General features: G+C 41.9%; 1 protein-coding gene across 14 annotated transcripts; it reads right to left on the bottom strand.

The window, feature by feature from the left end:
* Window positions 1-262: 262 nt before the first annotated feature.
* CFLAR (CASP8 and FADD like apoptosis regulator) lies at window positions 263-43,739 on the bottom strand. 14 transcript variants are annotated; one of them, XM_032404717.1, is made up of 11 exons: window positions 43,133-43,739; window positions 42,762-42,824; window positions 25,935-26,343; window positions 23,750-23,855; window positions 21,666-21,801; window positions 20,720-20,805; window positions 16,648-16,705; window positions 12,856-12,905; window positions 12,050-12,131; window positions 3,252-3,762; window positions 263-1,749 (listed from the first exon to the last, which is right to left on the bottom strand). In XM_032404717.1, the coding sequence occupies exons 3-11, from the start codon at window positions 26,213-26,215 to the stop codon at window positions 1,611-1,613; spliced, it is 1,449 nt and encodes a 482-aa protein (XP_032260608.1). In that variant the 5' UTR covers window positions 26,216-26,343; window positions 42,762-42,824; window positions 43,133-43,739; the 3' UTR covers window positions 263-1,610. The 14 variants fall into 14 exon arrangements, with proteins under 14 accessions (XP_032260608.1, XP_032260576.1, XP_032260601.1 ...); XM_032404685.1 differs by having other exon boundaries at window positions 25,935-26,440; XM_032404710.1 differs by lacking the exon at window positions 43,133-43,739 and having other exon boundaries at window positions 42,762-42,953.
* Window positions 43,740-56,372: the final 12,633 nt, after the last annotated feature.

A 56,372-nucleotide genomic window follows, 5' to 3' on the forward strand; every position in this document is an offset into this window, starting at 1 on the left:
GCTAATAACAGCTCAATGTAAGCTCTTATTATTTATAAACATAATTTTATTTATTTTTTTTTTTTAAAGATTTTATTTATTTATTTGACAGAGAGAGAGAGACAGCGAGAGAGGAAACACAAGCAGGGGGAGTGGGAGAGGGAGAAGCAGGCTTCCCGCGGAGCAGGGAGCCCGATGCGGGGCTCGATCCCAGGACCCTGGGACCATGACCTGAGCCGAAGGCAGACGCTTAACGACTGAGCCACCCAGGCGCCCCTATAAACATAATTTTAATGGTTACATAAAATACCAGTGAACATAACATCATTACCATACTCTTATTCCTGAACACTGGGCAAATTTTCAGTTTGGGGCTATTATATAAGACTTGAAATATTTTACTGCATTTACACATAGAGATACACACCATTTAACACCAAGTCAAAAAATATAAAAATAAATAATTTTTTTTCAACTTTAAATGATATTTTAAATAATGTCCTGCTTTTAGGTCATCCCATCAAACCTGAGAAAGAAAGGTATACATGATTAGTTGTAAAATACCACTTGAGTCTCAGACAGACAAGCAATCTTGAATTATAAAGGCACGGTTGTGCACTGATCTCACACTTACGTCCTTAATCCATTCTGAGTTTGTGTTTGTGTACAGTTAAGAAAGTGGTCCAGTTTCACTCTTTTGTATGTAGCTATCTCATTTTCTCAACACCATTCGTTGAAGAAACCGTCTTTTCCCCATTGCATATCCTTGCCACCTTTGTTATAATTAATTTTTTGTCATAATTAATTTTCTCACCAAATTCATAGGTTGAAACCCTAACTCTCAGTGTGATGATATTAGGTAACAGAGCATTTTGAGGCAATTAGGTCATGAAGGAGGAACCATCACAAGACAGCTTGCTTCCTCTCTCTGTCCTCTGCCATGTGAGGGCCCAGCAAGAACATGGCCACCAGCAGACCCAGAGGCGGGTCCTCATCAGACACCAGACCTGCCAGCGCCTTGATCTTGGACTTCCCAGTCTCTAAAACCGCGAGAAGTAGGTGTTTCTCTAAGCCCTCCCGTCTCCGGTACTTTGTCATAGGAACCTGAACGGAGGAGGACAGCCACCCAGTCTTCACATTCAGACACTTTTTCTTGGGTACAGAAAAAAAATTGCACGTTAACTGTGGTGGCTGGCGGTACATAAGAGTTTAAGTGTATGTTATGTTTCCTTGTTGTGGTTTTTTGTTGTTTTTTTTTTAACTTTTCTATTGGAGCATGGATACCTACAGGCTAATAGACTGTGTATCTACAACCCTAGCTCCGTGGCTCTGGTTTACTTGATCGCACGAAGGAAGGCAACATAATCCTGAGGCACCCAACTCAACCAGTCCTTTTTCGGGTTTCACAGCCATTTCCTTCCTAACACAGGCTTGACATGCTTTCAGCAACAGAAGCCAAAGCCTTCCATCCAGAGGCTTTGGTTCAAACACACCCTCCTGACCACATTCCTCACAGAGGCTCATTTCGGCACCTATGGGACCTCACCTTCCCCACATGACACATAGACTCGCTTGAAAACTACCTCTGGCTAGTGGTGGAGACGGCAGGGCTACGAAAGGCTTTTGGCTGTTCATTTGCAAGAGAGGATAAGCTTCTTTCTCAGAGTATGCTGCAGCCAGACATAGTACCTCTCCTTAGCAGACACTCTGCTGTTCCAATCATACACACTGCCGTTGAGTTCAATGTGGAGTTCGAGGAGTGGGCGTCTTCTGGAGGGAATGAGAAAGGCAAAAATTAATGCCATGCAAATATCAAAGAGGAGACAGATCGCCGTTAGGGTGAAATGAGCCAACAAATGTGACAGTGCGTTGAAATCATTCCTTTTTAAATGCTCTACAGGCTGCTTAGTGAGTGATCCAAACCCGCTGGCACCACTCTGGCCCAATGACCACAGTCCCCTCACCCAAGGGGCAGCCGAGTCTTACCCTGGAGACACTCCAGGTACTCCCGGATGATAACGCGTCTGGATCATCTATGCAAATGCAGGATGGATGCCAAGAACACTGCTGGCCCATGGAAGGCTGAGTCATTTCTACTCCAGCCCACTCCTTGCTGCTGAGCCACAACTGAAGGGGTTGGGGGTACGGGTGTCACAGGCCATGCGATATATTCCTGGGGTCTCCAGAGCTACAACATGCATTTCACACACGGCTCTGAAACTTCATTCTAAATTGTAATGAGGGGACAACTGAAAAACGACTGCTAATCTTACATGGGAATAATCTTCTTAAATGAAAACCAGATCACCGAGGTTTCCCTTAGAAAAGTATTCTTGCCAATAAGCATCAGAAATGTCTGTATAACAAAGACTTCCAGACGTGGGGAGTCAGGTACCATTTGCCACCTATCAAACTGTCGGGACAGGGAAATAAAACAGCATGCGGTGTGAGGCAGAATTTGGGGACACAGGCACTCTCCTACAGAGCAGGTACAACTGTCCTAGAGAACAATATGATAAGATGCATCCAAGCCTTTAAAAATGCATGTCGTTTAACAAGCAATTCTTCTTCTGAAAATGTTCCTCTAGAAAACAGTATGGATAAGCACGAATACTGAGCTACAAAGATACTGAACGCTTTCCTTTTATGAAAGCAAAACACCTTTCAACAACTGAAAATGGGTCAAGTTAAGTATGCCATAGCCATATTCTAGACTGCTCCACAGACATTAAAATGATGCTGTAGACTACTGACATGTAAAATGTATGTGATAGACCGTCACACCAACTAAAGGCAGATTATAAAGTAATCGTAGATGATGACTCCATTTTGGTTTAAAAAACATTTAGATATGATTGTGCAGGTATCCAAAAAAGATCTGGAAGGCAATACACCAAGACATGGCCAACAGAGATCGATTCTGATAAGTAGGACTATAACTGCTTGGTATATTCGGCTTTCGGCATTTATATTTCATGGTTTTTGTTTTTGTTTTCGATAAGGAGGATGTACTGCTTTTGTAATAAAAAAAACAATTAAAAATTTATTTTGAAGAACAAGATCAAACTACAAGCTGACTAGCAAGTGACCTCCTGAAGCACAAAGCATTCCTAAAATGTGCCTCCTCCTAAGGCAACTCCAACACGGAATGAAAAGTCCTTTCTCCCTGAAGAGAAGAGCATCAAAGGTGACACAGTGGCCATCTCCATCTTGGTAGCAAGAAAAGAGACAAGCGGTCCAGGGATGGGCCACAGTCTACCCAGGGGGCTCACCTCTCTTTCCCCAGTTTCTGGGACAGGCACTGCAGGTACAATGACGGAGAGCTGTAGGGCTGTTCCAACAGGGACACGTCCGCCTTGCACAGGCTCCAGAGGAAGTCCGCTTCTCGGTGAATGGTGCCTGGCCCAGGCTGCGGGGCTTTGGATTCCACATTGTTGACGGCTGGTCCGTCCACCTCCAGCAAGCTGCCGTTGTCCAGCGGGTCCTCTGATGCCACATAGTTCTGAATAAAAAAGAGCTTTGGCTTCCCTAAGAGAGAAGGGCATGCGTCTCCCATGAACATCCTCCTGATATGATCCAAAGGGAAACCCGAGTGTGTCTGATCCACGCCAAACACACTGTGGGAGCCACCTCGGCTCACCAGGACACACACAAAGCTGTCGTAGTCTTGGTGTTGGGGCATGCAGGCAACTTGGCGAAGAATCTGGATGATACTGTCCATGCTCAGATACAAGAAATACTGGACTTCATACCCCAGGGAAGTAAAGGTGTCCCGAAGAAACTCTGGATAAAATAAACAAACACACAGAGAAAACAACACTAGGGTGAGAAAAGCTTAAGAGGAACCGGGTAGCAACCCTAAGCACAGTCCGATCTCCACTACTTATCCATTTCGCTTTTGTGCCATACTTTGAGGTTTTGAAGGACCTAAGCATGGGGCAGGAAGAAATCAACCTGAAACACATGACATTCGTGTCCCAGGTTCTCAGTTCCGATCTGTCCCTGCCAGAGGCTACCTCCACATCTGGCCACAGGCACAGACTGAGCCCACTTCTAGTCCAGTGTAACCAAAGGGGGAACAAAACTTTTTCTCTTCAACCAAAACAAAGTTGGGGATTTTTCAAAAGGCTCTTTCTTAAACTAACACACAAGTATGTAGGAAATGGTTGCATCTGCAGAGCATAGATCCAAATCTAGATCCAAATGGCTGCAGAGAGGACGGCCCGGGTCATGCGTTCCCTCAACTCCCCAGGCTGTGGGCTGATACAGAGGCCCCTACGTCTAAGTTGTGACCATTTCCAGACTCCCCAGTTCCTCTCATGACCTGCTTCCCCTGTTACCTCTGAGCAGTGGAATCCAAGATTCCCTGTCGTGCCCCCAAGAATTCCTCTCCTAGTTTCCAGGAATCCTGGATTGACTTTGCCTCCAGAAACAGTGGAAGGCAGTGGAAAAGGCAGACTTTATGCCAGACAAGCCTGCCTTCTAACACTGACCTTACCACACCTGTGGGCTGCATGACCTTAAGGAAGTGGGTCTCCCTAGCTTTAAATGGAAGTGATGATACCCACCCTGTGAGCGTGTTGTGAGGATTAAATGAGATAATACAAATAAAGCTCCTGGGGCTCCATTCCCTTGTTTAAAAAATCTTGTTTCCATCTTTTAGAAATTTCTATAGCCTACCTAGTCCATTTCTTTCCCATCTGCTCAGTTTGCCTCCATCAGAGAGGTAAATACAGTCTCCTGCTTTGTTATAAATCTTTCTAATAGCAGAGACAGATACATCTTTCTCTTCCTCATTAAAAATTCCACATCCCTTTGAGTAACCCATTAAGTTTCTGTTCCTTGTCTGAGGGATGCCTCCATTTCCTAGTTCATTTGCAGAGCAGAAAAACTACTATCCCCTAAGCTAAACAGGCATCTCCAAATTCAGATTGTTACCCAAACCCTTAGCCAACTTCTCTGGATTTCTCTCCATGTCTCATGACTAGGTACCCACCTCTCTTCATCCCCTGGGATATGGTCTTCCAGAAGTCTACCACTGCCTCCACCCCAAATCAAACAACACACTAGTAAGCCGAACAGACAGAACTTCTACCAAGGAACAAAAGGGTCCCATCTCATACGAGCGCAGGCATCACAGAAAGGAGAGAGAAATGACTCCGCTGAAATCACCACGTAACTGTTTGCACAAACTGTCAACTCTCTGCATTAAATGGAAACAAGAGTTTCAGCCTTTCTGCCCTGCAAACGTTACCAACCACTAATAAACTATAAAAGTCAAAGTTAGCTATCACAATTTCTCTTCTGGCTTCTCAACAGGAACTACAAAGGGAAAGACAGAAAAAGAAACACAGCCTTGGGTAAACAAAAAGCTGGAAAAACTGGCCACTGGACAAATAAGAGCTCTCCTCAGTGCTCTGAGTTTAATTCACCCAGCCCATGGGCAGTCCCTGGATATGTTCATATTGGGTCTAGTAGAACTTCCCATTCGGGAGAGCTGGGATTAATCGTGGCCCCACATCTACCAGATCTGGCAGTTTTAAATACGTCCGCAAATTCTTTGACACTCCTTCCTTAAAAAGAGTGTAATTCCCTTCCCCTTGAATGTGGACCATGCTTGGTAACTCATTTCTAATGAATAGGGCAAAAGGGATACTATGTGACTTCCAAAGCTAGATCATAAAAAGGATACAGCCTCTACCTGGCTCTTTCTCTCTTTTGAACAGCTCACTCTGCGGGGAGCCAGTCACCATGTCATGAGAACACTCAAGCAGTCTTGTGGAGAAGCTCACATGAAGAAGAACTAAGGCCTTGCACCAACTTCACAGCCACATGAGCGAGCCACCTGAGAGGATCCTTCAATCCCAATCAAGCCTTTGGATGACCCTAGCTGAAATCTGACCACAATCTGCCAAGAGACTCTGGGCCAGAACAGCCCAGCTAAGCTACCCCTAAATCCCTGCTCCACAGAAACTGTGAGAGATATAAATAAATTAATATTGTTATTTTAAGCCATTAAATTTTGGAGTGATTTGTACACATTATTAGATAAATAATTCACCAGGTAAATCAGGAAAAGGGAATGATAATGACCATTACTTAAGGATGTAGTTGGGCTACGTCCTTTTCGTCTGGCCCACAGGTAAGGGTGAAAAAAAAAGAATTATATATCACATAATAATGGAGGGATATAAAGAAGGTGCTAATCTCCTGAAAACCCTATGATAAATAAATATTATGAGGGAAATGAAGGACATGATACACAGGTTGCTGGAGAAGCTAATAATAGCTCACTCATCCCCACAGGATCTCAGTGTGGTAGAAAAAGCCCACCAGCACTGCCCCCTGGCCTTCACCTCAGCAGGTGTAGGCAAGCCTTCCATACCCAGTACTGTGCCCAGGTTGGAACACAGGACTGGACAAAGAGCATCCAGACAAGGACCCCAGTTCCATCACTACTGTTTGATTCGCAAGTCTTCGAGGACTCTCATGTCATGGCGTATTCTTTCCTCCAGGGGGCAGAAGCAAACAGGGAAACACCAGACTCAAAGCTATTGTTTACTTCCCTCAGACTGACTCACTTCCCTCAAAACCCTCGCCTCACTCATAAGATTTCCTCCCTTATCAAAGTCCTCGAAGCAAAGCCATAGTCTGTCTTTCCGAGATGGTATGCCGGGGTCAGGGACAGAACAAGGGCTGTCCCGTGCCTTCCATCTCTTTCCTTGTTCTGGGTTCCCTGTGGGTTCTGGCCAGAGTGGGGCATGTCACACAACAGTGAGCAGGCAGCTGCATGGCACCAGCCAAAGAGGAACCCGTCTTGGAATCACGAGATCCGAGTTTCAATCCTGGCTCCTCTACCTATCTGCTGGGTCGGAGCCTTGCCTGGTCCTGGAAAAACTAACTTACGCCAACAGAGGGGCTAGGAAGGGGATGGGAATCTGATGTCTGGGGCAGGAAGTGCTTCCCTAATAGGACAGGAGAAAGAAGAATAAAGGGGAGGTGAAGCCAAAAACGTGACATGTCCCCCAAAGCCAGTAAGAACAGCAAATCTGGACGGACCTCAGACCAAGATGGAGCCTCTGGCCGCCCAGTCACCTCAGGAGACACAGCCGGAAGTCATCATAGTCGAGATTTCCCATAATGTCACCTCTTTCTTCTTTTTTTTTTTTTTTTTAAAGATTTTGTTTTATTTTATTTTGAGAGAGAGAATGAGATAGAGAGAGAGAGCATGAGAAGGGGGAGGGTCAGAGGGAGAAGCAGACTCCCCGCTGAGCAGGGAGCCCGATGTGGGACTCGATCCCGGGACTCCAGGATCATGACCTGAGCCGAAGGCAGTGGCTTAACCAACTGAGCCACCCAGGCGCCCCTGTCACCTCTTTCTTCTATCAGATAGGGAGGGCTGATGCTAGCTGGCATTTGCAACTTTCTTTCTTGGGCCAGCAAGAACATGGGTATAGCCCGGTCTGATTTATAAGATCCAGGGAGTAATGACGGTGTGAGTTTGAACAAATTAACTGTCTTAGCTTATTCATCTGTAATTAATGTGATTAATACTAATGCCTATACCATGTTCTTCAAAAGGTGCTTGTGAGGATCAGGGGAGATGTCTGTAAAGACACTTTGCAACTATGAGTGCTTACTCAAATGTCAGATATTAGTTTTAAAGAAAATAAAGGCAGGGACGCCTGGGTGGCTCAGTCGGTTAAGCGTCTGCCTTCAGCTCAGGTTGTGATCTCGGGGTCCTGGGATCGAGCCCCGCAGCATCGGGCCCCCTGCTCTGTGGGGGAGTCTGCTTCTCCTTCTGCCCCTCCCCCTGCTTGTGTTCCCTCTCTCGCTGTGTCTCTCTCTGTCAAATAAATAAATAAAATCTTAAAAAGAAAGAAAGGAAAAGAAAGGCAGCCATTTCACCACAGATCACGGAGCCTGCAGCGCATCTCTCTCATGGAAGTTTCTCCTTAGAAGGGACCTCCACAGGGAAGTCTCTCTAGCCTACATTAAGATGCGCTGGGAGCAGTCAGATTCTGTGTCCCATTTATCACAGGAGCTGCCTTGTCATTTCCCTCAAATAGGGGAAGAAAAACTTGGATGCTGAGTTTGGAAAATAAAACTTCAACGACTGCAGAAGTCACACTTCTCCTTCCACCCGCCCTGGAAACCCCACTCCTGACCCAGCGCTATCTCTGTAAACCCCAACTTCCCAAAATGATGAGTTTTCATGTGGCCTTGCAGTTAGGACAAGGGCTAGGGTCAGCACCACCTACAGGTTTGGGGGTAATTGAGATGAAATCCAAAAAAAACTATACACAGTAAAAAGTCATGAAGCCATTCATTTAGAATTTGTTTTCATCTAAAATGAGCTCACGTTGGGGTGCCTGGTTGGCTCAGTCAGTAGAGCATGTGATCATGAGGTGAAGGCCCACCTGGGGTGTAGAGTTTACTTAAAAATAAAATCTTAAAATAAAACAAGTTTGCATTAATCTTGCCACAATCTATAAAAAGAAGTCCATTAAATCAATGTATAGAATAAGAAAGAGGGAGTGTTTCATCAGTCTATTTACCACTACTTAATGAGCACCTTGTATGAGCCCAGTTCTAATTATAATAAAGCATACAAACGGGGTCACCTGTGTGGCTCAGTTGGTTAGGTCATGATCCCGGGGTCCTGGGCCCTGAGTCGGGCTCCCTGCTTAGCAGGAAACCTGCTTCTCCCTCTCCCTCTACTGCTTCCCCCTGCTTGTGTGCTCTCTCTCTCTCTCTCTGACAAATAAAAAAATAAAATATTAAAAAAAAAAAAAGATATACAAATGGAACACAGTTGGCAGGATATTCTTAATGAGAAGGGGAGTTCTGAAGTCAAACATAAATGGGAAATGTAATGTTAAGACTTAAGCTTCTTTACAGGAGGACTAGTCGCTCAGTCTTTAAGACCAATATGCAAATCTCCAAAGGAGGAACAAACTATTCATCATTTCTCAAATTCACTTGACTCCAAAACTCATGTTTTAAAAAGTTCCTCTCCCTATGTTGCAGAAACACTGTATTTCATGTTGGGAAATACAGATGAGGTACCTGCCCTTCAAGGAGCCTATCATCTTGTTGGGGAGCTTATAAATATGCACAAAACAATGACTGACATGTCACACAGTACAGTGGGATTTTAGGTACAATAAGCGGTCAAAGGAGGGACCGTCAGTGCAGTCTGAGACACCTGGAGATGAGACTGTAGTAAAGGTATAATTCAGGCAGGGGCCTGACAAAACAGAAGAAAGGGGAGGCACCCCCAAGTAGGGGGATGATCATAAACAAGGACAGAAGAACGAGTGAGTTAGGAAGCGGGTGGTAGAGTCAGCTTCGTATAAGTCTGACTCTTCATTTGTTTCCATAGACCAACCAAGGGGGTTTAATGGACAACCTACATTCACTCAAACTTATAAACTACTTTTTAGATACCTTCTTTTTATATTTTTTTAAAGATTTTATTTATTTATTTGACAGAGAGAGACACAGCCAGAGAGGGAACACAAGCAGGGGGAGTGGGAGAGGGAGAACCAGGCTTCCCACTGAGCAGGGAGCCCGATGCGGGACTTGATCTCAGGACCCCGGGATCATGACCTGAGCCGAAGGCAGACGCTTAACGATTGAGCCACCCAGGCGCCCCTAGATATCTTCTTTTTAAATACAAGTGGTTACTAGTAATTCCTTCTGGACTAGCTTTTCTTAAAAGAAAACAATATCAATAATAAACCTGTCTATTGCATGTCAAAGATGCTTGTAGGGTCCCTCAGGCAGCCTCAAAGTACTCTTCCACATATCCGCAACTCCTTATCCACAATTCAGAAACCCCAAAAGCTCTGAAAACCTTAAGTTCTTTTCCCTGATTCATTTTGTGGCAAAACCTTTCCTAAACCGATGAGAGGCTATTGATAGTCTTTATTCCACTTAGTGTGAATATCCATTCATTTTGCTGTAGAAATAGTAATGTATGGGCTGTAAGCCCTTTACAAGTGTGAATTCATTCACTTCTCCCAGCCTCCCCAAGAGGTAGGTCCTGTTATCTAACCATTTTATAGAAGAGAAATTGAGGGGCGCCTGGGTGGCTCAGTCGTTAAGCGTCTGCCTTCGGCTCAGGTCATGATCCCAGGGTCCTGGGATCGAGCCCCGCATCAGGCTCTCTGCTCGGCGGGAAGCCTGCTTCTCCCTCTCCCACTCCCCCTGCTTGTGTTCCCTCTTTCGCTGTGTTTCTCTCTGTCAAATAAATAAAATCTTTAAAAAAAAAAAAAAGAAGAGGAGAAATTGAGGGGGACCTGGGTGGTGCAGTCAGTTAAGTGTCCCGCTCTTGGTTTCCGTTCAAGTCATGATCTCATGTGTCATGATCTCATGGGTCATGGGATCAAGTCCACAGGTCAGCCTCTGCGCTCAGGAGGGAGTCTGCTTGAAGATTTGCTCCCTCTGCCCCTCCTCCAACTTGTGCACACGCGTGCGCGCGCACTTTTTCTCTCTCTCTCTCTCAAATCTTTAAAAAATAAAAAAAAGAAGAAGAAGAGAAACTGAGGCTTACAGAGGCTAGGAAAATTGTCCAAGGTCACATGCCAGGACATGGCAGAGCCATGATTCAAACCCACACGGTCATATTCCAGGACCCAACTCTGACCATGCTCCTATAATACAGGAAAACACAAATACACATTCAATCCTGGCACACAAGAGGCCCATAACTCAGCAAGGGAAGTAAACACAGACACTGGGTTTTAGTCACAAATTCACAGCAGGTCATGGCTTTATGATTCTCTTCATACAACAGATACACATCCTGCAATTGGGAACTGCACAAATGAAACAAAACTGATTATAATAGAAAGTGGAAGACAAATACTCTCTTTTAAAGCAGGAAGTTACTCATTGAGGAAATATTTTCTCATTCTTATATTGGTACTAATGGCTAAGAGAGAAAAGACACTTAACTATAGCTGAGGAGACAGCATGTCTCACATCTAACCAAAAATAGGACATGAGAAAAATGAGATCATAACTGAAGTCCTGGGAAATTCAACCTAATATTTGCTAATTTGACCTTCTCTTAGATTCTCGTCCCATACAACTCACCATGGTAACATTTTAAGTGAGCCTAAAAGACAGATCTGACTCATTCCAAGAATTCTGAAAAGCAAGAAAACTGTGGAAATGTGATGATCAACCCTTCGGAGGAAGAGATAAATAATTAAACATGCTCTTTCACCATGAGATTCTTATTCTCTCTGACGCACCACCAGTGATTGATTCAGTTTGAATAGGACATCCAACAACAATTGAGCAAGAGAATCAGTCCAGATCCAAACAGTAGCACACAACCCAAGGACAGGGTGGCAGAACTAAGTAACACACTGCCTCCAAGTGAACACACATTTACAATATTTTTTAATTTTTCCCCAGAAAAGCTTTCATAGTCTAGCTATATGAAGTGATGGGACATCTGAGAACACCGAAGCCAGAAAGCATTCCATTTTAAACCCCACTCTGGATCCCAGGACCCCTCCCTGCCACAGCATCCAGCATGAAAAAGCAAGACTGAAGCTCCCCAACTTTCGGCCAACCACACCATTGTACCAGAAACAATGCTTTGTACTCCCCAAATCCCCTTCCCTTTCTTCCTGGCATGCAGCCAGGCTGAGTTCCTTGTCTACTGCAGTTAGGTGGGGCCCCAGGAGTGAGTTCGACCAATGGAATGTGGATGGAAATGATGCACCTCACTTTCGGTACTGGTCCCTAAAATTTCTTGTGAGATCCTCCACGCACTTCCTTCATCCACCAGCCAGATACAGAGGATCCTGTGGAAAACCCCAAGGTTTCAGATGATGAAGTCACTGACCGATGACATGGAACGAAGCTCACTCCAGCCCAGTGCACACTAGGCTGTGACATGAGTGAGAAAGCACCCCTCGCTATGTGAAGCCATAGGCTTCCGCAGCGGTTTGTTGTAACAGGTAGTGTTGATCACTGATGGACACAGCTTGTCTGGGCTCACCGTGACCTCACCGTGGGGCATCAGTTAATCCGCAGCATCCATACCTACCTGTGTCATTGCCAATGCAATCGATTATCAGGCAGATTCCTAGGGGCTTGCTCTGCATCCTGTATCTCTCTTCTGGTATGTGCTGGAAAGGAAAGCAGGGATTGTTAAAAACCCTGGACATTGCTCTGTTTCCATAAGGTCCCACACATACACCATCTTTTCTTTTGGATTTCCTCAAACTTCCTGTTGCCAGGTGAGTCATGCAATAGACACAGCCTGAAGTCACCATAGCTGACATTTCCCATTAATTTCACATTTTTTCTCTATTTAGGTAATGTGCTGAAGACAAGCTGTCTTGGGTTTTAATTTTAATGAAAATCACAGTCTCATTACACATGACTTAGCTCTGCAGGATGAAGACAATTTAAAGCCGAGAGAAAGGATGGGTCATATGTTTCTACAGTAACCTGAGGTTATACAAGTGGTATCTTTCCAAACCAGTACAAAAGGAGGCCTTCTGTTGCCTCCTTATGGAGAAGGGGTTTCAGCCTTTAAAAAAGAAGCCAGAGCAAGTCGAGGTTCAGAGTCACTGCTTACGAATACATTCAGCAATCACTCAGCTGAGAGGAGAACTGCCGCTCTGGAATTTTCCCACATTCCAAAGTTCACAAATGCAATCCACATCAACATTTTTCTCTTGGCTCTATCCAAGTTCCTCGTTAGGAGGGTTCCCAGGAGAATGGCACTCTCAGCATCCTATTCTTGTCCCAGAGAATTATTAACGGACAGATATCTTAAAGCAGCCAGTGTTCTCCACAGATACTGTGCATACAGTACAATACCAAATCAGATCATTTATTCTGTACCCGCGGTAGAAATGCTCCTGATTCCTGGATGGATGCCTTCACTGATTCTCCTGGGGGATGAGAGAGAAATCATTTACAAAGCTGAAGGAGAACTGAGCCCACTCCCATGCTGTCTGGGTTTCTTTATTTCTCAGCTGTTTTCTTCCCTTATTTTCTTCCCCTTACTATCTCTTCTTTGCTCTACTCAGCCCCATGGTTCCAACCACACACTGAAGAACCTAATTGATAAGAAAACACAAGTCCCCATGCTGTGCAGGGGGTAGGTAGAAAAACTGCTTAAAGAGCAAGGGAAAAAGGGCTCTCCCTTGCCCTTCTCCAGGCGAGGACCGGGTGACTTGATGAATTTTTAAACAGATACGGAGAATCCAATAACCTCACCACCCAACAATATCGATAGCTTTCTTCCCTATGCTGAAACTGTGGGCAGCACCTAGAGGGGCAGCCTTAGAGACTGTAGAGAAGGGAAAATTTACTTATAGTTGTCACTGGTGCAACAGATGGCCATGTTTTCTTAGTCCAGTGATATTCAGAGGTCATAAAATAAAATGGCAATGGCAAGATAGAGGACAGTGAGCCTAGCAAATGTAGATGAGCCTAAAGCCAATAACATTAGTTAAAAACGACTTTATTAGCTCAGAGAGGTGGAGAAAGCACCAGCTTTGAAGCCATAAATGGCTGGCTCAAACCCCAGCACCATCACCGAGGAGCTCTGTGATCTTAGGCAAGGTTCCTCCTAAAGTCTCAGGGTGTTTCGTTGTGTTTTGTTTTTAAATCCCAAAGATGAACATACCAACATCTACCTTATAAGATTGTTACAAAAATGAGAATGTCTAAAGACAAGCAAAGACAATGCCAGTATTTGTAAGGTTTGGGGGAAATGAGTACTTTCAAGTGTGTAAGCTGAAATAGTCTTTTTAGGGGCACCTGGCTGGCTCGGTCAGTAGAGCATGTGACTCTTGATCTTGGGGTTGTAAATTCAAGCCCCACATCGGGTGTGGAGATTACTTCAAAAAAATAAAATATTAAAAAAAAAAAAGAAACAGTCTTTCTAAAGGACAACTGGCAATACCTTCTTTTTTTTTTTTTTAAGATTTTTATTTATTTATTGAGAGAGAGAGAGAGAGCATGAGAGAGAGGAGGGTCAGAGGGAGAAGCAGACTCCCCGCCGAGCAAGGAGCCCGATGCGGGACTCGATCCCGGGACTCCAGGATCATGACCTGAGCCGAAGGCAGTCGCTTAACCAACTGAGCCACCCAGGCGCCCCCTGGCAATACTTTCTAAACCAACATTCTGCTTCTAGAAATTTATCCTAAGGAAATAATAGAGCAAGTATGCAAAAATATCTACCGAATAATTGTTTATAATGGCCTCAAACTAGAAAAATACTTAAAAATCCACCAACATGAAACTGGCTAAATAAATCATGGTACACATAATGGATACTATACATGTTAAAAAAGATAAGAAAGATCTTTATGTATTTGACATGAAAAGATATGCAGGGTATATTAAGTGAAAATGGGTTATTGAATAACATGGATAATATTAATCCCACATACTTAAAAATACGTATTTGTGTGCATATGCTTACACATATATATGCTTAAAAATAAGAGTCTAAAGGTATATAAATCAAATGTTAACAGTGGTCATCTGATACTTGGGATTAAAAGGAAATTTCTCTTTTTCATTTTGTATTTAAGCAATCATGGATTAACAGAATAAAAAAAACACACAAAATAATCTATGTATTATGCCTATCTCGGGTTAAGGCACTTAGTAAGAGCTTAATAAATTATAGTGATCAACATCATCATCATCCAGTCAAAATCTATTTGGAAGTCCAAATTAATACAAATGCTTTTTTCTTTTTTTTTAAAGATCTTATTTATTTGACAGAGAGAGATATAGCGAGAGAGGGAACACAAGCAGGGGGAGTGGGAGAGGGAGAAGCAGGCTTCCCCGCAGAGCAGGGAGCCCGATGCAGGTCTCGATCCCAGGACCCCGGGCTCATGACCTGAGCCAAAGGCAGACACTTAACGACTGAGCCACCCAGGTGCCCCAATGCTTTTTTCTTTACTAGCCAATAAACCAGGTCTAGGCAAAAGCAGGTCCCTAGCTCTCTGAAGGATCACCACCGGTGCTGGGAGCCTTACCCATCTCACCTGTGTCATTACATTTTTTTTAATTTAAATTCAATTAGCCAACAGATAGTATATCATTAGTTTCAGATGTAGAGTTTAGTAATTCATCAGTTGCATATAACACCCAGTATCATTACAATTAAGGAGAAACCTGCCATCGGGGTGCGCTATGGAAAGAACACCAACTGTTTTTCATTCCTATCCAAATCTACCAGGTCTCCTGTTTTCCTTTTAAACAGCTTTCAGAATGCTAATTCTCACCACCTCACCAGTGTTTTGAGAAACATGCTGTCACTTCAGGAATAAATTCACTTCTCGGGAGCTTTTGCTGGAGAGCAGAAGACTAGGTAGGGAATGACAGGCATGAGCAGTACCATCTGGCAAATCTGGGCGAAATGCTTCTCAGTTTCTAGGAGCAGGCAGACAGCATGGAGGCTGACTCAGAAGATTTTGGCAAGGGACCTGCCACACAAAGAAGGCTCCCAATGGGCCACTGCTCTACTGGGAACATTCACAATTGCCACTGCATGCGGGACAAATTGCAAGCCCCTCAGGGAAGACTGAGACCTCCCTCGCTGCCTACCAGTCCCTGCCTCCAGAAGTGCTGAAGCACAATCCGCTACAATACAGTATGAGACCAAGTCTCAGCCTTCACTTCAAGGAGGACGAGAGACAAGCAAAAGAAACACACTTTTTGGGGCGCTTGGCTGGCTCAGTCAGCTCAGGTCATGATCCCAGGGCCCTGGGATCCAACCCTGCATCGGGCTCCCTGCTCAGCGGGAAGCCTGCCTCTCCCTCCCCCACTCCCCCTGCTTGTGTTCCCTCTCTCGCTGTGTCTCTCTCTGTCAAATAAATAAACAAACAAATATATAAATAAATAAATAAAATCTTTTTTAAAAAAAAGAAATACACTTTTTAAAAATGATCTTATGGGATCAAGTGCTGATGTTTTAAGAGATAAGAGAGAGATCGTATGGGGTTGAAATGACTAGTTTTTTATTCTATTTTTTTCTTTCTTTTTAGGAGTAAGGGGATATCATCTGTAGAGATGTCCTCTGTAGATTTATTAAATGAGCTATAAAACAGGGACGCCTGGGTGGCTCAGTCGGTTAAGCGTCTGCCTTCGGCTCAGGTCATGATCCCAGGGTCCTGGGATTGAGTCCCGCAACGGGCTCCTTGCTCCATGGGGAGCCTGCTTCTCCCTCTGCCTGCCGCTCCGCCTGCTTGTGCTCTCTCTGACAAATAAATAAATAAAATCATTTAAAAAAAATGAGGATAAAACAATATCCTAGTAACCTTTCTTCTTCCTGCTGCCAGATATTTGGTTTAACATGATTCATTATCATGGCTAGATTAATGTTTAACATAGCCTGGTTATAGTGCCTTCAGGAATAAATAGCACATCTCTTAAAAATATAGCCAAGATGATGAAGCTGATGGAGTAGGAGGTATTTACATTCAAATAAGCTAATTCATTAAATAATTAGAAACGCCAGTGGCTACATTTTAAGAATTTAACTGCTATTTATTTTGAGAGCTTAATCAGAACATGTAGATAAAGGAAATGGCCAACTCCAAAAATGCAACAATATGTACTTGAGTTATCAAGCATTTATAAAGAATGAATATAAAGAAAAATTGGCCTTACTTTGAAGGTCAAGTTGTCCCACATTGAGTCTTTGTTCTTTACTTCTCCCATTCTGGAGCTTCAAATATAAAGAATAAGGTCATATCCCCTGTTAGTTTTTTTTGGAGGCACTTTATATCACACCTCTTTAAATATCTCAATAGAATCTTTACCAGGAAAAAAATAAAAGTATCACGTTCACAGTTAAATTATCTAAAGACGAATAGCAAGAGCAGTTAACGCCATAAATCCCATATTCTATAGCCAAAGAACAAGGCAAAAACTCTTCTTTTTAAAAAGCGAAAATACAATGAACACGCAATATGCTAAATTAGCTTGTTAGGATGTTTGAAAACACTCAGTAAAATCCGATGTTATGGTATTGTAGAGTTGCTATAAGAGCTCCAAGGCAGAACAAGCTGTTGGAACATCAGGTTGACATTCCACCTGATCCTTCAACACAGAGGCAATGCACGGTATGATTAGGAATGAGAGTTCTAAAGTGTTGGCGAGGATGTGGAGAAAAAGGAACTCTTAGGCACTGTTGGTGGGAATGTAAATTTGTTCGGCCACTGTGGAAAACAGTATGGAGGAGGCTCGTCAAAAAGTTAAAAATAGAAATACTGTTTAATCTAGTTAATTCCACTACTGGGTACTTATCCAAAGAATATAAAACACTAATTCAAAAAGATACACGTACCCCATGTTTATTGTAGAATTATTTACAAAAGCCAAGATATGGAAGCAACCTAAGTGCCTGTCAATAAAGAACAGATATGGGGCATCTGGGTGGCTCAGTCGTTAAGAGTCTGCCTTCAGCTCAGGTCATGATCCCAGGGTCCTAGGATCGAGCCCCGCATCGGGCTCCCTGCTCGGCAGGAAGCCTGCTTCTCCCTCTCCCACTCCCCCTGCTTGTGTTCCCCCTCTCGCTGTGTCTCTCTCTGTCAAATAAATAAACAAAATCTTTAAAAAAAAAAAATAAAGAACAGATATGGATAACATACGTATATATACCATATATATGTAACATATTATAAATATTGGAATGGTATATATATGGGATGTTATAGATCTGTAATGGAATATTATGCAGCCACAAAAAAGGAGGAGACTGTGCCATTTGCGACAACATGGATGGACCTAGAAAGTATTATGCTAAGTGAAATAAGTCAGACTGAGAAAGACAAATACCACTCATATGGGGAATCTTAAAAAAAAAAAAGAATAAACAAACAAGCAGAATCAGACCTATAAATACAGAGAACAAACTGATGGTTGCCAGAGGGGAGGGGGGTGGGAGGATGGGCGAAAGGGTTGAAGGCTTCCAGTTATGGAGTGAATAAGTCACAGGAATAAAAGGCACAGCATAAGGAATATAGTCAATGATATTAACTTGTACGGTGACAGACGGATGTAGCTACACTTGTGGTAAACACAACATGATGTATAAACTTGTCAAACCACTATGTTGTACACCTGAAACTAAGGTAACGTTTCTGTAGCAACTATACTCAAAAAAAAAAAAAAAAAAAGACAGTGGGGAGTTCTAGCCCAGACAAACCTGGCTATGAATCCTGATTCTGCCACTAAGTGTGTAAACTTGAGCAAGTTATTTAACCTCCATGTCTGTTTCTTTATCTTCAAAATGAGGATAATAATAGTAGCTATCTTAATAATTTTTTGTGAAGAGTAAATGTACACAAAGCACTTAGCACAGTGCTAGCATATTATTGTTTTTCTATAACGTCTAGTTACTGTGTTTCTATAATGCCTAGCTGCACATAAGCCACATGTGGGCTTGGTTCTTAAATATCAGCTACCAAAAAAAAAAAGAGAGAGAGAAAAAGAAAAATCAGCTACCAATTCTGAGGGCTAGAATGAAATTAATCAGAGAATGAAAGATTGAACCGACCCTTTCTCTTCTCAGATGACAGGTCCTTTGTAAGGTACATCTACCACATACTGCCAACCATCTGATAGGTTCAGCTTTCAAATGACAGTTCTCCTCTGAAGCTATCCTAGCCAAAAGAGAGAAGTACACTATTCATTAAGCTGTGTCTGTAGCTAAGTCTCTGTGTCTAAATTAAAGAAAAACATGTAAGTTGCTTTTATCACTAATAAGTGACTTAGCCAGAGGCTGACAATACTATACAGAATTTGGAACCCCACATGGATGTGCATGCACATTTACACAGCTATTAAATAAATATAACATCAAATCAACGCTAGATTTTAAAAAGCATTGTATTGCAGAGTGACACAAATTTTTATTCTATAATATGTTGTGTCATGTGTCATTTAATGTCACTATAATTTTTAAAGCACTTTGCACTCTTGCATGAGTTAACATCCAGGTATTTACCTCCTAATTTTCTGGGAAATTCGCTGAATCCGTATGCCACAGTGTCTGCTTACTAAACAAATTAATGATCAGGGTCATAGATCAATACAGCAAATTAAAGGAGAAATTTAAATACAGAGCACATGGGTTCCCAATAGCCTCATAGACAGTGAATATAATTACTTTCATCAACAAAATAGAAAGACAATAGTAAAATAGTAAAAATATGGCAAGCTTTTAACCAAGAGTGACAGTATAATTTATATTAGATATACAGTAGTAGAAAAAGCTCAGAAAATCTGGATCTGAATCCTAAATCAATTTTGTTTCATGACCTAGTATCACAGAGATTCAGAAGGAAAAAAGGAAGTATATTTGATTCTTTAAAAAAATGACAGATAAGCCATGGCATGACTGGTATATAGCTTATTAAATATACCACGGTATAGAAGAAGGAGTGTGGACTGGGCCCAGTTCTGGTGTTCCGTAGAGGTGGGCAATCACCTGATGTACTTTAGGCCTAAATTTCCTTATTTGTTCAATGAGGCGGTTGGACAATATAATCCCTAATACTCATTTTAGCTCTGAAATTCTATTGCTCAGGGTTATCTCTCACAGCTCACATTCTTCATAAAACTATTTCTATTACTAGGGTAGTTAATGTTTTCCTCACACATGTTTATGAAAGCTTTTATAATTTAACCATGAAATTGCACTGTGACCTAAGGCCTGACTACAAATTCCACATATCTTTATGTGGATGAGGATATTATACTAGGATTAACTTCTCGAGATAAAAAACTAACCAAGAACAATTATGGTAATACTTTGCACCATTTAATAACACAACAACCAGAAGGGACCATGTGATATTTATGGTCACAAATCACTCACTCAGTAATATAACTCAATAACAAAAACACTAATGCTGAAATCGTTAAATTCAATAACAAGAAAATGCACAGAGAGGTAAATATAAGGATATTTATTTTGAATCATTGTAGTAACAAAAGACTGGAAATGATCTAAATACACAAACAGAAGAAAGGGCTACACACACTGCGATACATTCAGAAAGTAGAACCATATGCACCCATTAAAAACAATGACTAAATAGAGGTGGTCCCAAATGATTCATATGGAACAATTTCCAAGAATTCTCAGCTCAGGACAATGGGCACAGTGGTCTACCATTTGTACAAAAAGAAAAAATCAAAAGTGAAATATGATATGTGCATAGACTATCTCTGGATGTTTACAGAAGAAAATGGTTAACAACAGCTGCCTGTGGGGAAAGGAACTGAGGTAACAGAAAACGTACTTTAAAAATTCTTTTAGTACATCTTGAAATTTTTGTTCATGAGTATGTCCTACTTATTTATATTTAAAAAGCTAAATTTTCTAAAGAACAAATGAACAATGAAAAAAAGTTCAGTTGTATGTGTAGATACACAAACACGCGTAGAAAAAAGACTAGAAGGAAATTTGCCAAGATATTAACAGTGGTTATCTTTAGATAGTAGGATAGAAGTGATTTATTTTACGTCTTTTACATTTCTCTGTATTTTCCAAATTCTCTCAATGAACACAGGTTAGCTTTGTAATCATAAGAAGGTATACATATTTTTTCAAATGCACATTTCTATCACATTTTCTCAGACATTAAATGAAGTACATGCTGTGAGAATATGTACATTTTTATCAAAGTTCTGAAACCGTTTCTGGAATTCCGTACATTTGCTCCAGACTCACCCTTAAGTTACATGAAGGATCCTTAAGACTCAAATTTGGGAATGCTGCCTGGAGTGCATTTGTATAACTTGTCCCAGCTCCTTGAGCTGTAAGCAGAAGAAAGGTATTGACTTAAGATTTACAAGTTATTGTCAAATGAATAGTCAACAATGGCTCAGTTCAGAGTCAATCATCCACCTTCCAAAATACCCTAAACTTTACCTAACTACCTTACTAAATTCAAAATATCAGCTCAGATGATTCTCCCACTGTCATTAAGAAAGGACTAAAAATGCTACACCAACCCTTGATCTTTTATCGGTCATCTGGGGGGAGGAGGGGTCTGTAGATCCCTGGGTCTCAGACATGCCCTTTAGGCTGTGACTCTATGGAGGTGGTGGACTGCTAACAGAGCCCATGCTGAGGCTGAGTCTAAAAGACAATGGGGGAAGGGTGGCATGAGACAGAAGGCCACTGTGAGTCTGGTCCCCTTTATGGAGGGAGCAAAGGTACCCTTTTCCATGAGGAGGTTTTGTGAAACTCAGGACACACAGGGCAGCTAGGGGATCCCAGTGACAGGATGCCACCCAGAGTTGGATGGGGGTCAGGCCCAAGACTGGAGCAAGACAGTAGGGCTCGGCATGCACTCGAAAGCCCTGCATGTCCACAATGCGGCCAGCCTGTGCAGAAAATGTGGGTGCAGATGATTTCCTGAAGGCTGGAATGTTAAGAACTTCTTGGCAGCATTTTGCAGAGGGCTGAGGCTCTGTGATCATAGGTATGGGGTGACGAAGTCAGCACATCTGGGATATGAAAGATGGAAAGGGATGTGATCTCTAGCCACAGGCTCGTGGGGGCTGTTGACCCTCGGGTTGTGTCCCCTCCACTCATCCAACAAATGAGTCTTTACCAACTGAACCTAGGATACACAGGGTACTTTCCTTAGGCCAGAGAGAGGCCTACTTACCTGACTGCTTGTATTTCTGGATTTTTGTCTTCAGGTCTACTCTGTGGATGTTCTTCAGGCATTTCTCTAGTAATTCCAATTGATCTGGAGCAATCAGATTAAGTTTCTCTAATTCGATCACGAGATCCAGGAAACTCTGAGAGAGCAACCAACAAGAAAAAATGTCAGTAAGGCTGACTCTTAAGCCCCAAACGCAAACCTCAGGCTGTGTGATTTGTAACCACAAGAAAATGTGACAAGGGGAGCCCCTTCCATGATCTTCAGTGATCCTAAACCAGACCTCTCTGGTTTATAGTCCCTCCAAGGCCAGGAGCAAATTACACTCCTGGATTTTATTGAGAAAGAGGTGGTTAAGTCTTCTGGTGGACAACCTGTACCTAGGTTGGGGATAGACACATGGGCCATTTTATGTCATCAAGAAGTACCACGATCCATATATACAATGGAATATTACTCAGCCATCAGAAAGGATGAATACCCAAGTTTTGCATCAACATGGATGGGACTGGAGATTATGCTAAGTGAAATAAGTCAAGCAGAGAAAGTCAATTATCATATGGTTTCACTTATCTGTGGAACATAAGGAATAGCATGGAGGACATTAGGAGAAGGAAGGGAAAAATGAAGGGGGAGAAATCGGAGGGGGAGAGGAACCATGAGAGACTATGGACTCCGGAAATCAAACTGAGGGTTTCAGAGGGGAGGGGGGTGGGGGGATGGGGTAGCCCGGTGTGGGTATTAAGGAGGGCACGTATTGCATGGAGCATTGGGTGTTATATGCAAACAATGAATCATGGAACACTACATCAAAAACTAATGATGTAATGTATGGTGACTAATATAACATAAAAAAAAAAAGTACCATTCTTCCAAAAGGCCCGGCTGAAATTATACTGAAAAACTCTAAGGGCTTTCCTAAAAAAGGAAGAGAGAAGATAGCTGGGGGCAAGTTTCTATTAGAAAAATCCCAATGATGTAATTCTGAAGTTCCTAAAATATTTTAGTCAATGCTGGACATTCCAACTCATTCTGACTCAGGAGGTCTGAGGGGGCAAAATGTAAAAGTTAGGGTATATTGCTACTCACTTGCCCTGGACCAAAGAGATTAGGAAAGAACTACATTTCAGAAATAGGCTTTGCTTTGGGTTTTATTTCCCTTCGGTTTAACATTTGATTACTGAGGCTCTATTTTTGATTTTTTTTTTTTTAATAATCATCATCATGAAATTGATATAAATGACTGGCAGATAAGTTGATTTGGGGACACCAAATAGAAGTTCTATTTTTTCATTTTCCTTCCCATTTGATGCATTTGATGGTTGGGGCTGCATCCAGTCACCCTATCTGCCTAGATTTCAGGAACCAAACTCCAATGATTAAAGAACAAGAGGAAATTCTCAAGCCACACCTTACCAGAGTCCTCAAAGGCAGGTCCTTTAAGAACATATTTTCATAATCTAGAGACCTGAGGCTTTCTTGGCCTGTCCTTAGGCCAGCAGTATCACATGGGGCCAGGAGGAATTTAAATACTTTGCCAGCAATTACAACATCCCTGAGATCTTGACTGCTACCTAGCTTCCAACCCTGAATCTCTGTTTTTGCCATTCCCTGGATACATGAGTCACAAGTACCTTCCCCCACCTCATCTCCACACGGAGCCTAATGACTTCACACTGGCCTTGAGCTAGCTGGGGGAAAATAGACGCCGTCGGGAGTGGACCCGTACTTCCCACCTGTTTGCCCTCAGTGTGAGCAGATGGGACTTCCAAACCCTCCCAGATGGTCTGTCAAACGGGGGAGAGAAACTGATACCTAAATCAGGCCTCTGACTTTTACAGAAATAAGAATAAAATACAAGGATGAGAGAAACACCCAAGGCCACCCTATTTCCTCTCAATTGAGAAACCAATTCTCTTCTTATCAATGTTATTAAGAAACAGACCTTTCTCTTCTCGCTTCCTACCTTCACCCCCAGCTTGGGCCTCCCTCTTCAAGGACCCACGTCCCTCTCTTCACACCCTAGAGATCACCCCCCCACCTTCTGATAGGCTCTTGGGAACATGAACAAGAAAAAGAAAACTCACCTTATCCTTGGCTACCTTGTCTCGGCCAGTATAATCCCTCATGAGGAAAAATAATGAGGACAGATCAGATTTTTCCAAATTACCACCAATCTCTGTCATCAGCACCCTGTAAACCAGACAAGTTATTTTCAGTAAATTCAGATACCATCCTAGTGAGAAAAACAAGAGCTGATGCCTCCGCTGTGCCAATAATTGGTTAAAAGGCTAGTTCAGGCCCCCATCTGATATACACCCCCATAAAACAGAAAGCCTAGGCCTCCTCACGAAGATATCTTAACAAAACTCAAAAAGGAAATTCATCCTTCCCCTACTTTCAATAGGAAACAGTACCTTTCTTTCCAACTAACTGCTCTAAAAACAACTCAGAGAATAAAAACTTCCCTAAAGAATCCCCTATTTCCCCCAGATGTTATGATGATATAAGTGAAGAACATATATGACTAAGATGGAAGACAGAAATAGAATTCGAAGTGATCTTGTCTTCTCTGTTTTACAAGCTCCCAGGGGATGCTGACGCTGCAGACCCAGGGACCATACTTTGAGTCACAAGCTTCTAAAGCAAAGTTATACCTGGGATGTCCTGGCCCACTCTCGAACTCAAAGGGTGAAAGGCATCTAGAGCCTGGGGACTGGGGACTGTGACCACAGATGTCTTTGTCTAGAAAGTTCTTCCTGATTCAGCCACCTCTGCTCCAGCGGGAGCCACTATCACGCTTTATCTGGGCTCCCAGGACACCTGTGGTTGGCATTATTGCCTGGACGTTGTCATCACTGCTTAGAAGGCTGTTTTCCCAATTAGGCTCTCAAATTCTTGAGGACAGAAGATGCTTCGTTCATTTTGCTCTAGCACTTACCAAACACCTGGTATATGTTGACCCAAAAGAAAGGCCACTGAACAGATGCATCGATGAATCTAGCATCCCGCTGCCCAGCCTCTCTGCCCAGAGGCCCTGAGGAACTGTCTACACTCACCATAGCAAGGAGACAGGAAATGGAGAGTGCCCTAACGTATTCACTGAAACCCACTGCTTCTGAACATTTAAGAACATTACTGACATTACATGATAGCTGAGGAGGTGGAAGATGATCGAGAATAACTACAATAATAATGAACCCCTGCATTTGTAGATGGCTTCACAGTTTTAAAAGTACTCCACATACTAAATTATTACAATTACACCAACAAACTTGTGAAATCAGGTTTCACTATTTTTAGCTTTACAAGTAGGAAAAGGAAGTCCCAGGCAATATTAGTGGCTGGCTCAGCCTTTGTGGCCTGTAACTGGTAGTTCTGGGACTTGAAACAGGCCTCTAGACCTCAAGTTTCACTTTCCAAGGCCTATGCCGCTTTCAACTCTCCTTAAAATAGTTCTTGATAATACACATCTTCTTCAAATTATGCATCATGGATATAACTTAAGGCTGGTGGTCTGGAGAAAAAGGAACCATTAATTTAAGGTTACAAGGTATCTTCCTTTCTCCAGAAATGCAGCCTTTCTTGGGGCTGCTGTACTCCCCTGAACCTCCAAGAGAGTAGTATGTAAGCAGGAGGAAGGAAAAACTCAAAGACGGTCTGAACTAAAGGGGACTCCAGGGACCATTCCTCTCTGAACTGAAGGGGGCCTACAGCTGGTTAATCGATGAGATGTTCGTTCTGCACCCCTGGCCCATCGAGCCTCTGGGGGCAAGGACCTCACTGGAACTCACAGAATGGGAGCCCACCTCACTAACCTCCTCAGCAGGGGAAAGACCAGAGGGGACTCAGGAGGGATCACAGAGCTCTACAAAGGTCAGGAAGACCACCGTCAGACTTGTTATTTCCTTTCTCAGAATCTATCAGTCTGACATCACAGAAAATAAGCCAGGAAAGACCGCCGCAGATCTCACAATCAGAGGATGGCAAGAATTACTAGCTCTTAGTCATTCTTATCTAGATCATTCTATCCATCATGCTACCCAGCCCTTCCACTTTCTTTATGATCTTCTACCCAATTACTTAAACAAACATGTTCTAAGAATTCAAAGACTTCAAAGGAATGAAGTAACATCATAAGGCAGTTGAATCTATGGGTAAAGAAGGTAACATCACTGCTTTCTCTTACTGTCCTCATTTCTGTTGTTCATAAGCCTAGACCACCTCCCTCCCTCCCACCAGGTCCAGCCGTGGGAATTGCTGATGAATTACCTATAGTCCGAAATAAGGCGAGGGTGCCTGAGCAAGTGGGCCTCCACTGCCTTTCTGTCCATCTTGAAGATCCGCTTGAGCAAGTCAAACCGCCTCACTCTGTAGAGCAGCTCGGCCAAGCCCATGGCAGACAGCATTCCTCTCTCACTTAAAATATCCAGAAGGTCCCTGACATTAAGCGGAGCAACATCTGCAGCCACATCCCGGCACAAAAAAAGCAGCATTTTCTTCTCGTCTTCATCAAGTGCCTCTTCAACCTGATGAATGACCTCAGTAGACATCCTGCACAGTGTCCTTCCAAAACACTGCAGTAATAAAACTCCACTCTAGTCAATATAAGGCCATGAGGCTGCTGTCTTCATTTACGATGGTTTTCTTCATTTCTTTCAAAGTCCTTTCCAACGGAGTTCTGTGGTTAAAAGGGAATTTTTTAAATCCTCTTATCAAAGTAACTTATGTCTCAAATTCAAGGTAGAGGCTCTTCCTTGCTTGCTGGTCTCTCTAACCTAGCAGATTAAATTTACATTGTTAAGTCTATAGAAGGTAGACGAAGCAACTGATTGAAAAACCAAGACAGACAAAGAAGATAACCTACATTTTAAAGGAAGTGAAACCAGAAACAGATCATCTCCCAAAAATCCCGCAGGCTTTATCAGAATTTATGAGACTGTCAAATATGGTAAGAAGAAAATCACAAGGAGAGAGTTAATAAATAAATGGCATATAAGCTTGGTGGGAGGAAGAAGAAGAAAAAGCCCAATGACTAAGCAGCTAAATGGACTAGAACAACTGGTGTCACAGGGTTAACTCCCACTTGAAGTGACACCAACCAGGTAGGTTTGAACAAATACGGGTCTTGACAAGAGACCTTCTGCAGGGTATCAGAACTACTCCACCTCTTTTCTCCCAGTTGTCTCCTACTCTAAAACCCCTCATAAGCAGACATCTCTGCACCCATCCTCCCAGAGTCCCGGGTCCTTTTCACAACTTCATCAGGAATGCTCATTGGACCTGCCCCCTTGCCTTGTCAAGTTTTGATCACGGCTTCAGACCCTGAGCCCGTGGAAGTGCTAGGGGCCCCTTACTCTCAATACACTGCTTCAGGTCAGCAATCATCACAGGAGTTCCTGATGATATCCGTGGAAGGAAGGAAGTAGGACAGAAAATCTAGGGAAAGTTCTTGGTCCCAGGGCTGGACTTGGGTGGGAGCAATGGGAGGGAATGCCATAAATGTATTCTTAATTGCTTCCATTGAAACTCAACCTATTCTTGTTCAAAATTTAAGGTGCAAATGGCAGCTGCTGTCTATTCTATTCAAAAGTTTCATAGCAATAAATAAATAAATAAGTAAATAAAATTTCATGGCTGTATTTTATGTTAAATAAACTCTTGTGTTCTGAGACAGTACCTTGTCTATTTCTATTAGAGAACATTTAAGGTTAAAAGTTAATCTTAGCAAAAAAAAAATAACTGGAAACAGAACCCCACTGTAAGTTGCTAACTGTTACTATGTATTTGTGTACAAGTGTATTTATATATTTATTGAGCTATATTTAATGAAAGGAACACTGAAGCTATTTTATTTATTTATGTACAATTCCAGCCCACAATAGGTTTGAGGCATCTTAAATAGCAATACTAAATACAAGAAAATTTTTATATGAGACGAGGGGGACAAATTAGTTTAAAAAACCATTAAGTTAGAAAGTCGAAATGGGGTGGAAGGATAGAGAAGACAAAGCAAATATGCAGGCCAAAAGGCCTAACAGATTTTAGCAGACTGTGACTTTGTCCCTGAGTTTCCTGGCAGTCAAAGCAAAAAGGGGTATAAGGGACATTAAATAGTTTTTGCTGTCAAAGACAAAAAGACAAAATAGATTCTTAGAGTAAGCACAATTTCCTAGAGATCCGGAGTTCCCCATCAATGAAAATATTAATAAGCATTTTAGGGTCTGAAAGTAACAAAATCAAATTTATTTTAAATTTTATTTCATTTTTCAAAAATTTTAAATATTTTATTTTAAAGTAGACCATTCATTTATATCTTTCACACTGGCCTTCCCACAATCAGGCTAAATGGTGAGTTCTTAATAAAAATAGACATTTTACCTTATGTATACTTGCTAATCAGTATTGGTGTGTCTATGCCAATCCCATGCCCATTCATCCAAACCTCACTTAAATACAGCCATTATGAATAACTGGAGAAATGGAATTTACTAAATGACTGCTCAATGAAAGTAGAAAAACTGGCACTCAGACTATTCTTTTTTTTTAACCTGAAAGCTTAATAACAATTTTACACATTCCAGAGACCCTAAATTTATACTTTATTCACAGGCTAACAATACTTTAACCTAAGCACTAGTTTCCATGGAAGGAAGTCAAGTACTTATTCTATTGACTAAAAGTCACAATTTTGTTAGTAGTTGTTATAAATCAACCTATAAAATATTCATACCCACTAGAAGGTATAAAATAAGTAAGAGAAGAATAAATGAGATGTTATCCAAACTCACAAGACTTATCTGAAAAAGAACCAATGAGAAATCAAATGTTCAATTCCCTATTTTTATTTATTTTTTTAATATTATTTATTTATTTGAGAGAGAGAGAGTGTGCACAAGCAGGGGGGAGTGGCAGAGGGAGAGGGAGAAGCAGACTCCCTGCGGAGCAGGGAGCCCACCTCACCGCAGTGGGGCTCCATCCCAGGACCCTGGGATCATGACCTGAGCAGAAGGCAGATGCTTAACCAACTGAGCCACCCAGGCACCCCTAATTCCCTATTTTTAAAAACAGTAGTCAACATTTATGATTTGTAGTCATCAATGATATAACAACGCCATCAAGAAGTTAACAACATTAGATAATCATTTTTTAAAATATTATCTGCTCCAAAAAAAAAAAATCATCTGCTCAGTTCATTCCCTCCAACCATTATACCAGGACTTTCTGCCAGTCACGCACACTCAGCAAGAGAACTGGCATGCTGTCTTCCCTCTGTCCTAATGGAGGTATAGTTTGGCAGCAAAATCCAAATTACTCAGTGGTAGCATCTGGCATATTCAGAAAAAATATCAAAAGGAAAACTACAGATCCCGTGCTGAGTCAGTCCAACCTGCAGCAAAATACCAGTATACATGTTAGGGTGCTGTTGAGGCAGTTAATTGTAGCTAAAGGTGACAGGCACTTGAGAAAGGGAAGCATGGAGGGAGAAGTAGGGTTAGGGTCCAAGTAATCACTACTTTGTTGCGGTTTCTTTTAATCCCAAATCAAGACATTAACATAAAAATCACTCTCAAACTAGGGAAGCCTATAAGACCTTCAGAGGCAAACCCAAAACCACCCCTATGAGGCTACCTTCACAACCCAGGGCATAGAAGACATCCATTCTGCTGGAGGCAAGTTCATGCTTAAAAACTGCCACGCACAAAAATAAAAATCACCATGACAGTAGACAACACAAATAAAATTCACATCTGAGGAACCTACATCTGAAAGAATTTAAATAAATATGAAAACTTTCAAGAAAATAAGGAAAATTTTTGCAATAGACCAAATCAATATTTCTGAATCAGTGACAGTTTTACCCCTCAGGGGACATTTGATAATGTCTTGAGACATTTTTGGTCATCAGGCCAGGGATGCTGCTAAACATCCCTCAATGTCCATCCTCCACAACAAAGAATTACCAACTGCAGACACCAATAGTGCCAAGATTAAGAAACCCTGCACTAGATAATCTGGAAAAACTGGATATAATAGACACTCACATGAATTTATAAATTTAATAGCAGTCCAATCAAAAATTAAAAAGTAATTTGCCATGGACTGTGGCAATATGATTTTAAACCTATGTGAAGGAGGAGAAGGTCCAAGAATAGCCAACACAAGTTTTAAGAACAACCAGTTGCAGGAAAGTTGCCTTACCAGATATCAAGGTTTTATACAAATGTAATACGGCACCGGGGTATATAATAAAGCAACCAATAACCAGGTGAGAACTCAGAAATCAATCCACACACAGATGACTGAGGGGTCCTGCCAATCAATAAAGAAAGGACCAGAAATGTCCAGAAATGGTGCTGGGACAACTGGTTATTCAATACATATAGGCAGGAAATTGGGATCCTTTCCTCACATCATTTATAAGTCAATTCCACTTGTACTGAAGTCCTGGATATAAAAGTCTAAATGAAAATCTATAACCTCCAATTACAAAAAGATTTTGTAAGACATAAAAAGCAGGCATCCTTTTAAAAATGAAAGAGAGTAAGCACAGACAGAGAAGACAAATGCATCATATTTACTTAACAAAGAATTTGTATCCAGAACATAGACAGCACTTCCGCAGGGTCGCCTGGCTGGCTCTGTCAATGGAGCATGTGGCTCTTGATCCACGGTTGTGGGTTTAAGCCCCACATTGGGTGTAGAGATTACTTAATAATAAAATCTTTAAAAAGAAAGAAAGAAAGAAAGAAAGCATTTCTGCAAATCAATAAGACAAGCAACTCAAAGGAAAAATAGGCAACAGGTACTTCCCAGAAGAAAAAACCCAAATAGCTACTAACGATATGAAAAGATGTTTGAGCCATAATAGTAGTCAGAGAAATGCAAATTTAAAGTACAATGAGGTATTATTTCACATGAGTTAAATGCTAGTATCTGTTACCAAATGTCAGAGAAATATAGAATCTCCAATGTTACTGGAGGAATCATAAATTAGTATGACTACTTTGAAGAACAATTTGGCAATATCTGATAAAGATTAAAACATACATTATGACATGAAGATTTCATTCCTATGTAAATATCCCTTAAAAACTCTCAGACAGGTATACCAAGGCATATACACAATGTTTCTAGCAGCAGTAGATGTTATAGCAAAAAAAAAAAAAAAAAGGAAACCATCAACCATCTAAAAGGCTATCAAGAAGAGACTGAATAAAATATTATAATCCTTTAATGAAATACTATACAGCCCTGAAAATGACTGAACTAGAACTACATGAATCTCACAAACAAAACACAAAACAACAAATATTTTTGCTGAAGCAGAAAGCAAGTTGCTAAAGCATACATACCATACAATTAATTTACATTAAAATCCTAAATGTTAAAAATAATAACCATATATTGTTTAGCAATGTGTGTGTGTAGTAAAAATATGAAAAAACACACAGTAATAATAAATACTGAATTCAGAAAAGTGGTTTCCATTACAGCATGAACAGAATGTGACTAGATAAAAATGCACAGGGGAAATGACTGAATTTGTAACATTTTACTTTATAGGCCGAGAAATAGGTATACAGATGTCAAAATAAATGTACATTATACCACATTCTCTGACCTCAGTACAATAAAATTAAAAAACAATAATAAACCAAAGGGGAACCCTGTAGGTTTTCTTTTTTTTTTTTTAAGATTTTATTTATTTATTTGAGAGAGAGAAAGAGAACATAAGTGGGGAGGGGCAGAAGGAGATGAAGAAGCAGATTTCCCGCTGAGCAGGAAGCCGGACAGGGGGCTTGATCCTGGGACTCCAGGATCATGACCCAAGCCGAAGGCAGTTGCTTAACTGACTGAGCCGCCTTGTCATAATCCCAGGGTCCTGGGATCGAGCCCCGAATCGGGCTCCCTGCTCCGCGGGAAGCCCTGCTTCTCCCTCTCACCTCCCCCTGCTTGTGTTCCCTCTCTCGCTGTCTCTCTCTCTGTCAAATAAATAAATAAATAAAATCTTTAAAAAAGAAAGAAAGAAAGAAAGAAAGAAAGCCTAGAGGCATTCCAAAGTTATCCTCCAAAAGAACACGTCAGATTTTATTTAACATGGTTCAAAAGATGGGGTAGAGGGGGTTAGGAGGGGGTGGCAAGTACAATGAGTTCTTTAGAAGTTTTGAGAAAGGACGGTCCTTGGCACCTCCCAGCTCCCCCTTGCTGAGTTGTCTAGCTCTGCACTCCACTCTCCTCCTCAGAAGTCACCTGCTTCTCCTCCCTCTGCTGAAGGACAAAGGGGTAATCCAAGCCCAACTCTTGTTCTTTCTTGCTTTCAAATACCCACTCCTCCTGACTGATCGATATTCTGCCAGTTTTGTTTCACTCTACTGTTTTAAGCAGTTCACCTTCCCTCGCCAGACAAAACTGGCATCTGGGTATGTTTTCTAAAATTTGTACGAAATCCCCCTTTTCTTTCCTCCCCTCACTGGCAAATTCTAGCTTAATAATTGTCTCCCCTTTCTTTTCCACACCCACACAAACTCTCCACAGTGCTTCAAACTGTCCCCAATCTTCACAAGCAAAGCAACTAAACCTAAGACCAGTTCTAGTTTCATTTCTCAAGTAGAAGTCATGGAACGGTTGCTAGTTAACACCAAACAAAGCCGATGTCATCAGCGTTAATATCCACAACACTAATAGAAGGAGCAGTGTCAGGTTCTAGAAACAGAAAGCACTCCCAGTATTTTCAGTAGAAATACATTTAATATGGATGCTTACAAAACTGTTGCAAGGGTTGGATGAAAGTGTTCTTGCCTGGGCTTCTGAGAAAAGCTCCTATAGAACCCCAAAAGATCTTGTCTAAGCCAGGGCAGTGGGGAATCAGGAGGCTGTCCCTGGGAGTGCTGGGCTCACCTGCATGGAAGTGACACAGAGATCACTTTGTACAAAAGCATTCGACCATCCCACCTGCTTCCAACATCTCCAAAGCTGGTGACTGGACACCATAACGCTGCTGCCCAAATCCCTACCTCACCACCATCATGCTTGCCAACAGAGGAACTAAGAAAAGCAGCCAGCTATTGGCCTCTACCTCATTTCTGTTTACAAATCTTACCTGAATGCACCTAGCTGGCAGAACTTAGTTCACATCCCGGCTATAAAGGAGTCTAGGAAATGCAGTTTGTAACTTTCCATCCTCTAGACAGAGATGAGAATGGGTCCTGAGCACCAGCTGACCTTAGTCACCACAGAAGGATAATCTACGCAATTCCTGTGCAAGGACCCCAGTGCCCGACTCGTAATAGGCATTTCATCAGTATCTGTTGAATGAATCAATGAATAAATGGAGTTTCACAAGTTGCTACCCGGTAATGACTCACTTCCTTTTCTCCCCAGACTAGTCCTAGACACATGGGAACTCTCTCTGACCAGTACCTGCATTTATCTGCCCTTTGCCTCCTGACTACCAGCTCTGCAACACTTCTGGTATAGGACTGGTCCCGGCTTGCCAGGACTTTCCAGTCTTAGCACCAAAAAGCCTGTGTTCTCAGGACACTCCTCAGTCCCAGGAGTCTCAGGATGGTCGGCCACCCCAGCATCCCATCTTCAGATGGTGAGCCTCCTCCACTCATACATTTAGAGTAGCAAGTCATGCTGAGGAGAGGGGGAAAAGATCGCACCAAACGCTTGTGGCTTTCAAGCTGAGCTGGCCCCTTATTGCTGCTCAGCAATTGCTTTTACAGGACCTTGGTCAGCTCCTTTCCCACCTCTGCCAGAGCTCCAGCCTTCATGGCTTTCTTGTACCTTACCACCACCCACTGGTGCCATTTCTCATAGGTCGAACTTGCCATTTATCAGGAGTAAATTCCCACAATCTTCCACCTTCCCACCACTCCCCGTGTGCCCTCCTGTCTCCATGAGCCCCTACAACTACTCTTTCGTCAACCTCTCTACCTTTAGCTTATAAATACGTTCAAGTCTCTCCTCTCTTAAAAAAAAAATAAATACATAAAACGAAAAATCCCTTAAGCCTGAGATCCTGAAGCCAACCACCCTTTCGCTTTATTTCCTTTCACGTAAATCAGGAACCTCATGAAGGAAGAGTCTGCACTCAGTGCCTCAATTCCTACAACTTCAATTCACTCCTCAATTAGCTCCTCCCTGAATCCTCCCTCTCACCGTATCCTTTACAAAATGACGCTCAGTATGGAGCCATACTGGAACTGAGGCCAAAGAAAAATCCATAAACTGATGCTGTGTCTATTTTAAATTTTGACAGTTTGCTCACTGTGAATTTTTTGCATGAACGTCGATTTTTTTCAAAATATTGCACTAAAAATCTCTCTTGATTATTGAATTGAGCACCCCCTTAAATGTTGTGCCTGAGTGAGTGCCTCACTCTGCACACCCTAGTGTCCCAGTCCTGCCGACAGTGCTCTTGTAGGGGACTTGGTGACCTAGTGGCCATATCCAAGGTCACTTGGAAGTTCTCTTTTACCTGGGCACTCTATCCCATCTGATGCTGCTGATTAATCCCTACTGGAAACTGCTTTGGCTCACCTCACACCACTATATTCTACACAGTCCCTCCCTAACCTTCTCTGACTCCTCAGCACCCTCTTTCTGCACCTGTTCCTTAAATGAGGGTGTACCCTAGTATCTATCTCTCACGCAGGACTTTTCTCCTGGTCTTTCTGTTTTTCCTGCCTCTGGTCTCAACCCCTCCAAATCAATCCTCTATCAGAATGAACTTTCTGAAGTCCATGCTTGAACTAAGTCATTTTCCTAATTCAAACCTTCCAATGATTCCTCGTCTCCCATTGCAGGTTCCAATTTTCTTTGCATTCAAGGCCTCTTGTGGTCCAGCACCTGCCCTCATCTTTCATTAACACATACTTTGCACATGTGGCTTCAGCCTAACCTCAACACAGAGTTCTTTCCCACGCCTCTATGCCTTTGCCTGGACTACCCTCTTCCACTTACCTGTCCAGCAAAACCCTTCTCAGCTTTTAGGGCCAGCTGAAGCATCTCCCACTGTGTAAAGCTTTCCTGGGAAGAGTCCACACAGACTTGGCCAGTAACTTCTTTGTATCATTACAGTATGATGGACATACCTCCCTGGTACCCAGCATTGGCCCCAACAGGTGACAGTAAAATGTGGTTAACTTAAGTCAGGTTTCTCAATCTTTCTCACCAGAATGTCACTTTGCCTCCAAACCGTCTGGTATCTGAAGCACACGACATTCTCTGTAATCAATAACACAGCCACCAACATGACTAATTCCCATCATACCTTAACCTATTCAAAGACATACTGAATCCTCCATTCTTTGTACTGCTTCTCTACCTGAAGCAAAGTCACGGTGTGGCAGGAAAACAAGCATGGCCACAGTATGAAAGCAAATGTTACTTCCCAGGACACCACCAAACTGGGGGGTGATGGAGGAGAGCCAGCTTCACCATCTGCAGGAAGCAGCCTCTAAAGCTGGAACTTTCAGGTGTCTGGAAATCCCCACTGAAACAGAAACATCAGGTCCCTCAGAGAGTCGCCCAGAACACTCTGGAAGTATCAAGGAGAAGAGGTTACATGATCCTGGGCAAAAGAGGAGGTGGCTATCTCACCGGAGTTCGGTGAAGTCATCCCAAACCTAAGAGAAGCCACCTTCACCTTCCATGCGTGTACAGAATTGGTGGAGGTGGGCTGTGTGGGTAACAATTCAAACAGCTAATATAATGAACCCATCTTTCCTCTTCCACCTGAGGCATTTTAAACCTAAGAGAGTGCATGAAATGCCATTTTGCACAACACTCCCCCCCACACACAGATATTTAAAATGAGGTTTATAAATAATCGATCTATAAATAATAGATCATCATGTGGTTCCTGATTTCTGGAATGCTGCAGATATATACTCAAACATGGTCTAGAGGACCATGTATCAGGCTGAGCCATAAACACTTTCCAATTTGAGATGTTACTGACCATTATTATGCATCGGGAGCTAAAAATATACATTAAAACATTACTTGGCTTCACAAGCCATGCATTTCAATTATAGCAAATTGCCCACAAGCAATAGATAATCTCAATTATAAAATGACATAGAATTATAAGATATTTTTATAAAGTTCTTTAATGGGGCTCAGTCCCGTGACTCTCAGGGAAGCTCCCACAGATTGCAACATAACATCACCTCCAATCACCTCCCTGGTTCATAACACTTGCATAGAGGTGGCAGAAAATGAGGAAATGAAAGAACCACAGAATGAGAAATCATCTAGACAGAGAGTAGAGTATGAATCTTCTAATTAGACACAAAAACATAAGCAGAATCACCAGGGTCAATAAAAGTAAATCCATTCAATGCAATGGCTCACTCCATCTTTTTATTTTATTTTATTTTATTTATTCATGACAGACAGAGAGAGAGGGAGGGGTAGAGGCAGAGGGAGAAGCAGGCCCCCCAAGGAGCAGGGAGCCCAATACAGGACTCGATCCCAGAACCCGAGGATCACGACCCGAGCGAAAGGCAGACGCTTAACTGACTGAACCACCCAGGCACCCCATCTTTTTTTTTTAAGACTTTATTTATTTGAGAAAGAGAGTGAGAGAGCACAAGCAGGAGAAGAGGTATAGAGAGAGGAAGAAACAGACTCCCTGCTGAGCAGGGACCCTGACACAGGGCTAGAGCCCAGGACCCTGGGATCCTGACCTGAGCCAAAGGCAGACACTTAACCAACTGAGCCACCCAGGCGCCCCATGGCCCATTCCATCTTAACCAAAGTTAAATTTCTATGAGGGCAAACTTCTCCTACGTAGCCCAAGTACCTAAGAGTATTGCCCCAAGAAGACCTAAGAGTTCTGCCCAACTTGTAATTTAACTCGTGACAAATAGATAACTCAATGTTCTCTGGACAGGGCTTTTCTGTCCCAACCTCTTTGCTCAAGCATTTGCCTCCCTTTGGAAAGCCCCTTCCCTCTTCCCAGTCTCTGCCTATTGAAATTCTATCCCATCTTTCAAGGCTTCTCTTCCATAAGCTTATCTTGATCCCTAAGTCAGGTCATTTCCTGCTGCTTTGTAGCACTGTTTTTACTCTTCTGACATTTATCTTATTCTGGTTGGGTATCTCTCATATGCGGTAAGGTCCTTGAGGACAGGTAGGTTCTCGTTCATCTTCATTAGGCTATGCTGAGCCGTGGCCAGGCTTACCAAGTTCACCCTCCCAAGAACTGACTGGCCATCATTACACAGCTCCAGCAGGCCCACACACGTGGGATGCCTATTCATCCTTTCGTAACTTACAATGAAGCAAGATGGAGCTGGTGTTGACATAGGTATCATACTTGGAACCCGGTTGTTAGATCCAGGAAACAGATTGTGAAAGGAAGGTTTTGCAAATATAAGGGATAACAATGCTATTGTTTAAGAGTGGCTTACTGTGTGATTGTAAGAGGCTTGGTGAGCCTGATACAGGACTCGATCCCAGAAGCCATAAAGGGCTTCCTAGGAGCCGACAGGACCCCATCTTGAACAGGCAGAATACAATGTCTCCAGCCAACCTTGGTGGATCCCCTGGCCTTTTAACAAAAGGTCTGTCTCACTGTACCTTTAGCTAAAATTTTATCCTTTGCCATTACCATAATTTTTAAAACTCTAAGATTTATGTGTCAAGATTTTCATTTTTACCAAACCTCTAGGCCAATCCTTTGCATGTGGTATAATTCTCTCAGGATGGCCTCAAAAGTGCCTAAATTTGGGGCACCTGGGTGGCTCAGTCGTTAGGCGTCTGCCTTCAGCTCAGGTCACTATCTCAGTGTCCTGGGATCGAGCCCCACATCGGGCTCCCTGCTCTGCGGGCGGCCTGCTTCTCCCTCTCCTGCTCCCCCTGCTTGTGTTCCCTCTCTCGCTGTGTCTCTCTCTGTCAAATAAATAAATAAAATCCTTTAAAAAAAAAAAAGTGCCTAAATTTAAAGAATTATTTCCTCAAATAGGACATCATCAAAATTACTAATACCTTGTATGAGATGGTGTAAGTTTAAGACACAACTAATTGTCCATGAACTATCACTATATATATATATATTTTTTTTTTTTAAAGATTTTATTTATTTATTTGACAGAGAGAGACATAGCAAGAGAGGGAACACAAGCAAGGGGAATCGGAGAGGGAGAAGCAGGCTTCCTGCTGAGCAGGGAGCCCGATGCGGGGCTTGATCCCAGGACCCTGGGATCATGACCTGAGCCGAAGGCAGACGCTTAACGATTGAGCCACCCAGGCGGCCCGAACTATCACTATATTCACTCATGTGATTGAAAAACAGCCATAGGACAGTGTGAAGCATTTACTGCATTCATCAGTTGTTGAGGCTTCAATTTCCTCAACAACAAAAAGCAACAGGCAAAGCTGAGTTTGAGCAAGATTCCAAATTTTAATGCTTCAGCAAAGCCTTAGGTCAGAGACCAGATCTTAGTTCCAAGCAGTGCAAAGGAGGGCTGTGACCTAGCCTGTTCTTTGTAGGTCATCTTTATCACCATACAACCGCAATCAGGAAAATACACAATCCTTCTCCTCAAGGATTTCATCAAAGGAATTAGAAAGGGCTCAAGAAACAACCCTATCTGTCCAATTATGCCACACTAAAATAAATTATTTAGCAGACATTTCTCTGCACTGAAGCCCATCTATACAAGACTAGCTTGAAGTAAAAATTCAACCTAGCAAGTATATTTGTTCAGTTCATACAATGGATTCTCCAAGGTTGGTCCGTCAGGAGATAGTCCTGTTCAAAATCATAAGTTGTGCATAATAATGGAGATATAAAGCCCTTGCGATTCTTCTATATAGCATTCTTTTTCCTAATTATAAAAAGCACTACTTGCATGCTATATGTAAATCTGGAAAATGGAGAAAAGTAAAGAAGAAAATAAAAATTCCCCATTTGCCTCAGCCTCATCACTATCTCTGGTACCTATTTAACTGTTCTGATCTCCTTCCTGCTCCCTCTTTCTAGGTTCCTTGACATTCCTGTTGACAATCCAGCTAAAAAAGATAGACTCGGTAAATGCAGGTGCTCAGTAAATGCTGAATGAAGGGATTCACTTATTATTGATTTATTTTACTCAACTCTGAATCAAGCTTTGGTCATTCTTGCAAGGAATTTGGTTCATTCACCACACAGTATCCAAACCAGATTTGTCATTCATCTACTCTTTAAAACAAAATCATTGATTTTAAGAACGATACTTTTTGAAAGCTTCAAGTAAAATACAAAACCAAAAACAAACAAAAAAGATACAGTAGGCTAAAGGGAAGATCCAAAAGATTTAAAAAAAAGCTCAAGAATTTGACAAGTAGATAAGGAAGCTTTGGTTCCCACTTGTAAAATCAGATGATAGACTGAAGCCATTAGCCTGAGGAACATTTTAAACCTTGGAGCAAGTAGCTACAAGAGGATTTTTTAATTACACTGAAAAACTTAAGTATATAGATATTAATGTAAATAAAATGGGTTAATTTCTCCAATTGAAGAGTTCCCTGCAGAAGACACAAACCATCTTGAATATACAGATGAATGTGGTATCACATGGGTGAAGGTTAGTTCTTTCACAAGCACTGAATTACCAAAGATGACAACCCAATGTATAGAATAAGAGGAAAACAATGAAGAAGCTGTTGGTCTGTTTTGCACAAAAACTTAAATGGCCAAATAAAGACAAAGTGGCTAAAAGCAGAGAAAGAAGCAGTGTTATCTGGAAAGAAAATATTTATATATATTTATATATATATATATGCATATACATATATATATATGTATTCATATGTACATGGGGTCAAAGAAGAAAAGACTTCTCTAAACCCAGAACTGAGGGAGAAAAAACATTGGAGACATATAAACAAGCAAATGAATTAAGTGTAAACTGTGGATACACACATTCTCAAAAAGAGAAAAGTGGTCATTAGGAAAAAAATCTTTCATTAGAAACACTGACGTTGGAGGGGAGTGAAATTCCATCTGAGAAAAGAAGAGATGTTAATAGAAAAAAATAAACACCAGCTCTGAAATGCAATTGAAGAAAAAGCATCATACAAAATAAATATTTTAAAAACATTTAAAAGTCTGTATTTGAGTGTATAAAGTGTCTGGAAAAACATTAAACTTCAACCTTCTGTTATCTTAGGGAATGGACTCCTAAGGGCTCTCTCTATTTACTTTGCATATATTTTAACACAAATAATTATAATACAACTTAACTGAAAAGTTTTTGAAGAAAAGCATTACAATACAGAGTGTTAAGTGCAATTCTATGGTAAGTGTAAAGACAACCACAAAATGAAAGTATAGAGGAAGGGAACATGTGGTGGTAGGTTATGGAGTCTTCTGAGAGTAAGTGACAGGAGCTGAACATAAAGGAGAAAAAAGGGCATTGCAGTAATGATAGTGTTTCTTACCTACCTCACTGATGGATAATAAGCAAAGCAAGAATGAGCGTGAGTACACGTTGCCCTCTGTTACCTGTCATTACTTCTCCTGCGTGGCCCAACTGTCTTCCTCCCATTCTTGGCTGTCAGTGGCCCCTGTCTAGGCTGCCTTGAATCTAAGTTACCCGTGTAGGTAACTTTGCTTGGGCTCCCCCAACCACTCTGTGAGCTTCTGGGGGAGGAAGGAACCAAGTTCAGATCCATCTCTATGTCCCCAGCACCCAGAACTCAGCCTGGCCCATAGGAGTTCAATACATGTTGGCAGGATTACATCGAATCAAAGGAAAGGAGGCAAGTTCAGTCCATAAACACGAGTTTAATTAGCCTTTGGGGCCCTACAAGGAAGAAATAACCAAACGGAGTCCATTCCTGAGATTTAAAACAGTGACACGCCTGGTGACTCGGGACTGCTGTAGGTGAGTCCCCAGGAGGCTCCAGAACAGACCAGAAGGGCTAAAAGCGGCTCAATCCGTTTGGGGGGGGGGGGGTCAGGAGCAGTGCCCTTACACCCCCGGAGCCCAGGCGACTCCAGCACTGGGGCTCGGGTCGAGAGAGGAGAGACGGACAGGATTCTTAGTCTACTCACGCCCGGGCAGCCCCGGCTCTCCCGCTGGATCTCGGGCGGGAGCGAGACCCACCCGTGAAGGACTGTAGCTCCGGGAAACCGGCGTGGGGAGTACTCCAGAAACTGGAGGAGAGCGCCGCACCCATCAACAAGCGGACCCTCCAGATGGCTTCCGGGAGCCTCTTCCAGCTAAGCCCCTGCGCGCCTCTTCCAGGCAGCCGACCAGAGACTTACGGTTCGAGAACCCTCCGCCCCCGCACCTGAAAAAACTCCACAAGGGTACACCCGCGGCTGTCCCGAAACTCTCCCATGGGCCACGTGGAGCTCGGGGGAATTACGTGCTGCTCGCGGAGAATGAGTGGGTGCTGTGGCTGCGCCCCACCTACGCGCTGAGGGCGAAGTTGTGACTCCGCGCGCCGCAGAGACGGAACCTATTTCGGTCGCAGCTTCCAGCAGGCCGCCTGCCACCGCTGCAAACTGCCTGAGACTGCGCTCCCTCCCGCCCCTCCCCCACCGCGGTCGTGCAAGACGCCCAGGGGGCAAGGTGCACCCCACCGCGGCAGGCCTGCAGGCGGATTCACCTCCGAAAGCGGGCGCGAGCTAGTAAGTAATACAGTGTTAAAGAGAAGTGCAAATGTCAGTTACAAACAGAAGTAGAAAACGGTCAGTCGTTAGAAAAAGCCATTTTAATCAGGACATCCATCCCAGAAGCTGTAAGTAAAACAAATGTTAGCATGAAAGATGAAAACTTCTGTACGGCAAACATTCAAAATTCCCTTCCAAACCCGAGTCTTTTCTTTTGTTTTCTTTGTAATTTTGGTGTTAGGCGAAATTTTCTCCCACTGAGACTTTTTTGTAAGATTATTTAGGGGAACCACTAGAGGGAAAATACCAAAAATTCTGTTCCTCTTATCTGAACTCTCTTACCTAAAGTAGGTCAAGCCCATCAGAGCCCCGTCTTAGTTTTAGATTATCCGGGTTTGTCGGTGTCCAAAATGCTTAACATATTCTATTCTCTATTGGGACTAAAATCTCATTGCGTAAATTAAATGTCAATGTCAACAAATGAAAATAATTCGAGAGGGCTTTACAGCCCTTCCTAACCCACGCCCTACTCATTTCCTGTTCCCTAGAACCAAAACATGCCTCCCTGGCCTTTGTTCTATTGCATTCCACTGTTAATGTTTAAAAAGAACATGTCCTTCTGTCCAAATCCGGACACCATCAAGCAGGAACATCTTGAAATCAACACTTCCCAGTTTTTGTTTGTTTGTTTGTTTGTTTTTTGATGAGGGGAAAGGCGGGGAGCGGGGAACAAGTCTATGTTAAGGCTTTACAAAAATATTACTAGTCATTCCAAACTTTGGCAAGGAAGTTTCCTTGCAGTTTGCCAAAATATATATTACACCGCTGTGCAAAACAACCCTGACCTATTTCACCAGGCTATTGCAATAAAGTAAAAATTCCTGCCAGGCTGGCTACTACTGCGGAGACACGTAATCATGCCGGAAAAGTCTTCTTTCTCATCAACTTTTCGAAAGGACGCTGCCGAGGCTTTAGAACAGTTTGTCCCGGGAATTGAGCAACTCTCAGGATGATTTTAAGCAACGTTTACTCGTCCTCTGGAGCTTCAGTGTTGGGCAACGGTTATGTGACCCGGTGGGGGGGGTGGGGGGGGCTTCCGGACAGCACCCGGACTCCTGCAGCCTCCCGCGACCCACCTGAGATCCGGGGCTGGGGAGAACCGGCCGGCGGAGCCCGTTTGTCTGGAGGTTTGTCCCGCGGCTGCCGCCCCCTCCACGCCCCCTCCGCCTGCGCCGGCCCCTGCCCCACAAACAGCAAATAGGACCCTAGCGGACTGAGTCATCTGCCGGAAGGCCCACTCCTCCCCTAACCCTTGCCTGGAATCGCCCGCCCCAGGCCAGTTCCGGGAAGAGCTAGTCCAGGAGTAGCTGCGAGGTGCGGGAGAGGCGGCACCGGGGGTGGGGGGGGGGGGAGGGGAGGCATAGGGTCTGGGATCTGGGGAGGGTGGGGAGTCAGGGGAGCAAGCACTGGGCACGTACCGTCTTGCTCACAGCGGGGCTCTTCTTAGGCTTCGACCTATCAGGCTTTGCTGACAATGACGCCTGAAAGATGAAGAAAAGGAAACTGAAAGTCTAAGCCTGTTAGCGGACGTGGCGCCTTCCAGCCCCAGTCCCGCCTCCATTGGCCTTTCTCACTCAAGACTTCTCTGGGCACTTAACGCTAAGAAAGTTTGATGGCCTAGCGTTCACTGTGTTAGGCCCAGAGACGCCCCCTGATGAGGGAGCAGAAGGGGACAAAGCAGAAGCTGACATCCCACAACCCCCTCCCCCAGATGGAACAGGTGTGACATTCCTCAGGCACTCCTGGCTGCCCTAAAGCTAAGGAAAGGAAAAACAAATAGTTAACTTACAGAGCTCACAATCCTGCAAGACAGGAGTCTCCCTTGGGTTACAAATGTCTTAGCAATTTACAAGAACAAAGCATTTCTATCAATAACCTAGCTTCAGCAGGAAATGTAGATACAATGAAATGTCCTTATAACCTGCAGCCCCTTGACAAATACTTGAAGCGGGCAGAGCGAAATGTTCCTCCAGGAGCCTCCCAACTGTCTTACTGTTAATGCCTTGCTTTCTAGGAGAAACAACCTTGACAATGGCAAAGCCTCCAGGTATCCTGTGAGTCTTCTTTCACATAAGACAATCTTTCTGAAACCTCCCTTTTCCTTAGTCCCCCAACCCCACAGTAGACAATCAGCCACCTCTCACAAACCCAGGGCAGCTCTCTCTGCCCACAGGTCCTGTCCCCTTGCTTTAATAAACCACCTTTTTGCATCAGAGACGTCTCAAAAATTCTTTCTCCGCCCTCGGCTGCACACTGCGCTCCAGTGAACCTCACCTATATTCCAAAACCCCAGCGCTCCCACTCACCGACCCCAATGAGTCCCTTTGAATTAAAACACTCCTGTACCACAGCCAACCAGCTGTTAACACCCTCGACTGTGTAGGGGAGAAAACTGTCACCCCGAAATGTGTCCCTTTGGCATGTGGATTACTTGAGGTGATTATTTTTAAGAAACAAAAGACTCTGGAAGAAACTTTGACCCTCCCTGTAGCTTAGAAGACTGTAGATGGAGGACCTGCTCTGGGAAGAGAGCTGTCTGACCATAGTTTACTACAGTATAATAGGAACTAGGTGTTTTAGACAGAGAAGAATTTGGCAAAGTCTGTTTGTTAAAATTCCTCTCTAAATCCCATTGTTTCTGTATGGCCAGCAAACGTTTGTTTACCAAACATTTACTCTTTCATCTTCCTGTGAATTGTCTTCCTTCCCTTTGAAGTCCCAGATGTCTTACCCCTTCTCCTTACCCCTGGATAGCAGATAAGCCTCAATTGCCTGATTGCTTGATAGGCAAATAAATTTTATATTCTCCTGTTAATCTGTCATATGTTAATTTAATTCTTAGACCAGACAAAAGAACCTTGAAGGGTAAAGTGAAATTGTCCTCTTTCTCAATAACTGGATAGGCTATGAACCCAGGGTGTTTGTTTAAAAAATTGTAGTTGTCATAAGGAGCAAGCAAGCACCGCTAGTGTTTGTTATCGATGCTTGGGAATAATAATAAATAACAAATGTGAAAGCACTTTGTCTTTTAAAATATTTATTCCTAACAACCACTTTCTTGTGTTTTTTTCCCTTAACTTTTTTTTTGTTGTTAAGATATTCTCCTTCTTCTATTTTTTTTTTTCAAGATTTTATTTATTTATTTGACAGAGAGAGACACAGCGAGAGAGGGAACACAAGCAGGGGGAGTAGGAGAGGGAGAAGCAGGCTCCCCCGCTGAGCAGGGAGCCTGACGACCTGAGCCAAAGGCAGACGCTTAACGACTGAGTCACCCAGGCGCCCTTCCCTTAACTTTTCAATTCAATTTAAGCTTATAGGAAAGTTACAAGAATACTGCGGAAGAGATTAACTACTGGCATGACAGCATGAAGAGCTCAAGTGACCCACTCCCTAGTGAAACTGATGAAAATTATTTTTTATTTTTTAGAGTGAGAGAGCTCTAAAATGCTCAGCATGGAACCCATCTTGGGGCTCGGTCTCACGACCCTGACTGAGATCAGGACCTGAGCGGAAATCAAGAGTCCTACACTCAACCAACTGAACCACCCAGGTGCTCCTAATGAAGATCATTTTAAAACAAGCAAACCACAAACAATCATTTAAAGCCTTAGAAATAGTCCTAAGAGAAAATAGCAAATGAAAAAACATCTATTCAAGAAAATCTATGAAAATTTGATAAGAAAAGTGAGTGAGAATCTGTGGTATTTTAAAGATTTTTTTTTTTTTAATTTATTTATTTGAGAGAGAGAGAATGAGAGAGAGCAAGCACATGAGAGGGGGGAGGGTCAGAGGGAGAAGCAGACTCCCTGCCGAGCAGGGAGCCCGATGCGGGACTCGATCCAGGGACTCCAGGATCATGACCTGAGCCGAAGGCAGTCGCTTAACCAACTGAGCCACCCAGGCGCCCGAGAATCTGTGGTATTTTAATCAAGACCACCTGACCAGTCTGCTGCAATCAAGAACACAGGGCCTCCTCTCCCCACGATCCCAGTGGGAGGAGCAGGATGTCCGCAATTCTCACCCTGCCCCGAGCTACCTGATATTAAGGCTAAGTCCATGGTAAGTGTGGTTGAGAGATGGAGGCTCCTTTTTCCATCCAGCCCATTCATGGAACAGAGGATCTACCTTGGTCGGGAATGCTGGAATACTAGGGTCCTAATCACGCTTACCTCTGGTTTGAAGTGGTAGTTCTGTTGCAGGATTTCTTTTCCTTTGGTCCCGAGGTTCTTGGTCACGCCACTTCAAAGAATGAAGAGGTAGATCAGACAGAGTGGTGGGCAGCAAAGCAAAGTTTATTGAGTGTAGGAAGCTTCTGGATAGGGAGGGGACCCGAGAGCTTTTTGGTGTTGGTTGTTTTAATCTGATAAGCCCCCCACCCGCCTGTCACCTAATCAGGTTTTTGTCCACGTGCTTATCTACCTATCAGGTAGATGTTCACATGAGAAAAGGTGGAGGGCTCCTTCCAGGCCTGTCTATTTTGTAGCCTAGGGGACCGAGAAGGCAGTGACCACCACTGCCCTAAGGCGTGCCGGCTAGCTGCAGGCCACCAGATCAAGCTCCTTGTTTAAATATCCCACTGGCTACTGAGCTGGCCCCCTGGGCCTGGGTTAAGGGGCGCCTGGGTGGCTCAGTGCGTTGTGTCTGCCTTCAGCTCAGGTCATGATCCCGAGGTCCTGGGATTGAGCCCCTGCATTGGGCTCCCTGCTTCTCCCTCTCCCTCTGCCCCTCTTCCTGCTCATGCTCTCTCTCTCATAATTAAATAAAAGGTTAAAAAAATAATAAAATAAAATAGCTTAGGAAAAACATCAGTTTCCTAAAGCTACAGATAGGAATGGCTCACCATACCCTGCAGCCATATCCTGACGCTGGAAGATACCTGTGTTGTGTAGTCCTAAACCGGTTAATGTCGAATGGCTCCGTCACCTCAGGCACCTTGGCCAGTACCACGAATGTCCAGACCAGATGTGTATTTACTGTGTGTTCTGTGACTTCTGAGTCCTTCACCCAAACCCAACATGCCTAGTCCATCTTTTTTTTCTCCAGTCAGTCACACCCTGGGATCCAATGTATAAATTCAATATTGCATGTATTGTACATAACTGTTCGAAAGGATCTTATTTTGTGTACTACCTATGTCAGAATATAGTGTACATTGCCATATAATGTAAAAAAGACAATGCAACCAACTATATAAGTATCATACCAACTAAAATACCAAATAAACTTTGAACAGTGAAAAAAAAATAGAAATACCGTAATATCCAGTAAGTCCACTGCTGGGTATTTACTTAAAGAAAATGAAAACACTGATTCAAAAAGATATATGCACCCCTATATTTACTGCAGCATTAATTACAATAGTGAAGGTATGGACACAACTTAAGTGTCCATCAATACATGAATGGATAAAGAAGGTGTGATGCACATATATGCATACATACATATATATACATATATACACAAAATGGAATATTAGTCATAAAAAAAGAATGGAATCTTAACCATTTGTGACAACATAGATGGACCTAGAGTGTATTATGCTGAAATAAGTCAGATGGTAAATAGACTTATCATGGTGAGCATTTCATAATGTATATAGTTGTCAAATCACTATGTTGTACACCTGGAACAAATATAATATTATAGGTAAACTATAATTCAATTAAAAACAAAAAATAAAAATAAAGAAAATAAAGACAGTATAAATTATTTTTCTCTTCCTCCGAATTGATTTGAAAAGCAATTGTATAAAGTAATATAATGGATTGTTGCGCCTATAACATGTAGAAATTAATGTATGTGAAATATATTTGCCAATAATAGCACAGGGAGGTGGGTAGGAACAAAGCCATACTGGGATAAGGAAATTACTACAGATGGTAAAGCAATAATTGTACCAATGTATTTTGGGATGTGTAACATTAATTAATGTGATATATATAACAAAATACCACAAAAGGAGGAAAGAAGAAATAGAGCTGTGTAGGAGTAACATTTCTACATGTCATTGGAACTAGCTAGTATAAATCCCAGCTGCTTCTGATAAGTTAAGATTTATATGGTAAACCCTAGAGAAATTACTAAAACAGTAACTCAAAAATATATGTTGAAAAATCATTAAAGAAATTATGATGCTGCATTAAAAAATATTCACTTAATGCAAAAGGAGGCAGTAAAAAAAAATAGAGGGACAGAAAGGACACAAGACATATAGAAAACTAAAAGTAAAATGGCACACACAAATCCAGTTATATCAATAATAATAATAAATGGAAATGGATTAAATAATCCAATCAAAAAGAAAGCTTGTTAGACTGGACTGACTACAGCTATAACTGTCTATAGGAGACACACTTTAGATTCAAAGATACAAATAGATTGAAAATAAAAATATGGGAAAACCATAGACCAGGGGAAAATATTTCCAATATATATCTCACAATGGACATAAAACTTTAATATATGAACAATAATAATAAAACAAATGACCCATTTTATTTTTTTTTTTAAGATTTTTATTTATTTATTTATTTGACAGAGAGAGAGAGACAGCGAGAGAGGGAACACAAGCAGGGGGAGTGTGAGAGGGAGAAGCAGGCTTCCCACCGAGGAGAGAGCCCGATGTGGGGCTCGATCCCAGGACCCTGGGATCACGACCCGAGCCGAAGGCAGACGCTTAATGACTGAGCCACCTGGGCGCCCCACAAATGACCCATTTTAAAAATGTGCCGAAGATTTGAACAGACACTTCACAAAATAGGATACACGATGGCCAATAAATACGTGAAATGATATTTGATATCAATAGTTATTAGGGAAATGCAAATTAAAAACCTACTGGAATTGCTAAAATCAAAAGAACTGACAATATAAAGTATCAGTGAGAATATGGAAAAACTGCAAATTTAATACAGTGCTAGCAGGGGCGACTGAGTAGCTCAGTTGGTTGGGTGTCTGCCTTTGGCTCAGGTCATGATCCCAGAGTTCTGGGATGGAGCCCCACATCGGGCTCCCAGCTCAGCGGGGAGTCTGCTTCTCCCTCTGCCTCTCTGCCCCCAACCCTGGCTTGTGCGCTCTCTCTCTCTCACTCACTCCCTCTCTCTCTCTCAAATAAATAAATAAAATCTTTAAAAAAAAAATACAGTGCTAACAGAAATGTAAAATGGCACCACCTAGAAAACAGTTTGGCTATTTATTATAAGGTATACTTACCATATGACCCAACAAAAGTACTCTTCAGTACTTATTCAAGATAAATAAAAGCATATATCTGTACAAGGCTTGTATATGAATGTTCATAGCAACTTTATTCATAATAAAACCAAACTGGGAATAACTTAAATATCCATCAATAGGCAAATGGAATACTACTCAGCGATAAAAAGGAACAAGCAACACATTTATGCAACAACATGGACAATTATGTCTGATATGCATGCTAAAGTATTTAGGGGAAATGTACTGACTCTTTAAAATACATCAAAAAATAAGATGGGTTGATAAATGGACACAAGGATGTATTAAAGCAAGTATAGTAGAATCTAATACAGTCGACCCTTGAACAACACCTTTGAACTGTGCAGGTTCACTTTTATGCAGATTTTTTAAAGTACTGTAAATGTATTCTCTTTTCCTTATGATTTTCTTAATAACATTTTCTTTTCCCTAGCTTACTTTATTGAAAGAATACAGCCTATAATACATAAAACATGCAAAATCTGTGTTAATCAACTGTTTATGTCATTAATAAGGCTTCTGGTCAGCAGTAGACTATTAGTAGTTAAACTTCTGGGGAGTCAAAAATTATACATGGGGGCAGCTGGCTGGCTAAGCTGGTGGAGCATGTGACTCTTGATCTCAGGGTTGTGGGTTTGAGCCCACATTGGGTGTACAGATTACTTAAAAAAATAAAATCTAAAAAAAAAGTTATACATGGACTTTTGACTGTATGGGTGATTGGCACCCCTAACCCGCACATTGTTCAAGGGTCAACTATAGTATAAGCTAGTGGTAGGTATGTGGGTGTTTACTGCAAAATTCTTTCCGTTTTGTTCTATGATTGAACGTTTTTATAACAAAAGGTTTGGGAAGAAAGCATTGTGCTGAGTGAAAGAATCCAGACACACAAAAAGTACAAATATGGTTTATTTTACAGTACACAAAGTACTATATAGTTTATTTATATGACATTCTATAACACAAAACAAATCTATGGTGACAAAGTAAATTGGTGTTTGTGGGCAAGGAAAGTGTTGATTGTAAAGGGGCGTAAGAAAAATTTGGGGGTGATGGAAATATTCTGTATACTGATTAGATGGCAGTTACATGGGAGTATATATTTGTCAAAAGTACTGAACCATACACTTTATTTATTTTTTAAAAGATTTTATTTATTTATTTGTGTGAGAGAGAGAGAGATCACAAGCAGGGGGGAAGGGTAGAGGGAGAAGCAGGCTCCCCGCTGAGCAGGGAGCCCCAGGCAGGACTCGATCCCAGGACCCCGAGACCATGATCCAAGCCAAAGGCAGATGCTTAACCGAATGAGCCACCCAGGTGCCCCTGAACCATACACTTTAAATGAGGGCATTTATTTATGCAAATTATACATTGATAAAGTTGATTTTAAAACAAACAGGCTAACAAAAGTGGATTGGAAGCGCTGAGCTTCTAGATAGGTCTAATCCATTCTGAACATCTCAGGGTAGGATCTGGTTGAGCTATTTCCTTGGGGAACCTCCATTGTCAGTGCGTTCAAAGTTTTCCTTTAAATTGTCCAGATTTAGCAGGGATGACTCTTTTAATCTGCCACCTGCAAAGGAAAGGCCTGGCTGCCAGAGCTCCCCAAGTAGAGTGGAAGAATATTGATGAGGTCTCCTCATCCGATAAACATACCTCATCTTAGATTTGCTCTGCCCCCCTTCCCACTTATTAAAACACTTTCTTCCTTTCTTTCCCCCTTTCTTTCCTTTCTTCCTTTGCTTCTAGGAGCCAACTCTCTCCAGATTAACCTCCCATCTCTCTGATCATTCCTGGTCTCTTTACAGATAGATTTCCTTTCCTTTGTTTGCTGCTTAAATATTGGCTCTGTCCTTGACCCTCTTCTTTTTGTCAACCAGGATTTAATTATCTTTTGTTGCAGTGATCACACATCCCTCTACTGTGTTTCTCTAGTTTCCACGTCCACCTGATTTCTCCTATGGTGTGGTCGGAGTTCTGTCATCTGCCTTCATGAAGCACTAAAGGAATATGTTGAGTACAGAGTGTGATAGAGTAAGACAGTCAAGGTCAGAGGAAAGAGAAATCATCAGAGCCCAAGGCCACCAGCTGGCTCAGTGATGTCGCAGGCCTGGAGGGAGATGCTGACACAGATGGAGACCAAGCCTAGGTACAGATGTGGCATTTCCATGTCATGCCGCTGCTGTTCCTTACTTTCAATGACCTACTTCCATGCTGTTGCCCCACAGCGAGGAGCCCTTTCCTAACACAGAGTAAATGTTCAGACACTCTGGTATTCCTTTCTTTATGAACGAACATTTTATAATAAAATGTTAGGAAAGAAAACATTATGCTAAGTGCAAGAGGTCAGACATGGAAGAGTACATAGTGCTTCAGGGCCTAACACTGAAGTTAAAAATAGGGCTAAGCCCCATGGCTCAGGGCAGACTCCAGTGGAGAAACTGTCATGCACGTATACCCTCCTGGGTCCTGCAAAGGTACTTTGACAAGGGGAGCTACCATTTGAAAATCAGCATGCAGTGGGTGATAGCTATGATTTTATCATGGGCACATTAATATGCTCTTTATACACATCAGTTCATGTAATTCTATGTCAGAACCATTGTCCTCATTTCACTAATCAAAATAACAGGCTTAGAGAGGTGAAACAAGTAAGTAATCAGAGTTCAAATAATTGGCAGAGCTTCGGTTCAAAAGCAGGGAGTCTAACTCTAGAGCCCAGGCTATCAGGCTTGTTGACTGTTGTTAAATAGAAGTAGCTATGTTGAGAATAGAATGCCCTCTACTCCCACTTCATATGGAGATAGTACTACCACTGATCTACTGTCTCCATGGTTTTGCTCTTTCTAGAATGTCACATAGGTGGGATCATACAACATGTATCCTTTTCAGGTTGGCTTCCTTCACTTAGTAATATGCATTTAAGTTTCCTGTGTGTCTTTTCATGGCTTGATAACTCATTTCTTTTTAGCATGGAAAAATATCCCATTGTCCGGATGTACCACAGTTTATTTATCCATTCTTCTACTGAAAAGCATGTTGTTGCTTCCAAGTTTTGGCAATTACAAAGAAAGCTGTTATAGACATCTATGTGCACGTTTTTGTGTGGACATAAAATTGCAACTCCTTTGGTCTGGTTGGAGTTGCAATTTTATGTTGTAAATACCAAGTTGTAAATACCAAGAAGCAGGATTTCTGGTTTGTATGGCAAGAGTATGTTTAGTTTTATAAGAAACCACAGAACTGTCTTCCAAAGTGTTGGTATCTTGCATTCCCACCAGCAACGTATGTAAGTTTCTGTTGCTCCACATCCTTGCCAACATTTGGTGTTGTCAGTGTTCCAGATTTTGGCCATTCTAATAAAAGCATAGTGGTATCTCATTCTGTTTTAATTTGCATTTCCCTAATGACATATGTTGTAGAGCATCTTTTCATATACTTATTTGCCATCTGTATGCCATCTTTGGTAAGATGTCCACGAATGTCTTTGGCCCACTTATAAATAAGATTGTTTTCTTGTTGAGTTTTAAGATTTCTTTTTTTATATTTTGAATAAAAGCCCTTTATCAGATGTGTCTTTTTTGCAAATATTTTCTCTCAGTCTGTGACTTCTCTTCTCATTCTCTTGATATTGTCTTTCTTTTTTTTTTTTTTTAAGATTTTATTTATTTATTTCACAGAGAGAGATAGCAAGGGCAGGAACACAAGCAGGGAGAGTGGGAGAGGGAGAAGCAGGCTTCCCGCTGAGCAGGGAGCCCGATGTGGGGCTCGATCCCAGGACCCTGGGATCATGACCCGAGCTGAAGGCAGATGCTTAATGACTGAGCCACCCAGGCGCCCCATTGATATTGTCTTTCACAGGAAGAAATTTTTAATTTTAATGAAGTTTGTCTTATCATTTATTTATTTCATAAATTGTGCCTTTGGTCTTGTATCTAAAAAGTGATTGCCAAACCCAGGGTCACTTAAGTTTTCTCTGATGTTATCTTCTAGGAGTTTCATAGTTTTGTATTTTACATTTAAGTCCATGATCCATCTTGAGTTAATTTTTGTGAACAGTGTAAGATCTGTGTCTAGATTCAATTTTTTGCATGTATATGATCCAGTTATCTCAGCATCATTTGTTGAAAAGACTATCTTTGCTCCATTGCATTATCTTTGCTCTTTTGTCAACAGTCAGTTGACTGTCTTTATGGGGGTTTGTTTCTGGGCTCTCTGTTCTGTTCCAATGATCTATTGCCAATGCCACACTGTATTGATTACTGTGGTTTTATAGTAAGTCTTGAAGTCAGATAACATCAATCCCCCAACTTTGTTCTTCTTCAATATTATGTTGGCTATTCTGGGTCTTTTGCCTCCCCATATGAACTTTAGAATCAGCTTGTCAATATCCATAAAGTAATTTGCCGGGATTTTGTTTGAAATTGCACAGAATCTATGGATCAAGTTAGGATTGGTTTAGTTTTGGGGAGGACTTATAATTATTGGGGAGCAGGGGAAGTATTATTTTGGAGATAAAGGAATAATAAATAAGTTAGTAAAAATCAGCTATAGACAAGGGAGGGATTTTAGCATAGGCTGTATATTAGATAATATTGCGTATTTACATTAAATTTCTTGGGTGTGATAGTGGTATTGTGATCATGTAGGAAAATGTTCTTGTTCATAGGAGGTAAATACGGAAATATTTAGGGATAAAGTATCATCATGCCTGCAAATTAGTTTCAAATGGTTCAGCAAAGTGTGTGTGTGTGCGCGCGCGCGTGCGCGCACATGCGCGCCTGCATGTTTATAAAGAGACATATAACAAATATGGCTGATTGTTACCAACTGGTGACTCTAGATGAAGGGTATATGTGTATTATTTAAACTTTTCTGATTTTCAAACTTGAAATGTTTGAAAATTAAAAGTTGAAAAATATTTATGTGTGATTCTGATATTCTACCAATTGTATTTGAAATGCAATGCAAGATATTTCATACACATCATTTTGTTTTAAAAGGTATTGAGTTTGGGGGAGGATATAAATATAAACATCCCCTGTACAAATATTAGTTAAAAAAACACTGTATCAAGGAAAAAGTATGTTCTCTGAAGTTTGGTTATTAAAAAGCAAGCTACAAAAGAAAATAAATGAATAAAAATAAAAAACAAGATACACTCTACAGGAAGAAAGGAATCAAGGAGGTGCTTTGCAGGATGTGACTGTATATATTTGGCTTTTTTCTTGTTTATTTTTACCCTTCATGACTAACTTTTAAGACTCATGAACCAGGGACCATGACTCTTTTGCTTCTCATTGTACACCCAGCACTTAGCACAGTTCTTGGCATATAGTGGGTCCCTGTATAAGCTAGGTAACACTCACTACTTTAACAAAGTGACCCCAAAATAGTAGTGGTTTAGTACAATAGAAATTTACTTAGTCATTACCTTGCTAAACAATGCAGGTATTTCTGGCAGGCAGCTTCCTGCCATGCAGTGATTTCAGAGACTGAGAATCCTTCATATTTTGGCTTCATCATTTCCAGGGGATTTGTTATCTTCAGCAGTCAGTCCGCAGAAGGGGAAAGAGTGTGAAGAAGGCATATCTGCTTCTTAAAATCCTTGTCCTAGAAATCATACATCTCATTTTCACTCATGTTCCATTGGTGAATACTAAACATATGGCCATACTGAGAAGCAAGATGTGTATGTGTATGGGTGGAGGGTAGGGGGTGTATGGAAAACCACAGCGCCTGAGCTGGCAGTCCCTCCCCAAGCACAATTCTATCATATGGAAAGAGAGTGGATTTTAAGTAGACTGCTAACCATTTCTGCCATAGTGTTTAAATGTTTGTTGAGTGAGTGAATAATGCTTCTGGGACTGCCTTATTCTTTGCAAATGTAATACCATCTAAATCTCAGAATGTGGAGAAGCTCAGATGCAGTTCATGCAACCACTGGTGGTTCTGTTGATTTTATAGTTCTTCTCTGGCAAGATGTAGTAAGAAGGCCTAGAGTACCCTCCTGTCTAAAACAACTTAAAAACCAGATCAACAAAATGTATGAAACAACAGTTTGCAGACATTGGACGTCAAATAGTGTAGGACAGTGGTCCTTGAGAGAGGTGAGCCCTATGATTTTCCTAGCTTGCTGCCTGGAAAGTTTCCAGGTTGTGGCACAGGGAGAGAGAACTCAGGCAAAGCCTAGTCATCTCCTTTAACTGTGGAGACACAGTCTTGGGAGGCTAAAGTGCCTGGAGTTTGCAGAGCATAGTACCAGAGATGAGAGCAATGCACAGAGAGACAGCTCTAAGGATCTTCAGAGAGTTCCCCTGAAGTTTTCAGCTAACTGCTAATCAGTGCACATGAGGGGAGAAACCATCCAAGTGTGTGGGAGAACTACCTGAAAGAAGCAGAGGAAACAATTCTCAAAGCTCATCCAGAGACAAGAATGAATCAAGTTTGCACCAGACAGTAGAAAATCTTATAATTCATGGATCACTGAGCAGTGGAGGAACATTAGCCCTACACTCAAAGCTACTCTAGACTCATAAGTTAAGAGCAAGCCTCAAAAAGATTGAACTGTTTATAAATACTTTAACTGCATCTCAGGACAAAGCTCAAAAATATTTATAAATACAAAAATATCTAGCACCTGACAAGGTAAAGTTCACAAAGCCTGGCATTTAATTTAAAAATTACAAAAATATAAAGAACCAGGAAAAGGCAACCCATAATGAGGATAGCAATCAATCAACAGAATCAGCTCCAGAAATGCCACAGATAGTAGAATTAGTAGACAAGTATATTAAGATGAAACTATAACCATATTTCACACATTCAAAAAGACAGAGGAAAGATTGAGCATATTAAGTCAAAACATTAAAGATATTAAAAGATCCACAATAAATTCTAGATTAAAACTACAATGTCTGGGGTGAAAAATATACTGTATGAGGGTAGCAGTAGATTAGATACTGAAGAAGAAAAAATCGGTGAATTTGAAGACATAGCAATAGAAACTATGCAAAATGAAACACAGAGAGGAAAAACACTGAAAGAAAAAAATAAACAATATCAGGAAATCTGTTATATAATTTTAATCAGCCCAATATATATGTCATTAGAGGCCCTGAAGAAATATATGAGGGACAGAAGAAAATACTTGAAGAAATAATGGCTGAAAACTCCAAACTAGATAAAAATTACAAATCCATAGATCAAAGACGCTCAATGAACCAAAGAACCCCAAGTACAAGAACCACGATAAAAGTACACAAAATAACATGTTAAATTGCTTAGAACCAGTGATATGCCCCTGGATATGACTGACCTGTCATTCTGTCCCATAACTTTCCCTTTGGACAGGAACTGAGCTAAAGATACAATATCTCTAGAATATTGCCAGAATATGAAGTCTAGTATCTGCTCCATTCCAGAATCTTTAAATGAATCAGAACAGCCCTAAAACGTGGATCCAGCCCCAGGCAATACCAGTTGTCACTAGTGTTCATCCAGACAGCTGTTATTTACTGCCCAGAATTGTTTCATTTATTTTCTTTGCCTGCCTGGCTTGGTGGTCCCCTTGAGTTTTAATCTATCCTCACATCCTTTTTACTTGCACAGTTCATTTGGACAGGATTTTTTGGCTTTAGCTTTCAGTATTCTTTCCAGACCTGATTGGGTAAATGCCCTCTACCCCAGCCCTCAGGACCAGATAGGCCAAACACCATCCTACCAGTTTTCCTGTGAAAATTTTCCAGGAAATTTGAAAGAGTAGATCTTAAAATTTCTCATCACCAGAAAAA

Source organism: Phoca vitulina, unplaced genomic scaffold (genome assembly GCF_004348235.1).
Source record: "Phoca vitulina isolate PV1807 unplaced genomic scaffold, GSC_HSeal_1.0 scaffold1, whole genome shotgun sequence".
In the NCBI taxonomy this organism is placed as follows: Eukaryota; Metazoa; Chordata; class Mammalia; order Carnivora; family Phocidae; genus Phoca; species Phoca vitulina.

Excerpts from the sequence above, each read along its gene's own strand:
- CFLAR (XM_032404717.1), bottom strand. The coding sequence starts at position 26,215 with ATGTCTACTGAGGTCATTCATCAGGTTGAAGAGGCACTTGATGAAGAC. Across the intron at positions 21,802-23,749 it reads ACAAGGTAGCCAAGGATAAG|AGTTTCCTGGATCTCGTGAT; the intron begins GTGAGTTTTCTT and ends TTGCTCTCTCAG. Across the intron at positions 12,906-16,647 it reads GGGACAACTTGACCTTCAAA|GAGAATCAGTGAAGGCATCC; the intron begins GTAAGGCCAATT and ends CTCATCCCCCAG.